The 72,089-nt window shown below is 37.3% G+C and overlaps 3 protein-coding genes across 3 annotated transcripts; 1 reads left to right on the forward strand and 2 right to left on the reverse strand.

Moving 5' to 3' along the window:
• Window positions 1–15,404: 15,404 nt before the first annotated feature.
• Window positions 15,405–36,637, reverse strand: LOC125075461. The gene is made up of 2 exons (XM_047687178.1): window positions 35,686–36,637; window positions 15,405–16,306 (listed from the first exon to the last, which is right to left on the reverse strand). Exons 1-2 carry the CDS (start codon window positions 36,575–36,577, stop codon window positions 15,405–15,407), a joined length of 1,794 nt encoding a protein of 597 aa, XP_047543134.1. The 5' UTR covers window positions 36,578–36,637.
• Window positions 36,638–45,852: 9,215 nt separating this feature from the next.
• Window positions 45,853–46,611, reverse strand: LOC125075462. The gene has a single exon (XM_047687179.1). The coding sequence runs from the start codon at window positions 46,609–46,611 to the stop codon at window positions 45,853–45,855; it is 759 nt and encodes a 252-aa protein (XP_047543135.1).
• A 270-nt stretch (window positions 46,612–46,881) lies between these two features.
• LOC125075463 lies at window positions 46,882–48,469 on the forward strand. The gene has a single exon (XM_047687180.1). The coding sequence runs from the start codon at window positions 47,598–47,600 to the stop codon at window positions 48,312–48,314; it is 717 nt and encodes a 238-aa protein (XP_047543136.1). The 5' UTR covers window positions 46,882–47,597; the 3' UTR covers window positions 48,315–48,469.
• The last annotated feature ends 23,620 nt before the right edge of the window (window positions 48,470–72,089 follow it).

Genomic DNA, 72,089 nt, shown 5'->3' on the forward strand with positions numbered 1-72,089 from the left:
TCCCATGACAACGGTGTAGTGAGTTTTGGAGGTACGCATGGCTCGGCTGATATCCTCATACATACACTCCACCACATCATCGGAGTGTGTCGAAGTCGGAGCATAAACCTGTATGACCTTCGACGAGTATCGTTTGGTAATTCTGAGTATAAGGTACGCTACCCTTGTAGACACACTCTCGATCTTGACCACGTTCTTCACGAGGGACTTGTGGACGATAAACCCGACACCACCTTAGGACAGATGGTCGCCTTCCCGGAAATAAAGTCAACAATCCAGTTCAACGTCCTCCAGTTCAACGATCTTCTCGTCAGTCCACAGTGTGCGCGTGTTATATGTTGCCAGGGCCAACCGTCGTCGGTTGTGGTAGCCGGATCTCTGCCGGGGATTCTTAGCACCCCCTGCCCCGCCGTTACCAAGGCCATGACAAAAGAGGTAGTCTCTGGCTCAAGTATTATTAATATTAATTTAGCTAATAGTAATTTAACCTTGGATAAATTCCTAAATTTTAAAATTAGAAATAATCCAAACGATAATAATAGTAAACTTGTAAACCTGGTGCACCAAAACATTCAAGGAATGACAGGAAAAGATTTAGAAATTGAGTTATTCATAAACAGTAATGCCATTGATATTTTATGTATAGCAGAACATTGGCTTGTAAATTATCAATTTATGTTTAACTTCAGTGGTCACCAGATGGATAGTATGTTCAGTAGAAAAAAAGCTATACGTGGTGGCTCATTAATACTTATTAACAAAAATCTGAAATTTAAAGAACGTAAGGATGTTGTGAGTCTTTCCATTGAGCAGACTATTGAAATAGCCTGTGCGTGCGTGCGTAGCGTAGCGTATACAGACCTCCTAGCGGGTTATATGAAGCATTTGAGAAAATATTGGATATTTATTATTGAAATTATCTGGATCAAGTAAATATGTTTTTATTTGTGGTGACTTCAACATAAATTTATTAGAAAACAAGTATTAGATTCAGATCATTATTATATTCATATAACCTAATTAACTTATTCTTAGAGCCAACTAGAATCACTGAATCCACTGCAACATGTATTGACAACATATTTACCAACTGTTTACCTAATCATAAATGTATTATAAATATGTTAAGTTCTGATCATTTTGGACAGTTGGCTTCATTTAATTCGCAAATAAATAATAATGCTAAGGATTTAAAACAGACATTTGTTCCAATCAATTTGTATCGAATTGAGAAGTTCAGAAGTAATATCATGGCATAGCACTCATATTTACAATTAAATGATAATTCTAATGAGCTTTATAACATTTTTTTTTAAATTAATTAAAACAGAATTTAATGCCATATTTACTTCCAAGACAGTCAATTTTAGGAATTTTCTTAAATTTAATGATTGGGCGACTGTCGGAATTCACAAGAGTAGGCAGAGGCTTGTATTATACTATATACATATTTAATAAATGTGTCCTTAGTGGCGTGTTTCCTGACCTCATGAAACATAGTAGAGTATTACCAATATTTAAGTCAGGTAGTACATCAGACCCCAACAACTATAGGCCCATCTCTGTACTACCAACTCTTAGCAAGATCTTTGAAAAGTTATTACTAAATCAAATGCTAGTACATTTTAACAATAACAAGCTGCTACATAAGAAGCAATTTGGATTTACAAGGGGTCGCTCGACAACTGACGCTGGTGTTGAGCTAGTTAAAAATATTTACAAGGCTTGGGAGGAGTCACAGGATGCCTTAGGAATATTTTGTGATTTATCTAAGGCCTTTGATTGTGTGCAACACGAAACTTTGGTCAGGAAGCTACGTCATTATGGAATTAGGGACACTGCACTCAGTCTTCTGATTTCGTATCTGAGCAATCGGATTCAGAGGGTTGATGTAAATGGAAAGAGATCTCCCGGGTCTCCAGTTACTGTGGGGGTCCCTCAAGGATCAATTCTTGGACCATTTCTCTTTCTTGTTTATATAAATGACCTTCCACATCTCCTAGATGATAAACTCGAGATAGCATTGTTTGCTGATGATACTTCTTTAATTTTTAAAATAAAAAGACGTCTTTCAATATATGACGATGTGAACAATACTCTCTCTGAAATAGTAAATTGGTTTAGTGTTAATAATTTAATGTTAAATAGTAAAAATACAAAATGTATTAAATTCACTACTCCCAATGTAAGATGTGTGAAAACGAGTGTACGTTTAAGCGGGGAAGCATTATTTGTTTTAGAATCAACAGAGTTTCTTGGTATGACAATAGACTCTAAGCTCCAATGGGCTCATATAAATAAATTGGCGAATAGACTCAGCTCTGCAGCCTATGCGGTAAAAAAAAATTAGACTTTTGACTGATGTGGATAAGGCTCGCCTTGTGTATTTCAGTTATTTTCACAGTATAATGTCGTATGGCATCCTACTCTGGGATAATGCAGCTGACATTAATACTATTTTTGTACTGCAGAAGAGGGCTATTCGTGCAATTTATAACCTGGGCCCAAAAGATTCGTTAAGAGGTAAATTTAAAGAAATTAAAATAATGACTGTCGCTTCTCAATTTGTTTTTGATAATGTTATGTATGTACGCAAAAACATAAATGATTTTCCCAGAAATTGTGACGTACATTCTATTAACACTAGGAACAAGAATAAACTTGTTACTCCAAGTACCCGATTACACAGGGTTAGTAACTCTTTTTTGGGGCAATGTATACGTTTTTACAACAGGATCCCAGAAAACGTTCAAAATAATTCAATTATAAAATTCAAAAGAACCGTTAAAGAGCGATTGTGTGCTAAAGGATATTATGACACTAATGACTTTTTAGTTGACTGCACACCTTGGGAATGAAATGATCGCCTCCAGGCTGTTTCAAATAACTAAAATTTAATTATTATTGTATATGCAAAATGGAAAAAAAAATATCCCGCTGAGTTTCTTTCGCTGGTTCTTCTCAGGTCCGAGGTGTTAAATTCCGAACCGGTGGTAGATTTTTGACTTCGACTTTGAGTCCTGTTTGAAACTGAGAGTTTAAGACTGCTGATACAGGCCTTATCCAAAAAATGCCAAATATCCTGGTTCTCCACCTTCCGTTTCCAATCGGGTCTTTCGAAATACGTGATCAGCCAAACAGCCTCTTCAATCTGCTACTAATGCAAGTAACGTCATTAGCTCCGGTTCTTCTCCAGGATTAAGATCCAAAGTGGCGCTGAAGCGGCGAGAACTCTGGAGTACTCTAGCAACGTGACGCAACCGTCGACGCTTTGAAAGATACGCGTGTAAACGCGTTGACGGAGACATCCTGATGGCCTTTGAAGCCTGGATGGGACGAAAGCGACAAGTCACATTCCTACTTATGCAGATAATGACCGGTCACGGCTGTTTTAGAGACACTCTGTATAAAATCATTCGTGAAAAGATACACGGTAATAATACTGTGGCACGGACAGGGACATCACGAGATCTCCTCTGGATAATTAAAGAGGCACACCGGTCGCCAACACTTGCTCTCTGACCCTTGGAAAATCTGTATTCTCCAAGTTGCCAACTCTAAATTTCACTGACAATAGCAGGCTTAGGCGTACAGACTCCATATTTTTCTGTCTTATGTTTGGTCAAACGAAGCCTCCACAACCCTCAACGAGCTCTGATTTTGCTCGATCGCAAAGTTGATGGAGCGGGTATATGGGGTATCGATAAATCTCATCGCGTCAGCTTTTTAATAGTTTGGTTCAAGACCCTATCTGGCAAAACGATGCTAGTTTTCATCGTTTACTTGTGACTGGAATCACTTGCGAGAAATGTATTTCACTATTTTGATCAGACCACTATTGTTTGGTTATTACTAGCTCCGAATTCCAACAGTAGTAAATCGATTTCGAAGTCACCAGTCGCCGGCGCTGAAAAAACTTTGTCTCAACCTACAACGAGTAAACAATTTATATAAAATGTTGACTGTCTTAAAGAACATAGCTTTCTTAATTTATGCATAGAAGAACTGTTTTAAGTTACCACCACTTCCTCTTTTGAAATGTCTGATGTGACAGATGATTATTGAATTGATTTAAGAAAAAGAGTTTAAGCACGAAGTAAAAAGAAATTGGATTAAAGATCAAAATGTTTTAAGCGCCTATGCGAATTCATATTAGATGCTGGATAAAAGATTTAAGCGACATTACGGTATGGATTTTAGGTGCAGGTAAAATGTTTTAAACGACATTAATTATAGATTTCAGGTGCAGCCCAAATGTTTTAAGCGACATCAAGAATGGATTTCAGATGCGGGCATAATGATTCAAACGCCCAATTTTACGTAACTTTCGTCAGGATAAACCGTTTAAGTCAAAATCACAAAATACTATATATGTATGAAGTCCATCTTTTCTAAAATTGTGTAAAATATGTGTCGCATGAATACTGTCAGATTAAAACTGTTCCTAAATTTACTGATGTTTCAAACGGCAAAAAAGTGCTCAGACCGCCACGAAACCGAGCTCAGTCGATGCAGAAAAATCTGGCGATTCCGAATATGTATTTAATTCAATATCGACCAAGATGTCGCTTAATACAAATAGCCCGTGAACCCTCGATTATGATAGCAACAATGGCTGTACTATAACCCACCACCCACTGGTCTAAATAAACATCAAGATGTTTAAAGTTGGAGCTACTGCTCCATGGCTGCTTGATGGTTTTTTAGCAGCGTTTATTCAACAGATGGTAAATTTAATAAATCCACCTTCAACCTGCGATTTATCAGGGTTGATGTTAAGTCCGCATCGCTTTCTCTACTCAGAGATTAAAACAAGATCGTCATTAAAAGCATCAATCGCAGCAGGAATATCTTTTAGTGTTACAAGACGATAAATCTGGATATCCTCTGCATACATATGTTACAGAGAACAAAAGCATAAAGTAATAGAATTAATGAAAATTGCAAAGAGTAAAGGAGATAAGACGCCACCGCGAGGAACCCCAGCTTGAATATCCCAACATAAGGGGAAAATCTCATTAAGACGTATACGATGTCGCCGGCCCTTGAGGTAACTCTAATAACAATCTATCATGATAAACGCAGTTAAATGCGTTGCTAAACTCCAAAAGAATCAAATTGTAAGTTTTTTTTTATCCATGACTGCACAAATATCATCAGTAACCGTAACAAGAGCTAAAAACATTGTCGAGGAAACTGTTGAAAAACTATTTTTTCTAAAATTTTGGAAAGGAAGGGAAAAATAGAAATCAGTTGTTTATGGTATAGGTTTGCAAACGAGCATATGGGCCACCTGATGGTAAGTGGTCACCACCGCCCATAGAAAATGGCGCTGTAAGAAATATTAACCATTCCTTACATCGCCAATGCGCCACTACTAACCTTGGGAACTAAAATGTTATGTTCCTTGTGCCTGTAGTTACACTGGCTCACTCACCCTTCAAACCAGAACACAAAAATACTGAATACTGTTTTTTGGCAGTAGAATATCTGATGAGTGTGTGGTACCTACCCAGAAGAGCTTGCACAAAGCCCTACCACCAAGTAAGACATCAAGTAGAATAATCATTTTACCTCTTACGCAATCAGTACCAACGGCATTCGAAGACACGGATAATTTGTAATTTCTAATTTGACTAATTATAAGATTATTTTAATCACTCTTTATTCCCACTTCGAGTAAAGCTGTTAGTTATAAGTCAATTATTGTATTAATATAATTTTAATAAATAATTAATAATTATTCGTTTTTTTTCGATCTCCTGACTGAGCGTGGTTTAATTTTCGCTATCAGTGTTTTTAATTCGTCCGACAACCACGATGCTGAAATTTGTTTAATCTTAATTGGTCTTAAAGGAGCATGGATATCGTATAACTAAGTGAGCAGCGGGATAAAAAGGAAAATGCTCATTTTAGTATGGAACCCCTATGTTGAGTCAAATCCTAAGCTGTTTTTACGTTGTAAACCAATATTTTAAAGCAATGATTATTTTCCATATAGAGACTAAAATAAATACGGTAATGTGATTTTTTACGTTTATTGATAGTTTTTACACCTATATTTAGAAGATAAGCACCTTTAAAATAAATGTGTGAAGGTGAATGAATAATAGTAAATCATAAAATTTGTTTTATAAGTTTATAGTTATAGAAAAAGCTACTCAATTTCTACCATAAGGTTTTGAACTTTCGAATTTCAATAAGATGAAAATAAGAGAATCAATAGATGCTTTAAAATAAACCGAGTATCTAGTTAATGTGTAAGCAGGTAACCTATTTAGGTACCTATTTGTTTTATTAAAATATTTTTCTATGTGCCTATAAATTAAAAGTGTAGGTGACTCTGATTTAATAATAATTGTTTTTAGTCTTAATGTTTAGTTACTTGTAGTCAAAATTCTTTAATTATTATACATTTGAATACTATCGATTATTTAAGGACGTGAATTTGACGATCATATATGCTAAAAAAAACATATAACATCAATATTAATAAACTTCTAAGTAAAGTTAGCCAAAAACTATGTAATTAATTACGCGTCGTGTGGATATCCTAGTTGCGCTGTCAACACAAAACAGGTAGGTAGGTACATTTAGTTATCGCGTGGTAGTTTACCTACGTCCAAGCGCCGCCACGGGCTAACAGGGTAGCAGGCTTCCTTTAATAAAGAAGCATGATCCAATCCCCCTTCAACGTTAAATGTTGTGAACTTGAGACAAAAAATAATAAGAACTGTTTACCTATCATGGTATTTAAAATATTTATTTTAAAATGGAATTATATTTATTTACAATGATTGACAAACTTTAAACTACGTTTTTACCTACATAAATACACTAACCTTAACAAATGACCTCCTTTTCGTGTTATACACAGTTCGGCATATTTACGCATATTGTCTTTCACACGCTTTAACATGAATTGGTCACTTTTAACAGTTTCGAAGTACATTCGCATCGCAAACTGCATTGTGAGTGAACGCGTCGTTGTGAGGAAAAAAATATCCTTATCTTTTAGATAAGCATAAACAAAACCTTGCGTATCGAGCTCGAGTAGTTGTTGTTTGCGTTATGAACCTTTTGTGTAATGGAGGAGAATTCTTATCTGGATAACAATGTTATGCAGTTATGTGATTATGTTGACGACTTTGAGAATGGAGATTTACTAGCAGCGGAACGAGTTGTACGAAACGTTGAAGATTATACACAACCGATTAATTCAAATAATTTGGAATGTAGTTCAAATAAACGTAGTCGTTTAGAAGAGATGGAGAATAAAGATGAAGGAATGGACGCAGGTTTCTCGAAGTATTTTTTTTTTTTATGGCATTGGTTGGCGGACGAGCATATGGGCCACCTGATGGTAAGTGGTCACCACCGCCCATAGACAAAGCCGCTGTAAGAAATATTAACCATTCCTTACATCACCTATGCGCCACCAACCTTGGGAACTAAGATGTTATGTCCCTTGTGCCTGTGATTACACTGGCTCACTCACCCTTCTAACCGGAACACAACAATACAGTGTACTGTTATTTGGCGGTAGAATATCTGATGAGTGGGTGGTACCTACCCAGATGGGCTTGCACAAAGCCCTACCACCAAGTGAAGAAGTAGGGCGAAAAGAAGATCTATTCAGGATATTCAATTAAGTGTTACTTGCAAAGATAAATTTCCTAAACAATTTGCTTTGGCTAAATTACTTAAATCGCATAATATTGATGGCATTATGAAACTTAAATATGTTAATCCTTATAAAATTCTTATGAGTTTTAACACAGAAGACTTAGCAGATAAGTTTATGAACTGTGAAGGACTTCGTAGTATGTGTTGGAGGAGCCAAAAAACATGGGAGGTAGGAATTTCTTATGGCATTGTTTAGGATATCGATTCAGATTTATCAGAAGAAGATTTATTAATTTAAATCGAAATTTTGTCAGTAAGAGGCTTAGTCGTAGAAGCGGCAATGAGTGGACGGCGAGTGAATTTATTAGAGTTGGGTTCAAAGGATCTTCCTTACCTCCTTATATTTTTATACTGGATTTGAGAACCAAAGTTGAACTTTTCATATTTCCTGTAACCCAGTGCTCCAAATGTTGGAGATTCGGACATACAAAAACCTTATGCCCTTCTATTAAAATTATGTGCCCAAAGTGTGGTGGACATCATGAAAATTGCGTAAGTACCTCATTCAAGTGTGTCAACTGTGGAGGAAAGGATTTGGCGTTATCAAAATCTTGTCGAATTTATAAAAAAAAAGAATCAGAGATCTTATGTAAGAAATTAATGTCACATATAGGAAAGCATTGTTATTATACGTTCCCCCTTCTTCTTTACCATGTGAAGAGTCGCAGACACAGAATAGATCTTCCACACATGGTCACCTTAGCGGTGATATTAAAATTCTTAATGTACATAGATCTTTAGATTCTTCATCTCCTACTTTTGCTGAGGTAGTTAGATCGGTGAACCCCCAAACTAAAAAAGTGACACCTAAAAAAAGTGTATCAACATAGACTATCCCTGAAAAGCAATCTGGGCAAGAAGATATAGTGGACGCTACTTTAATGGAAGTATCTCAAAATATGAGTTCAGAAGAAGAAGTGGAATGCCCTCCCCCTTGCGAAGAGACTCTACATGAACCTGGAACTGAGGATCGATTATTATCTTTTAAGGAACTGATTCAGAAAATTAGGAAGATTTTTATTTTAAAAAAATACAATTTTTTTTTTTTAATTAAAAACTCGTTACAAGTTGTTTTGGACTGGGTAGTAGCTTTTGTTTCAAAAAGCATTTCGGATGTATCAGAGTTTTTTTAAAAAGTATGTCTTTATTTATAAACGGATAGTGGTTATGTAAAACACTTAAATTTTAATATATTTCAATGGAATGCTCGTAGTTTAAGGCCTAAGTTGTCATCTTTTAAGAATTTGTTGATCCAGGAGAAAATTCATGTGGCTGCTATTACAGAGACGTGGTGGAATTCGGAATATAGATTGAAAGTTAGTAATTATAATATATATAGGCTCGATAGGAATGTCCCATATGGGGGTGTAGTCCTAATAGTGCATAAATCTATAACGTCACAATGGGTTAATTTTCAAAATAATAACTTGGACTAGGAAATTATTATATATATATTGCTTTCAAGAAGTTTATACGGCACAGGCAAAAGTCAAAGTCAAAGTAAAAAATCTTTATTCAATATAGAAGTGTTTACACTTGCTTATTGATTGTCAAAAAATCTACCACCGGTTCGGAAAACCTGAGAAGAACCGGCGAAAGAAACTCAGCGGGATATATTTTTTTATTTAACCATTTTCCATGTACAATGATAATTATATTTTAGTTATTTGAAACTGGGATTTCTTATTTAATCTTTCAACTACTAAAACAATTGTTTTAGGTAACTTTAATGGACATCATACGGCCTCACAAAACTGATAGACGCGGTTTACAAATAGTGAATGCTTTTTTTGAATTCTGACTTCATTGTTTTAAATGATGGTTCTCCGACGAAATTCATCTCCGGATATAACTTTTGTATCATCGGATATTGCCTTGTGCTTTAACTGTGCTTGAATGTATCCGGAATGAACCATTACGTTCTGAAATATTTATGTCTCATGGGGTTATTAGAGAAGTCGGGGGATTAAACTGCGTCCTGGCATATCCTTTGTCCGCGGCTGCCAGAGCTCTTTATAAACTTGTAAGATTGAGAAAAAAAAAAAAGTTTCGAAGTACTGGTGATTTTTAATTTCAACTCCTGTCTGTTTGCATACCCTTTAACATACACGAGACGTTTCCTTGGATATGTGTTGGAATACGGAACTGTCCGAAGTCTCGTAGTCTTTGATTAGTGTTTAAGATTAGCTGGCAGTAGGTACTCAGCGATTTGGCAACATATCTCGGTAGAAATTGGTAGCACCCGGCAAGCTATCATTCGCACGAATTATGTACTTTGAAAAGTACAGTGAAAAAATTAATTACTTTTATTAAATTTTTATTAATTTTAATACACGTCTCTTGCTTATGGCTACTAAAACAAGAGTCCCTTAGAGCTACACTACACCCACACACGGTCACAACCCACGCACTTTAACACCTCCACCCCTATTTCGAAGCCCTTACTTCTTTTGAGAAGAAGGGCTGCTGGCTGCTATGAGATTACTCAATTTTATTCAATTCTTCTTCGAAGTCTTTCTTTTCCTTCTTTTATTTGTATTCCGCATCTTCTTAAAGACCCTGAAAGCTGTGAATATTGTTCCAATTGTAATAATTATATAGATAGGAATAATCAAATAATAATATCCATTGTCTTTCAGCTGGTCGAAATTAGGAATCTTTTCCTTTTCATTGAGAGATTCTAGTTTTTAAACATCATCCAAAGGAACATTATTTAACAGCAGGGGCTGGTTTTAATTGTTCACTGTTGTGTTTTTCAACTGAAATGATAATAGCTTCAGAGGTAATCCTTTTACATTATTCTTATAATTTTTCACATTGAATAATTTGATTGAAAAACTGCAACCATCAGGAACTTCAATCAGGTAAGTACCATAACATGATGTATGAGTTTTTTGAGCACATGTTAGAGTGTAGTTTGTAGTTTGTGAGTGAGTATTGTTTGTACAAGATAATATATAATGTGCATCGTCAAGCTTCTGTATCAATTCTGTATTGGCTTTAAAATGTGTATATTCACAGCTTCTAGATACTTCCTGTTTTGCTATTACGGTATAATCTCACTACTCCGGCCCTATAAAAAACCGGAAGGTGCCGGACTATTAGAATGTTCGGATTACTGGATTATAGTGAACAAGTCATAGGTAATAAATAAAATAAAGTATTTCATAGAGGAAATAAATGTGAAGTATTATAATTACATAGTTTTAAAATAATCCTTAATTGAGGTCTGCTTTTGTGCAACTTGTAGTGATCGCTTAAAAACCTTTGGCAGATATGCCGTTTTCTTCTGCCCATGTTATGCAGGTGTGGTGACCATTATCGACGGGCTGCGAGCGATGCAAACTGGCCGTCTCGATCCCACTATTGTATCCAGCTTGTGACGCGCAAAAGTGGGCGGAGCCAACGGCTGCAGAGCACCAGTCGACTCACAGCCGCCATAGTAAACCGCTATTGCTTCCCTGCGTCGAACCTGTGTCCGCTTTTATCGTGTCCGCTTAATACGCTTTTATTTCGCCTTATAGTATTTCTTTAAACTTTCTTACGCTTTCAATATCTTCTCTTCTACTTTTCTCGTGTACCAGATTACTGTTCTTATTTCTTATTCGCGACTTTCTTTTTCAATTAATATTGTTAAGCATTAGCAGCCTGTAAATTTTCCCACTGCTGGGAAGTACAATTTGAGACCTCGGGTACTAAAGCCAATTCAACAAAATTTTATACCGTTCTGCAGCAACTAGATCGAAGAATTGCGCGTGAGGTTAGGGTCGTGATTTCTAGTCCGCCCAGCGTTGGGAAATATGATAAATTAAAAAACGAACTTATTAAACATTTATCTACGTCTGGTGACCAGGTGAATGATGATTTCTTAAGAAGCCTGTAAGCTAGCCGTTTGCCCTCGCATATTCAAGCGATAATAGCTTCTCAGACAAGCTTAAGATTAGACGACGTTGCAGAGTTGGCCGACAAAATCAGGTTGATAGTACTTCTGCTCCAGGTTTTGATACTTTCATTAAAAGGATGGAAGAATTAATTTCTACCCGCGTTCGTACGGAGATCAGCCAGCAAATGGCACAACTAGACCGTACTAACTACCCACACAAAGGAACCCGGAGGCAACGTAGTATTTCGAGGCACCGTCAACGGTCTGCAAGCAGGAACAAGGAACCAGGTATATGTTGGTATCACAATAGATTTGGGGATAAGGCAACTGAATGTACAATCCCATGCAATTTTAAATGCAAAAACTTACTCAACAGTCAATAGCGGCGACAAATGACCGTTAACCTTCATCTCGCCGCCTCTTTGTTACCGATAAGTCTACAAAGATACAATTTTTAATTGACACGGGATCTGATTTATGTGTTTTGCCTCGCATATTTTTAAAGGAGCGTAGAGAACCGACTGATTATTCCCTTATTGCTGCTAACGGATCAATCATACGAACATATGGTTTACAAAAGTTGCATTTGGACTTTGGACTGAGGCGAGATTTCACTTGGAATTTTGTAGTAGCAGAAGTCGACAAACCAATAACAGGCGTTGATTTTATATCTTATTTCGATCTATTAATTGATTGCAGAAACAAACGTTTGTTGGATGGCGTGACTTCTATGACGTGCCCCGCAGCGCTTAAAGTCAAAACTACAGTGTCAAGGCGATATCAGGTAATAGTGAATATACGGTTAGAGACATTTATTTCCTCAAAAGATTTACATTTAAATCACTTACAAAGAAAATTACAAAACAGTTAGTATAAAAATTAAGTCGAAAAGGCGTACATAATAGGAGTAATATTACAATAACTCAATAATATCAGTACAGTGCTAACAATACAAGGATATTTTGTGTGTTGTAAATGTAGGGTAGTCTACTAAAAAAATATATATGTAGTGCTCAAACAAAATAATGATAAGTAAGGAAGGTGATATATTAAATCTATCTGATGGTTTTAAATTGGTGGTTTTTATTGTATTGTAGTGTATATAAGCAGATGACACATGGTATTGAGGAGCAGTAATAAATTTATCTTCAAACCTTAAACATCTACTTTATTTACTTAGTCCCGTCCTTACATGGCGACCCTGCCATTTAAGGTTCGGTTTCGGGTTCTAACGAAGTGCAGTATAACAATATAATGTCGTTCTGTGTAAAATTGGACATTCGTGTATTTAATTGTTCGAACGTTAGTAGCGTCATAATACAAAATGGGCAAAGAACAAAGTAAAGAACAAATTGTGATTGCACAAAATGCCGCAGGAGGCGTGAATTCGGCCGACGTGGAGCTATTACACCAAAATCAGAAAGTGACAAATATAATTTTGGGTATTTTTCTTTTACTTTTAATTTTGGGGGCAAAGTTTGCCATATATAAATTATATAAACGCTGCCACATAAACTGGATGCGTCAGGAGATGGCCAGGAGCGCTTTCAGACGTTCGAGGCGTGGACCAGAGACTGAAGAAAGAAATCAGGAACGTGTCGTTTAGCCTGGAGACGCATCAATAGATGCTTATAAGCAATGTCAATGCGTGTCCTCAGCAAAGGTGTTACGGTATTATAGACAATAGATATATTCATATTTTATCATTATTTCTAAGTGTATATTTTTAAGCCATTTTTTGTTATTTTTCGGTACTAAATATTATATTATGTTTCCTAAGATTGAAAATATAAAAATAAATTTAATTAAACTAAGTAAAGGGAAAAGAACTAAAAAGTTGTTAGAACAGAAATATTTAGAGGCAAAAAGTTTATATGACGAATATATAAAATATCGTGACGAGTTAAACTTTAATGCATCAAAAGGGTATATAAAAAAGAAAGAGATAAATTACTTATTAGTTGCTTGCGAAGAAATTGAATCGTTTTATCAAAAAATTCAAACAACTTGTTTAGTTAGTGACCAAAATTTTAGCACCATGACTGACTTTGACATGAAAACTGCTACTTCTCTTCTACCTATTATGACAGAAGATGAAGAAGTTACTAAAAAATTAATAGATTGTATCGAATTCTATAGTCAAACCATTAGGAAAGAACATGAACAGTTACTTATTTCTTTTGTCCTTAAAACTCGTTTAACTAAAAATGCCAAATTACGTTTGTTATCTAACTATGAATCTTCCACAGAACTTATTGCCGACAAGAAAAATAATCTGTTGACTAAGCAGTCAGCCACGGCACTACAAATAGAAATGTTAAAATCTAGACAAGGTTCGCAGAGTATTGAGGAATTTGGTAAGAAACTTGAGGATTTATTTGTTGAATTGACTATTTCCCAAGCTAACGGTGATGATAACGCGTTTAAAATATTGAGACCCGTAAACGAAAAATTAGCAATACAGCGATTCACCGAAGGTTTGAGAAGCAGTCTGTGATGTAGTAGCCTAAGGCATTCGCCTGTTGTACGTAACTTACAACAGAATAAAGCAGAACCTGGGACAGAGCAGTCGTTTCATTGATCCCGACATTACAGGGCGACCCTGCCAGTCGGTGTGCGCGCGCTAGCCTGCGACGCGTGCACCGGCTGGCCACCGATAAAATAATAAATAATAATGAAAAAAATTATATTATGGAAAGTAAATCGCAAAAAAAACTCGGATTGACAAAGAAAGAATAACGTGCAAAGAAAAAAGATAATAATTATGAAGTATTAAAAATGAATAATTTTCTATACACATTCTAAAATATGAAGAAAGAAAAGAAATTGAAAATAAATTATTTTGCACATATAAAATAATAAAGAAAGTCGCAGCCAAGGAAGACACAAGAACCGAAAATGCAAGAGGTATCTACTATTCGACTGACAATATTTTTTTTTAAAGAAGATGCAAAAAGAAGAAAGAAAATTGAAAAAAAAGAAAATATTATCGAGGCATATTTTCAAGACAGCAAGTACGATTTCTAAGGAATACGCCGCGTGCATCGTGGAGAAAATGAAGCAAGAAAAAAAAAAAAAAAGAAAAACAATAACTTCAGCAAGTGGCCAGTTTTGAAGTAATGAAAAAGTGAATATTTTTTTCTATGAAGAGAATTAAGAAAAATTAAAAGGACGATAATGGTATACAACAATCAATTTAATCAACGTAGTTGTGTGTAATTTTAAAATAAAGGTAAGTAAGTTGTGGATTATGTTAAAAAAAAAACATGTAAGTAATAAAAAGGAATCAAATTAAAACTTAATTTATTGATGTAGAGAAAGATTCTGATATTTTAGTGCAATGTTTAAATAATTCTCTCAATTATAAGTACATATTATTAAAATTTTTTGTCATATTATATCAACTTTTCATCTGATTTAATTTCTATTATATATATGTATGTTTAAAATGTTATTTCAATATAATTAAATGCTAGAATGTTATCTATGTTCATTTTAATGAGAAAAAAGAAATGATATTATTAATTAAACGCACTTGTCAAATATAAAGCGTAACTTAAATATTATTCTACAATAGAGAAATGTTTTCTAAAATAGAAAAACTAATTTTAAACATTATCTATGTAACAACAAATATCTTTTATACCTAATGTTGTCTTAGATTTTCGCGATTATTACACATTGAAATAAAACTAGTTTTTTAACGGATTTAATCGCGTATATTAATTATTTTATTTTAACATCCCGACGTTTCGAGCACTTTGCAGTGTTCGTGGTCACGGGCAGACTAAGGTGACATTTGTCTGTTCGAATTAAAAAGAAATATTATTTACAACTACCGCCAACGATTTCTTAATTGGTATCTTGAGTAGCGTTCCGGTTGCACGCAGAAGGCACTAACTGTATCTTTAGGTCTTGCAGTCTGTTGGATTTGGGATTTTAAATTTTTAATAAGTGGATCCCAAGTGTTAGAAAGTCTCCAACCATCTTCTCTATTGAAGTTCGGATGTTTTTGAATTTCAATAGCCTCACGTATCATTCTAGGAATGAATCTGTGTTCTCTAGCGAGGATCTGTGGTTTATCAAATCGAATAAAATGGTTGGGTTTATCCAGAGCATGTTCACAGACTGCAGACTTTGAAGAACGCCTATTTTTGACATCTCCTATATGTTCCTTGACCCTAGTACCGATGCTTCTCTTTGTTTGACCTATGTAAGATAAACCACACTCACATTCGAGTTTATATACTCCCGCAGTTTGTAAAGGGATATTACTCTTGATAGGTCTCAAGAACTGGCTCACTTTCTTATGAGGCTTGTAAATGGTTTTAATCGAAGCTCGCTTCAAGATATTGCCAATCCTGTCTGTAACTCCCTTCACATATGGTAGAAATGCAGGTTGTCGCTCAACTGTGGGTGGCTTGATACGGCTTCTGCGATGCTGGCGAGGCACGGGCAGCTTGTTCTGGTGGAGTGCAAGCTTGACCTGAAGTAGCTCGTCCTCTAGGTGTTCAGCATCGCAGAGATGGTGGGCTCTCTGAAACAAAGATTTGCCAACGGTAGCTAACTGACTAGGGTGGTGGTGCGAGTCACCATTGAGGTATTTATTGGTGTGTGTGGTTTTCCTATAAACTGTGTGACTTAATGTATTGTCAGGATTCCTGATAATAAGGATGTCAAGAAAAACTAAAGAATTATTTGCCTCTAATTCCATAGTAAATTGAATGTTTTTATTTATAGAATTGAGATGTACTAAAAATGCAGATGTCCGATCACTAGGTAGTATTGTGAAAGTGTCATCTACGTACCGTTTATAAAACCTAGGTGTTATTGGTCCGGAGCGAAGAGCCCTCTCCTCTAGGTCTTCCATGAATAAATCAGCGACCACGGGGGATACTGGGGAACCCATGGCTACTCCGTCAACTTGTACATAGAATTCATCATTCCACAATAAATAACCAGATGTGAGGCAGTGATGTAACAGCTCTGCATATTCAATAGGCATGTTGTGTGTCTGTAGCTTCCTCTTGACAATTTCGATGCAGTCTTGTATGGGTAAGGAGGTATACAATGACTGGACATCAAAACTAACCATTGTCTCGTTGTTGGTTAATTTAAGGTCTTTGATTTCACCAACAAACTGGTAAGAATCCTTGACATACGCCGCAGTGTGTCCTCGGAGGGGTGATAATATCCTTGCTATGTGTTGAGCCAATCTATATGTTGGTGTATCGATTTGGCTTACAATAGGACGCAGCGGAGCACCAGTTTTATGGATCTTAGGTAACCCATACAGTTTTGGTGGCTTTGCACATGTAGGCACGAGTGTTTTTTTTTTTTTTTGTCCAGATTTAATTTTTCTTGATGTTAACATCAAGAAAAATTAAATCTGGACCAACATATAGATTGGCTCAACACATAGCAAGGATATTATCACCCCTCCGAGGACACACTGCGGCGTATGTCAAGGATTCTTACCAGTTTGTTGGTGAAATCAAAGACCTTAAATTAACCAACAACGAGACAATGGTTAGTTTTGATGTCCAGTCATTGTATACCTCCTTACCCATACAAGACTGCATCGAAATTGTCAAGAGGAAGCTACAGACACACAACATGCCTATTGAATATGCAGAGCTGTTACATCACTGCCTCACATCTGGTTATTTATTGTGGAATGATGAATTCTATGTACAAGTTGACGGAGTAGCCATGGGTTCCCCAGTATCCCCCGTGGTCGCTGATTTATTCATGGAAGACCTAGAGGAGAGGGCTCTTCGCTCCGGACCAATAACACCTAGGTTTTATAAACGGTACGTAGATGACACTTTCACAATACTACCTAGTGATCGGACATCTGCATTTTTAGTACATCTCAATTCTATAAATAAAAACATTCAATTTACTATGGAATTAGAGGCAAATAATTCTTTAGCTTTTCTTGACATCCTTATTATCAGGAATCCTGACAATACATTAAGTCACACAGTTTATAGGAAAACCACACACACCAATAAATACCTCAATGGTGACTCGCACCACCACCCTAGTCAGTTAGCTACCGTTGGCAAATCTTTGTTTCAGAGAGCCCACCATCTCTGCGATGCTGAACACCTAGAGGACGAGCTACTTCAGGTCAAGCTTGCACTCCACCAGAACAAGCTGCCCGTGCCTCGCCAGCATCGCAGAAGCCGTATCAAGCCACCCACAGTTGAGCGACAACCTGCATTTCTACCATATGTGAAGGGAGTTACAGACAGGATTGGCAATATTTTGAAGCGAGCTTCGATTAAAACCATTTACAAGCCTCATAAGAAAGTGAGCCAGTTCTTGAGACCTATCAAGAGTAATATCCCTTTACAAACTGCGGGAGTATATAAACTCGAATGTGAGTGTGGTTTATCTTACATAGGTCAAACAAAGAGAAGCATCGGTACTAGGGTCAAGGAACATATAGGAGATGTCAAAAATAGGCGTTCTTCAAAGTCTGCAGTCTGTGAACATGCTCTGGATAAACCCAACCATTTTATTCGATTTGATAAACCACAGATCCTCGCTAGAGAACACAGATTCATTCCTAGAATGATACGTGAGGCTATTGAAATTCAAAAACATCCGAACTTCAATAGAGAAGATGGTTGGAGACTTTCTAACACTTGGGATCCACTTATTAAAAATTTAAAATCCCAAATCCAACAGACTGCAAGACCTAAAGATACAGTTAGTGCCTTCTGCGTGCAACCGGAACGCTACTCAAGATACCAATTAAGAAATCGTTGGCGGTAGTTGTAAATAATATTTCTTTTTAATTCGAACAGACAAATGTCACCTTAGTCTGCCCGTGACCACGAACACTGCAAAGTGCTCGAAACGTCGGGATGTTAAAATAAAATAATTAATATACGCGATTAAATCCGTTAAAAAACTAGTTTTATTTCAATCTTTTATACCTTTATCAAAAATTAATGTGAATTAACCAAATTGTTATAATATTCTTTTTATATTGGATAAATACTTATAGATTATACTCAATTTATTTTTAATTTTATGACATAATATTCGTACTATAAAACATTTGTCGTTATTTGATTCAAAATGTCTCAGAATATGGTAAATTGTTTTGATTTAAAAAGAATTTTCACTATTATCACTTTATGTTACATTCGAATTTTCACATTCAATAAAACGATTTTTCGTATGTTATTACAAAATATATTGATAATTTAATTGTGTTTTCTATATATTATTGTAAAAGTGTAAATATGTGCGATGCCAAATTTTAATTTTGAAATTTTGGGTATGTCATTTTAACTTTCATAATTTGTACTTAATATTTTTTTTTTTTTAACTGATAAAGGTTATAATTTTATATGTATATGTTTCAAACTGTAAATCAATTGTTGAATTATCGGTTAATTAAGTTAAATTTTATCATTCATGAATTTGTATTTTCTCTTAAAAATCGAAAAATGAGTTGAGCTAAATAAGTTTTAATTACTATAAATTCTTTTGGATTATCATCTTAGCTTAAACTCTTGGATTATCATCTTCTAAACTTTTGGATTATCATCTTAGCTTTAAAAAAAAAAAAAAAAGCTTTAATGCTACAAATAATAAGAGTAGTAAAATCTTTTGACTAATGAACGACTAACACGACTATTATTCACTTCAATAAACTAGAAATATTAATCGCGGATTATAATTTGTGTGTAATTTTGTTTTCAACACGCTGTAGGTATATTGAATTTCGCTTTCCAATTTTATATTAATTAAATATAGAGTAGAAAAAGAGTATCGGTGTAATATAAAACTCAATGTAACTTCTTTAAAAACGAATTAAGACGTAAATTGAAAAAAAAAATTTAGATAGAAAATTAAATACTTAATGTTTATAACATACATTACTAAAATCAAAAACCTAAAAACTCAAATAAAATAGGATAAATGCATAATAAAAATATATCTACCGAAAACTCAATACAAAAATTCGCGTAAACTAATGTTGTAATTATTTTAAACAATGTAACTTTATTCTCAATATGATGACATAGCACGGTTCACATTTACACATTCTTCGAAACGTAACTCTGGGTTCCCATACACGGTGCAGCTCAAATTTATAAAAACGTGGACGCGAAGTTTTACGAATAAGGCGTGGAATTTGTAAACTAATAGGATATTGAAGATTCAGATTAAACGCTGGCGCTGATGCAATCATTCGTAGATACCATTGTTGTCTCCTGGCTTGCCTTTGTCATTAATTTTAATTTATATTGTTTGATATTTTTAAATAACACTTTATTAGTGTCGTAATTTAGACTAAAAATAACTTATTTTTTTTCTTCAAATAATCGAATACTTCGTTTTAATAATTTTCTTTTTTTTTTCAAAGACAAGGAGTCTTAAATAAATAAATAAAAAAAAACACGGATAATGAAAAAAAATAACGATAATGGAATAAAAACTAAATGTTGTCAATATTATGACATTGAAGGAAATATATTACGTCGGATATAAAAGGACAGTACAAAAATTAAAAGATTTATTAACATGGATTAAAATAAAAATGTAATATGAAAGGTATGTTAAAGTAGAGTAATATTACGTTATTGTGTGAGAGTGGTACGATTATGTAGATTGTATGGTGTGACGTTGTTGTTATGGAAAATGTGCTTTGAAGTTTAGCTTGGCAATTTGTAGTCGGATAGATCAACCGATGAATAATCGTGGATAAGTTAAATTTCCTTGGTACATATAGAATGTTGGGTATGAAAATTAATTGAAATAAGAAATATATGTAGCTTAATGCTACAATAATTGTATATCAATAGGTACTGGTTGTATGACTTATCATATTGTGCGCGAGACGCCAATGAGGTATATGACACTGCAGTCCTAAACAAAAAAAAATAGAGCTATAGAAATGCTCTAAAGTAAAGGAGTAAGTTTTTGGCAGGGTTATAAAATGAAAGATTTTTAATAGATCTAATGAAAGAAAGGGTTATATGAGTATAGTTACAGAATGTTTTAAATGTGAGAAAAGGTGTGTGAATATATATGTAAGGATTTATTAACTACGTCGATCTAATTCGCTAGTTATTGGTGTGATTGTATGAAATTGGCTATCGGATATTAGCTTAGCTATGTTTTGGGCCCTAACGTTAGTTATTCTAATATATCGATATGCTTAATTGAAAGGTCATGGAAAAAGGAATGATATGGTTATTTATTTTTTTGAAAGAGGATAAAAATAAAAATAAAGTACTAGCACATGTCTTGATCATGCTGTACGCGAGTTCGTCTGCGTGAAAGATTGTGACATAGAGTACAAATAAATAAATAAGTGGTTAACCAAATAATTAAAATAAAATATATTGGGAGTGGTCCGGGCCACCCAATCAAATATAAATAAATAATAATTAATAAAATAATAATTTAAAAAGGCCTATGGGCGTGCCTGAAATGAGAAGTTATATCTTAGATATAAAAGAGAAATTAATTAAGATCGCGATAGTACAAACTCGAGGATTAATTAAAAAAAAAATAATAATAAGACGTCTTAAGGCCCAAAGTGTATACATACATTAATACTGACAAAGGCTAAGAAACAAAAATAGCTCGTTTCTATTACATGGATATAGACATGTAACGTATAACGACAATAAATATGACAAAACTGGAAGGAGACAAAGAAAAATGAAAGGCCGGCAACGCACCTGCAAGCCCCCCGGTGTTGCAGATGTCCATGGGCGGTGGTAGTCACTTTCCATCAGGTGAGCCTCCTGCTCGTTTGCCACCTTATGACATAAAAAAAAAAAAAAAAAAATATTTCAACTAACATTTATAGATTAGAATAAGAATATAGTTTATAAGATATATTAATATTACTTTAGATTTTAAACGTCATATTTTATCATATTTTTTCAAGGTCATATTTGTTTTTCTCTTCTTTTCATCATCATCTTTTTTTAAAAATAAAACCCTTTTGTAATAAAATATGAAAAAGTCTATTTAGAATATAATAAAACTGATAAAATTGTTTTCGAAAAAAAATATATATGTACATTTTTTTTCTTAAAACGCCGTGGGAGGTGTGATGTAGTAGCCTAAGGCATTCGCCTGTTGTACGTAACTTACAACAGAATAAAGCAGAACCTGGGACAGAGCAGTCGTTTCATTGATCCCGACATTACACTATTTTAGCGGCCCGCAACTACTCAGAGCTGAAAGATGTTATAAGAGCAGCCAAAGACGAGGAACTGTCGCGTCAAGGCTCTTTTACATAAGCTGAAACGATTTTCACGACTCAACATCGAGGTAAGTACCAACCATCTTATAGGGGGCATAGTAGAGGTCGAGTATTAAACAAGGCACGCCAACATTACACGCCAAATCGTTCATTTAGGCCGATGCCGAATCAAACATCTAGTTTATACCACCGAGGAAACAATAGAGGATCCACAAGTAATTCTCGAGGACGCGGACATAATTTTGAACGTGCAGTATCGCGAGGTAGAAATAATAACGGTAGAAAACGGCATGGGTATCTTATGAATCAATCCCAAAACGATATACAGGTTAGTACTTCGGAAAATAACCAAAACTTAGAGTTTTTTCGATCCTAACTTTATTCTAGCATGCAATACATATGTAGCAGCACTTTGTAAGACGCCGTCGTTGAAACAAGATTAGTCCCGAAAAGGACTGTTTTTCGCACCGTGTTTATATTTCGTCGTTGAAACAAGATTAGTCCCGAAAAGGACTGTTTTTATTATTACGTCATGTTCGATTGAAACAAGAAACGGCACGCAAGATAGCTCTGATAAGAACTGTTTTTGGATTCGTTTATCTTCATATCTCTTCAAGCATCTTCATCTTTCTTCAACACTTCAAGAACTTCACTTCACAACACATGGCGAGTCGACACGGCGATCTTCGGTGCAGTCGTCCTTTCTCCGCGCGGCACTCGAACAAAATGGCCGGCGCGACGTGCCGGAGCGTTATTTATAGCTACGGTGTCGCGGGTATGCGAACTAGCATGATGCGCGCGCAGCTCGGCGCGTGACGTCAGCGTGCGCGAGCAGGACGGAACGACATCTCCCGCCTCTTTTGTTACTTATTGTTTTTGTATACTGTTTTTTAATTGGCTAATTGATTTTGCAATTTTTGTATATATACCGGTGCAATTTTCGATTAAATCATTCATTCGACCACTCATCAAGAGTATTATTCAAGAAGCCTAAACTCTCCTCTAAAGTGGTGACCCCGGACAAGAGCACTCTGAAGCAAGAATACCATCAAAGAAGAGGAATCTCTGCCCGGCTACCTACAGAAAATTTCTGCTGGAACGAATCCCTGCTCGACGGATCCCTGCTCGACGAATCCCTGCCCGACGTGAATCCCTGTTCGACACCATGGAAGGCAACAATCAAGCTCTGCCACAAGCCCTCGCAAGCACCCCAGAAGTATCGAGTATTGCGCTGTCAATGCGAATACCACCATTCTGGCGCGAAAACAAAATCCTGACTTAGATTATTACTATGACCCCTATGAGTACTATTACTCATCCCACGACTATGACTATGACTATTATTATAACACAAATATTCCAGACTACACTTACGAATCCAGCTCATCACACATAGAACAACCCCCTCTTACAGAAATTGAACCGAAACTTTCATCTTTAGGAGAGCAGGATTTTCACAAAGGACGTTCCAATACGGGACAAAAATAGAGTTGAACCTGCAATCTAAAAAGGAGTTGAGATATATACAGATCGCGGACCCCCCTCTTAAATTATTGGTTGACACCGGGGCTAATCAATCTTTTTTAAGCCCTGACGTAATTAAGCAATATTTTTCTTGTGTTTCACTTAACTACCACCCCTTTGATGTAACAAACTCTCAAGTTACCTCGTATCATGAACACTCTATCACAATTCCACAATTTGCAGAATTTAATGAACAAAGGAACGTAAAGTACTTCATTTTTAAATTCCATACCTATTTCGACGGTCTAGTAGGACTAGATTTGATAAAAAATTGTATAATAGATCTTAAACATAATATACTAGTGACAGATTATACGAACATTCCATTATTAAAATACAAATGTCGAACCATTCATTTGCATGAAACTATCCCCGCGCATTCTCAGAAAATAGTTAACGTACCTATGGCTTATCCACCTGGTGACGTATACGTGTCTGAACAAATAATATGTAACTGTATCATTCACGAGTGTGTCACGACCGTTACGGATAATTCTGGTTTTGTAGAGATAGAGAAACCCACTGACTATGATATCATATTGACTTTTGAACAACCCTTATCGATAGAATGTTATGACATCGATTGCACCCTTCCAGAACCCCCAGTTACACGCATTAAAGACGTACTGAACCGACTTAGGACTGATCATTTAAATAGTGAAGAAAAGCTTAATCTACAAACTCTTTGCTCGAAATTTGCTGACGTGTTTTACTTAGAGGGTGAACCACTTACATTCACTAATAAAATCAAACACAATATTGAGACTACTGATGAGATTCCTGTTTATACAAAAAGTTACCAGTATCCATTTATTCATAGACAAGAAGTTAGGGACCAAATTGCAAAAATGCTTGAACAAGGAATAATACGACCATCTGACTCTGCCTGGAGTTCACCTATCTGGGTGGTACCTAAAAAAGCAGACGCTTCGGGTAGACAAAAATGGAGACTAGTAATAGATTTTCGAAAATTGAACGAAAAGACTATAGATGATAAATACCCAATACCAAACATATCTGACGTCTTAGACAAGTTAGGAAGGTGCCAATACTTTTCTACGCTAGACCTGGCATCCGGTTTCTATCAAGTTGAAATGAACCCTGACGACATACCCAAGACTGCCTTCAATGTTGAGCATGGGCACTTCGAATTTCTTCGAATGCCTATGGGACTTAAGAACTCTCCCTCTACTTTCCAGAGAGTCATGGATAATATCCTCAGAGGCTTGCAAAACGAGATTTGACTTGTCTACTTAGACGATATAATAGTATTCAGCACCTCTCTACAAGAGCATATGATTAACTTAGAAAAAGTCTTTAGCAGGTTGCGTGAATCCAATTTTAAAATCCGGATGGATAAATCTGAATTTCTGAAGCTGGAAACCGCATATCTCGGTCATATAATTACTAGAGATGGAATAAAACCTAACCAAAAAAAAAATATGTGCAATCCAAAAGTACCCCATCCCTAAGACTAGTAAGGAAATTAAACAGTTCTTGGGACTGATAGGATATTACAGAAAATTTATCCCAGACTTCGCGAAAATTACTAAACCGATGACTAAATGTTTGAAAAAAGGCTGTAAAATTACTCTAGACAATGACTATATTAACTGTTTCGAAAAGTGTAAGACCGTATTGACTAACGACCCAATATTACAATACCCTGACTTCGACAAAGAATTCAATTTGACAACAGACGCATCCAATGTAGCAATAGGCGCTATACTATCACAAAGACCTATAGGTTCCGACAAACCTATTCGTTATGCCTCGCGAACTCTCAATGACAGTGTATTTAACTATGCCCCGATAGAAAAGGAACTCTTAGCTATAGTTTGGGGCTACAAAATACTTTAGGCCTTACCTATTTGGACGAAAATTTAAAATAATAACCGATCACAAACCCTTACAATGGCTAATGAATGTTAAGGAACCCAACTCCCGACTGACTAGATGGAGACTAAAACTTGCTGAATATTATTTATTTATTTATTTATTTATTTAATCGATACACCACAGTATTTGAAATATAGCACTTAAAACAAGAATACGATAAAATGACAGATACAATTTCAAACACTTAATAGGTATATACAGCATTAATAGTTACGTTAGCCTCCAATAACAATTTTTTTAACAATACTTTATTTAATAAATACTACAGACGCAATATAACACGCTTATTAATCACTTAACATTTAAACAATTAGCAAAATAAATGAAGTAAAAAAAATAACTAACAATAATTACAAACAATGATAGTATAAATTTTTTAGAGGTAATACCATAATTTACAAAGTTCTAATATTAAGCAGAAAATAACAAACTAAATATAACAGTAAAGATATCACAATCACAGTAAAGCTCCCAGCGTTAATTTTTTGCGAAAAAGAGGTAGTGAGTCGTGAAAAATGTCAATGCCATCACTGTTGACTTTATTATATAAGTTTATGAGGTGGTTGAGTGGAGAGTATTTACCTATATTTGTTTTGGAAGTTCGAGAGGAGAAAATTTTTTTAAGAGGTTGTCTAGGTGCAGTACGTGGCACTGCTATGTCAATATCTTGTAGTAGATCTGTTGCATCCAAGTGGTTATTCAATAATTTATAAAGAGTAATTAGAGAGGCAATTTCGCGGCGTTTTTCTAGAGTGCACAGTCCAAAATATTTTAAACGTGATTCATAGTCGGCCTTATAAGGGCAACTGTTACTTCTACTAGCTAGTAATTTTGTAAATTTGTGTTGTATGCGTTCCAACCTTTCAATGTAAATCTTATAATGCGGATTCCATACTACAACCGCATATTCTAAAGCGCTACGTATAAACGAATTGTACAAGGTTATGATAGTTGCCGGTCTCTTAAAATCATTGCAGTTACGTCTGACAAAACCGAAGTTTTTCCAGGCCTTCGTGGCAATATGATTTATGTGAGTGTTAAATTTAAGTTTGGCGTCGATCATAACACCTAAATCACGAACAACCGAAACTTCCCCGAGCGGTTTGCCCTGTAAGCTATACTGATGTCTTATTATGTTTTTGTTTCGCGTAAACTTAATAAACTGGCACTTATCGACATTGAGTTCCATTCCATTCAAATCACACCATTTTTGTATGGAGTTTAGATCGTCTTGGAGCAATTTGCAATCATTCGTGGATGTTATAGAGCGGTAAATCTTTAAATCGTCAGCAAAGATAGAAAATTTGCTGTTCTTGATACAGTGTGCAATGTCATTGATAAAGATGATAAATAATATTGGGCCTAGGTGTGATCCCTGTGGAACACCAGAGGTCGCAATAAACTCGTGAGATTTGTAACCACCGAGTGTAACTCTTTGTACTCGATCAGATAAATACGATCGGAACCAAGATAGCAGGGGGTCATGAATGCCGTATAACCTAAGCTTGTAAATTAAGATTTTATGATTAACTTTGTCAAACGCTCTACTGAAGTCGGTATAGACCGAGTCAACCTGTTGTTTATTATCCATGCACCTAGAAATGTAATGTATGTAAGTTGTGAGATTTGTAGTGGTTGACTTACGCTGGCAAAATCCATGCTGATCACTTGTAATCATGGTTTTGATATATTGGGACAAAATTGGGGTAATTATACTTTCAAAGGTTTTGGACAATACGTTTAACATTGAAATCGGTCGGTAGTTTCTTACATCGCTCTTTGATTTCTTTTTATGAATTGGTAAAATATTAGCTTCCTTCCACTTCGTACGAAAAGTTGAAGTCTGAAGAGATGTGTTATAAATAATTTTTAATGGGAGTGCAAGTAATTTACACGTTTTTCTGAAAAAAAGAGGAGGAATGCCATCAGGACCAGCTGATTTGCTTGGATTTATTGAGCGTAATGCCTTCGATATAGTACGTTCATTTAGTGTGACGTGAGCGAGAGACATTTGAGAATAAAAGTCCGGACTTTCCTCTACGAGTTCTACACAAGGCTGCAAAGAAGAATATGAGGACGCAAAGTTCTGTGCGAAAAGATTACAAATCACTTGACCAGAATGGGCTGTGGTGTTACCTAGTGACATTTCAGATGGGACCTCGGATTTAGCTCCACGCCGTTTTTTAACAAAACGCCAAAATTTTAAGGGATCGCGAAAGATTGAATCCTCGACTCCGGAAATGTAACGGCTGTAACATAATTCAAGTAGATTCTCGACGCGCCTACGGCTTCTTGCTAACTCTAATGTATCTCTAGGATTCTTATAACGTTTGCACAGTTTCCTAACTTTCTCCTTTTCGTTAATTAATTTTATCAGGGAAGATGTGAACCAGACAGGATATTTAAATGCTTTTGGCTTGATTTTTGGAACATGAGAATCAATTATAGCATACAAGATATTATACAATTTTTCTACCATAGCATCGACATTCCCGCAACTTTCTAATTCGGAGTACCAATCAAACTCTCCTAAACATCTGTTTACCGCGTCGTAGTCTGCCTTTCTAAATAAATATGTAGCAAATATTTTATTGTATAAAAATTTATCGGCATTAATTCGCAAAGATATTTCTAGTGCTGGATGGTGAGGATCAACGTTACTTAATAATTCGCAAGCTTCAATTACTGTTAAATTGTTAAAACTATTCATGACCAAATCTAGTATACGTTAATTGTGATTCTTAATTTTGTTGTATTGTGTTAGTGAATTGAGTGACAAAAAATCGGCAAAAGGGAATCCCAAAATATTATCGGTATGGTCGGGTTTTAACAGATCCTCGATTTCGTCCAGCCGCCAATTTAAAAAACCCAAATTAAAATCCCCCAAAACTACAACTTTACCAGGGTTAGATAGCATTACAACACTTATATTGTCCAAAATGAGGTTTAAACTTTCCAACGAGACAGGCGGGGGAATATACACTGCACAAAATAAAATGTTCGTAGAAACTCCATTTTCGGATACTTTTACAGAAATCCATAGATCTTCACCGTTACTTTCTAAATGTTCAATTCGTCTAGATTCTATAGATTTAGATACTGCAATTAGTACTCCACCACCAGTCTTGCGTTGAGAGGACGTTGACGGACGATCTCTTCTGTAGATGGTGTATTTATCCGTGAACAATTCCCCGTCCGCAACAGTGTCATCCAGCCATGTTTCGGTTGCAACAATCATCTCATAGGTAGTTAGTAATGTTGCCATTTGTATTTTATGCAATTTAGTTTTCATTCCACGAAAATTCTGATAGTAAACCTTGAATTTTGTTAACTTTCTACGGACTAATAGTAAATAAGAGATTCTCATTTTAAAGATTGTTCAAAGAATTGTAGCATTTGATTTGTTTAGCAGGTGACTGATCATTTTTCCTAACGAATATCCGGCCATTGCGAATCCATACGTATCTTATTCCTTTTTCTTTTGCAACGATCCTGGTGCGTGCTTGTAATGCTTTGTAAAAGGGGGAAAGATGTTCAGAGACATATATATTCGACTTGTTACCGCCGTACCCCAGATCGCCTGAATTCAATCTTTCGGTTTGTCTCTTCTTATTGAACTTGGATACTACAGTGATGATACTGTCTCTGACTTTTGTATTACGCAGTTTGACAATTACCGACCGGGGTCTGTTATTGGTTTCATCCATTTTCCGTACCCTTGTGCAAGCCAATATATCGGTCTCGGGAATAGGCAGTGAGACGGTATTTTCGAGTTGATTAATAACTGAGTATAAATTTTCAGATCGATTTTCTGGAATACCGCTAATTTCCAGGTTGTTTTCACGCGAATGTTGATCAATAAGATTTAGTCGAGCAGATAAAGATTCAACAGTTTGATTTAGGGTACTGTTGTCTTTTGCAAGAGACTTAATTTTTTCCTCGGAAACTGCTAAATCGGCCTTAACTCGGTCGTATTCGGAACTCAGATACTCTACGGATTCTTTTAGTTCATTTAGTCTTTTCAGTTCATTTTTTATAAGCTCGAATTCTTTGGAAAAGAAAGTGGAAACAGCTGATTCAACAGACTCTTTTACTGTATTTTGGATGATGCGTTTAATTTGTAACATGTCCGGGTACTCCTTAGATGGAGAATTCGGTTGTAATATAGTATCTTTACTTTTTTTTCGCATTGTGACGTTATTACTCTGTTCATTGTCTGTTTCTTTGTTGTCTTGGAAGTGAATGTTTAATGACTGTGGTACCGAACCCGTTGGTCGAATAGGTGTATTTGTGTTGTCACTTTTAGGTTGTTTACAACGACATCCGTGGCACATCCAAGAGCTCTTGTTTTCTGTTGACATTGAAGTAAATTTGTGATTGGATACGTTAGCACACAGTAAGTCGAAGTATTGCTTGCACTTTGAGCAAACGAGGTAATCTCGACCTTTGATATTGTTGGGACAAGCTGCGCAGATGATAGTATTTTTATTATTTGACATTTTAGATCCGAAGTTTACTTTCTTAAAAACTTAGTTAAAAATTATTTGAATATTTTATTTCAGTTTTAGCGGGGTTCGAACTCAGAACTACGAGTGATTTTGCATTTGTTTCTTCCAGTGTATCCACTAGACTAACTGTTCAATTAACTATGCAGGTGAAAATAAGGTACCATACTTTAGTGGTAGAAATCGTTGATACAATTTGCATTTGTTGTGGCAGCTTATTGTCACATTAAGGTTATAAAAATTTAGCACTTAAAACGTGTTGTTTTCCGTGTATATAATAAGTTTCACTTGATTTCTTTGTAAATGTAATATAACACTGTTTTTTTTTAATACGATTTTACGTTGTATTTAATGAATTAAAGCGATTATTAACACTGATTATTTTTGTTCCAATAACTGTAAATTCACTTAGTTGTTTCAGTGTATAACACTTGTACTTAGTTATTGACTTATAACACACAATTCACCTCGGTTTATATACGGGATTAATAACAAATACTTTTTTAAGAAATAAATTGTTACGGAGACTATGTTTACTGTTTGGCAGCGCCATCTGACTCGATACTACCTTTATCTTCTATTATATCTATCTATCTATCTTCTATTAATTTAGTCTTAGCAAAGGTAGAGTAGAAGACGTAAAAGATTATCTTAAACAACAGGAAATAATTAAACACTATCACGATGGAAAGACAAACCACCGAGGTATTAACGAGTGCTATTTAGCCTTGTCTAGGAAATACTATTGGCCTAGAATGAAAGACGAAATTTCTAAATATATAAATGAGTGTATAGTGTGTGGACAGACTAAATATGACAGAAACCCCATTAGACCTATATTTAATATCGTACCCCCAGCTACAAAAACCATTTGAATTAGTACACCTAGATTTATTCACTGTACATAATGAAAAATATTTGACCTTCGTAGACTCTTTCTCTAAATATGGACAGGCCTACCATTTGAGAGATGGTACTGCAATTAGTGTCCTTCAAGCCCTTTTAACTTATAGCACACATCATGGACTTCCATTGACTATCATAACTGACAATGGGACTGAGTTCACAAATCAACTATTTAGTGAATTTACATAAAGTGAATCATCATAAAACTCTACCTCATTCACCTAACGATAACGGACTTATAGAACGTTTTCATTCTACTTTGTTAGAACACTTACGCATATTGAGATTACGTAATAAAGAGTAATCTGTCACAAATTAAATGCCCTATGCGATATTAGCCTACAATAGTTCAGTTCACAGTTTTACAAAGTGCAGACCCCATGACATTATTAGAGGACATTTCGACTCTAGAGACCCTTTAGACTTAGACCTGACTAAACATCTATTACAACAGTACATTACTAATCATCGCGATAAAATGAAGACTGCCTATAACTTAATAAACGATCATACTCATAGCGAACGAACCAACATAATGAGTAATAGGAACGAAAATAGGGAACCTGAAGTTGAATACTCAACCAGTCTTCATAAAGAACCCCGCTGCTAGCAGACAAAAACTAGCTACCAAGTATACCCATGACACAGTACATGGGGTCACAGTACTCCCGGGTCTCCAGTTAATGTGGGGGTCCCTCAAGGATCAATTCTTGGACCATTTCTCTTCCTTGTTTATATAAATGACCTGCCACATCTCCTAGGTGATAAACTCGATATAGTATTGTTTGCTGATGATACTTCTTTTATTTTTAAAATAAAAAGACGTCTTTCAGTATATGACGATGTGAACAATACTCTCTCTGAAATAGTAAATTGGTTTAGTGTTAATAATTTAATGTTAAATAGTAAAAAGACTAAATGTATTAAATTCACTACTCCCAATGTAAGATGTGTCAAAACGAGTGTACGTTTAAACGGGGAAGCATTAGATGTTTTAGAATCAACAGAGTTCCTTGGTATGACAATAGACTCTAAGCTCCAATGGGGCCCCCATATAAATAAATTGGCGAATAGACTCAGCTCTGCAGCCTATGCGGTAAAAAAAATTAGACTTTTGACTGATGTGGATACGGCTCGCCTTGTGTACTTCAGTTATTTCCATAGTATAATGTCGTATGGCATCCTACTCTGGGGTAATGCAGCTGACATTAATACTATTTTTGTACTGCAGAAGAGGGCTATTCGTGCAATTTATAACCTGGGCCCAAAAGATTCGTTAAGAGGTAAATTTAAAGAAATTAAAATAATGACTGTCGCTTCTCAATTTGTTTTCGATAATGTTATGTATGTACGCAAAAACATAAATGATTTTCCCAGAAATTGTGACGTACATTCTGTTAACACTAGGAACAAGAATAAACTTGTTACTCCAAGTACCCGATTACACAGGGTTAGTAACTCTTTTTTGGGGCAATGTATACGTTTTTACAACAGGATCCCAGAAAACGTTCAAAATTATTCAATTATAAAATTCAAAAGAGTCGTTAAAGAGCGTTTGTGTGCTAAAGGATATTACAACACTAATGACTTTTTAGTTGACTGCACAATTATCATTGTACATGCAAAATGGTTAAAAAATATATATATTATATATCCCGCTGAGTTTCTTTCGCCGATTCTTCTTATAAAATAAAACTCGTACGGAGGTTTGCAACAGATTAAAAATATTTTATTCAGATACTATTTTACAATAGGTACACAAGTTAACTATATTATCCCAATAGATGGCGTTAATAGTATGATATTTTGTTATAAAAGATACAATTTATTTTAACAAAATATCTCTATTAGTAAGACACTAATGTTTCAGTTTATCACTAATGTTACAAGTATTTTAACAATAAAAACAATTCTTCCAACTGTATACTTATTTTATTTTACTTCCCTTATGCCAATCATATCAATGAATTTGTAATGTTTATTTGCACATAGTGCTTTTGTTAATATATCAGCGGGCATAGAAGAGGTTGGAACGTAACAAATTTTTATTTTATTGATCACAACACACTCTAGCAAAATGATGGCGTACATCTATATGCTTAGTACGTTTATGGAACAGAGGATTAGAAGCCAATTTCAAAGAACTTTGACTGTCACTATATAAGCTTAAAAGTTTATTTTTGTTATACATACCAAGTTCAGACATTAAACTTTTTAAATAGATTGCTTCTTTACAAGCTTCTGCAAGTGCCATATACTCGGCCTCAGTACTAGATAGGGCAAATGTTCGTTGTTTACGAGACTCATAACTTATTACACACCCTGACAATACAAAACAATATCCTGTGTAAGACCTTCTGTCAATGTTACAAGATGCCCAGTCAGCATCAACATAACCATGTAAATCACTATAATTTTTCTTGAAGATTAAACCAAAATGCTTAGTTTTTTGCAAATATCTTAACAATCTTTTTAAATGCTTCCAATATGTTTCATTATAACATGTGTTAACATGTGTTAAAACAATCCCGCGATGTAATACCACGATGCCGGAGGTTAAATTCCGGCAAAGTGCAGTTCGTAAAGCACTTTTTTCCTTGGACATTCATAAGTCGAGTGGACCCGATGGCATCCCTTCAATCGTGCTACGGACATGTGCTCCCGAGTTGGCACCGGTCTTAACGCGTCTTTTCCGGCAATCTTACGCATTAGGCGTCGTCCCGATCTCCTGGAAGACTGCTTTAGTGCATCCGATTCCAATTATAGGCCTATAGCCATCACCCCCTTGTTCTCCAAGGTAATGGAGTCCATTGTAAACTGTCAGCTCCTGCGGTATCTAGAGGAGTACCAGCTCATTAGTGACCGCCAGTACGGTTTTCGTCGGGGTCGCTCAGCCGGTGATCTTCTAGTTTACCTTACTCATAAATGGGCGGAAGCAGTTGAGAGCAAGGGGAAGGCATTAGCAGCCAGTCTGGACATAGCGAAGGCCTTCGATCGCGTGTGGCACAAAGCGCTTCTTTCAAAGCTTCCTTCCTATGGGCTTCCCGGGAAATTATGCAGTTGAATTACCAGCTTTTTGGCAGATTGGAGCATCAAGGTCGTTGTCGACGGTGCATGCTCCGACCAAAAATTCGTCAACGCTGGTGTTCCACAAGGCTGTGTTCTGTCACCCACTCTGTTTCTTTTGCATATCAATGACTTGTTGCAAATCAGGAACATTCACTGCTATGCAGACGACAGTACCGTTGACACCTCATACACCGGCCATGCTAATATTTCTCGGGAAAACGTCGAAGAAAACCGGAACAAACTTGTGTCTGAAATCGAGTCTTCGTTAAACGAAGTCTCGAACTGGGGTCGGCTAAACCTAGTCCATTTCAACCCCAAAAAGACGCAAGTTTGCGCGTTAACCGCTAAAAAAACACCATTCGTCGTATCTCCACGATTTGAGAACATTCCGTTAGCCGCCACAGCTAGTATCGGAATACTTGGCGTTGATGTTTCGAGCCTCGTTCAGTTCCGCGGTCAACTGGAAGGCAAAGCCAAATTGGCATCAAAAAAGCTTGGTGTGCTCAGCAAGGCAAGACAGTATTTCACGTCGGCCCATCGCCTAAGACTATACAAGGCGCAAATTCGGCCTCACATGGAGTACTGCTCTCACCTCTGGGCGGGTGCTCCCCAGTACCCTCCTTCCATTTGACCGTATCCAACGTAGAGCAGCTCGAATTATCGACGATCATGCCCTTTCTGATCTGCTCGATCCTTTGGCTTTGCGTAGTGATGTTGGATCACTCTGCATCTTCTACCGAATTTTCCACGGGGAGTGTTCCGAGGAATTGTTTGGATTAATCCCGGCAGCTGAATTCCACCTTCGGACATCTCGACAAAATTCTAAATTTCACCCGCACCACTTAGATGTCCGTAAATCCACAACAGCGCGATTTTTAAGGCATTTTCTGCCTCGCACAACCACTCTGTGGAACCAGCTTTCGCCGGCGGTTTTTCCGAACCGATACGACTTGGGAACCTTCAAGAAAAGAGCGTACTTATTTCTTAAAGGCCGGCAACGCACCTGCAACCCCCCTGGTGTTGCAGATGTCCATGGGCGGTGGTAATCACTTTCCATCAGGTGAGCCTCCTGCTCGTTTGCCCCCTATGTCATAAAAAAAAAAAATGTTAATGGACAATCAAATGCAAGTCGATGCAATCTACACAGACTTTTCGAAAGCCTTCGACAGAGTAAGTCATGATATACTTTTGAAAAAACTGTACAGTTATGGTATAGTTGGAGCTTTACTCAATTGGCTTAAATCGTATTTATACGATCGTACACAATACGTTGTTGTAAGTGGTTTTCGTTCTGTCTCTTACAAAGTCAGTTCTGGTGTTCCTCAAGGGTCACATTTAGGTCCGTGGCTTTTCAATGTTTTTATAAGCGATGTAACATATACAATCATGCACAGTGAGGTTTTCCTTTTCCTTTTTGCAGACGATTTGAAACTTATTAAACCAATTAAGAGTAATTTAGACTCTGCACAACTTCAAGAGGATTTAAATGCCTTACAATAGTGGTGTAAAATTAACAAAATGATAATTAATCCAGAAAAATGTTTTCAAATAAAATTCACCCGTAATATAAAAAACATATTATCAGATTATTACATTCAAGGATGCATCTTAAAAGAGGTAACACAAATTCGAGATCTAGGAATCAGCTTTGACTCAAAGCTAACATTTTTGTCGCATTTAGATTACATCACCGCTAAAGCGTCAAGAAATTTAGGTTTCATAATAAGAAATGCTAAAATATTTAAAAATGTATCAACAAAAATAATGCTATACAATGTATATGTACGAAGCATCCTAGAGTATTGTAGTACAGTGTGGTCACCGCATTATAACGTGAATCAATTAAAAATAGAGAGAGTACAAAAAAGATTTATGCGACATTTAAATTATTCAAGTCATCATCCTCCTGCCCTTATCCCAATTTTACTTGGGGTCGGCGCAGCATGTCTTCTTCTTCCATACTTCTCTGTCAGACGTCATCTCACAAGTAACATTCTTTCTAACCATATCGTCTTTCACACAATCCATCCATCGTTTCTTGGGTCGTCCCCTACCTCTATATCCATCCACATCCATACTCAAAACCTTTCTCACAACATGGTCCTCATTCCTCCGCATAGCATGCCCATACCAAGACAGCCGGTTTCCAGATAGCTTCTCGGTTACCCGTGCCACTTTCAAACTTCCTCTTATGTACTCATTCCTTACTCTATCCATTCGCGTAACACCACACATTGCTCTCAGCATTCTCATCTCCGCCACATGCAATTGTCTTTCAGTCATCCCTTTTATAGCCCAACACTCTGATCCATATAGAATAGCAGGTCTGATCATGGTCTTATAGATCTTCCCCTTAAGTCTAAGGGGAATACGGGGGTCACAAATTGTTCCCGTAACCTGCCGCCATTTCATCCACCCTGTGTTAATCCTGTGCTTTACCGTTCGATCTATTTCGCCATCGCTTTGAATGAGTGAACATAGATACCGGAAGTCGGAGCAGACTGGAAGGGCTACGCCATCAAGCGCTATGGCTTCAGGACCGGAGAGACCGCCGAAATCGCAGAACATGTATTCAGTCTTCGTTCTACTGATTTTCAAGCCAACATTCTCCAGTTTCTGTTGCCAATCTTCCAATCTGTTCTGGATCTCAGGTCCATCTTCACCAACCAATGCAATGTCGTCGGCAAAAAGCATGCACCAGGGTGCCTTCTCCTGTTTGTTCGCCGTTAGAGCGTCCATAATCAGCAGGAAGAGGTAAGGACTTAGAGCCGACCCTTGGTGCAACCCTACAACCACACTGAACTGGTCGGTGTTGCCGGCAGACGATCGGACGTAGGTACAGGATCCCCTGTACATAGCACGGACTAACTCCACATACTTCCCAGGCAAACCTTTCTCTTTCAATGCCCACCATAACACTTCATGAGGCACCCTATCAAAGGCTTTCTCGAGATCAATGAATACCATGTGCAGGTTCTTGTGAGCACGTCTGTACTTCTCGCACAATTGGCGGAGTGCAAAAATAGCGTCCATTGTCCCTCGACCTGACATAAACCCAAACTGATTTTGGGCAATTTCACTCTTCTCGCAATCTTCTCTCTATTACCTTCTCCCATATTTTCATAGTATGTGACATGAGCTTTATCCCTCTATAGTTGTTGCAATCCTGTATATCCCCTTTATTTTTGAAGATGGGCACTAGCGAGCTACTGCACCATTCTTGAGGGATGGTTTCTTCATGCAACAACTTATTGAAGAATAAAGTCAACCACATACATCCATCAGTCTTTAACACCTTCCATACTTCACCTGGTATGTCATCTGGACCCAAAGCCTTCCCATTTTTCATACTTTTGACTGCTGTCATTATCTCATCCATGCTTATTTCTCTTACTAATCCCTTATTTACTTGTGCCTCTTGGAGAATACCATTCCAGTCATTCTCTTCATTCATAAGCTTTTCAAAATAAATCTTCCATCGCTCTTTTATTTCCTCATCTCTACATAACACCTTACCAGCCTCATCTTTCATGCATTTGATATGTGTTATATCTCTCGATCGTCTTTCTCTCTCTTTCGTAATTCGGTAGAGTTCCTTCTGGCCTCTAGGGCTGTCCAGTGAGTTGTACAACTTTTCTTGTGCCTTAGCTCTGGCCACTGCTACCGCCTTCTTTGCTCTCCTCTTAAATTCCTTGTAAACTTCCTTTTTTTCATCTTTTAAACTTGTATTCACATTTTTTTACAACTAAATTACAACTACAAAGATTAGTTAAAACTTTATAACATGTATAGCCTTTCAAGTCGTAGAGTCCTCTTGGATCTTTTGTTATTGTACAAAATTGTCAGACATAGAATCGACTGCCCTCAAATTCTTAAGGGAATTAATTTTAATGTGCTTAGGAAAGTATGTCCACGTTATCCAATAAGGGCCGTCGAAAACTAAACTAGGACAAAATGCACCTCTTGTAAGATTAGGTAGAACTTATAATAAATACTCAAAGTCACTTGACATTTTCGGGGATTCCATAAATAAATACAGAAAAATTGTTATGAAATTAATTTTAGAATCTTAATTACAAAACAAATTATTGTAAGCATATTAGCTTAAGATATCAATGAAAAATGTATTTAAATGTATTATTATTTTTAAATTTAATATTCAATTTATTAATTAATTCAAATTTTTAAGTTATTACTATTTACTAATTCTCTTAATTTTTTATTGAATTTATTTTATTTTGTTGTATGTTATTAACGTGATCAATTATTGTACCTAAAAATGCATGTTGTGGCCGTCTTAAAAAGTCGCACACTTTATATTTAGTATAAATGTTTTTATGTATAACGTGTGTAAGTGTAGTGACTGCTGATGGTCCTTAATAAATAAATAAATAAATAAACCCCAGTTCGATTTATTTACGAAAGCTTGAATAGATAGTAACATATTAGGCCAATGATAGTTTTTATGTATACTACGTTTATAAGTTACTTGGATACCACGATGGATTGTCTTGCTTTCGTGATACCTTTTAATAATTTCCTGTTGTTCAGCCTTATTTTCTACCAACATAGCGCGTGAGGTAAATCTGAATAGTTTAGGACCTCTATAATTGAATATCGTTGTATACACCCTAGAGAATGCGAAATATAATTCTTCGTTATAGAAGTAACAATGGAATAACGATCGGCAATGGTATGTTCCTTTAAAAATTGTACAATTTCCTTCTCTGTATTATTAACTGGGATGAATACGTCTTTAATAACTGTACGTGAATTTGTTGATCTATTGTCAGCTCTATACGTTGAACCGGGGGTAGATCTAATGTGGAATTGTTTTTGTTGCCTATCAATAGCGTCAGATATTATGTGAATTCCTCTGTTCTCATTGTTTGGCTGAGTATGATTGGTGGATACTATTAGATCAGGGTCATCTGTTACTGTTACACTATCTTCTGTGGCTACAACTGATGGTGTGAAATTTTCGTTAATTTCAGGATTTTCCCCTGGTGGTTCGTCTATCTGTTCTCTACGTATATTTTCGAATATCCCGCTTATGATCTCTTCATCCTCATTTTTTTTATATGTCATTGGTTGGCGGACGAGCATATGGGCCACCTGATGGTAAGTGGTCACCACCGCTCATAGACAATGGCGCTGTAAGAAATATTAACCATTCCTTACATCACCTATGCACCACCAACCTCGGGAACTAAGATGTTATATCCCTTGTGCCTGTGATTACACTGGCTCACTCACCCTTCTAACCGGAACACAACAATACAGTGTACTGTTATTTGGCGGTAGAATATCTGATGAGTGGGTGGTACCTACCCAGACGGGCTTACACAAAGCCCTACCACCAAGTAAATGGCCTTGTGGCGAACGCGACACTTACCAGATCCCTACAACCTATATAACTTATATAAATAAAACATTATATATGACGGAGAAGTTCCTCCAGGGTTATTTTCAAAAAGCGTGACGTCAGCATTGCTGACGTCACTTTCACCAACATGATCTTGATGGCTCATTTTGCAATGAAATAATAAAACTATTTCAGCAACATAATAGGTTTATTCAACAATCGATCAGGACACAACGTTCGTCTGAACAGTCCGACGGCTCGAATGAGAATGAACCCCGAGCAACCGTCGCACTGCTTTTTATAGCAAACATCATAATAACAATACCTGTTGAACACAGGTGTTCAATCAATGAAATAACATTTAAAATTCATTTTTATGTTTAGTTTTCACAATTATTAATTCATTTCTGATTTTTAAACAATAAACAACAACTTATTTACAAATTAATTAGAAATCATTTGATTAAATAATCAATTTAAAGCGTTTGCGCCGACATATATATAATCATATAATATCTTATATATTTTTCATACATAAAATAATACATGTAACATAAATACAAATATTACTATAACATATGTACATATAACTATACTATATATACTATAATACTTTATATACTTATATAAATTATATAATAAATACATATTATATATTATAATATATACATGTAATACACAATATAAATATTTACACTTTAAAATCATATAAATAATTAAAATATAATATAATAATTTATGTAATGTCGGAAGGCAGTCGCCGCGCGATCGTATAATAGAAATGTCTTTTCTAAATAAAATACCGTTACTTTAAACAAAGAAACGTAAGCGCATCGGCTCGGCCGCCTTCCGCCAACCAGTCGAATCCTAGATCTCGTACTGAACGCACGTCGCTTATCGCTTGTAATTTGCTACAAGATTTTCCACCTTAAGTCTTTGTAATAAGTCATACTTCCTTCTTTCATCTAAACTTATCTTCATACTTAGTTCTTCTCATTCTATTCTTTGCTGTGCCTATCTTCGTGTTTATTATTTCTACAAGAAATAAATTAGTAGTGGAAGAAACTTTGTTTTAATCAAACCTCATCTACAACATCATTTACAACTCCGCTACATTGGTGACCCCGCTGAAAACAAAGAAGCTGAAAACGAAAAGGATTAGTTAACCAGCACAAGTAAGGAACACTAGATTATTTGGTGGAATAAAATGGAACCACAAAATGGAGGTAATTCGAACGTAAATGCCGAGTCACGACGACCATTTACACCTCACGACACGACCGACATATTTCGAGTCGGAGTGCGACCACCACCGTTCTGGGCAGAAGAACCTGCGGTTTGGTTTTCACAACTGGAAGGCAATTTTGTGTTGTCGAGAATCACTGACGACGATACAAAATTTTATTAAGTTACTTCGACATTGGAACACCGTTACGCAGCAGAAGTGAAGGATATAATTATTTCACCACCAAAGACAGGGAAGTACGAACGACTTAAAACTGAATTAATCAAGCGTCTGTCAGCCTCGCGCGAGAAAGAGGTAAAACAATTACTCGTTCACGAAGAGTTAGGAGATCGGAGACCATCTCAGTTTCTCCGGCACCTGCAAAGATTGGCACGTCCATCAGTTCCAGACGATTTTATTAAAACTATTTGGATAAGTCGTCTGCCTACTGCTCTTCAACCAATTATTGTGGCTCAGAAGACTTATGACCTTCAAGCTTTGGCTGACTTAGCCGACAGCTTACATGAATTGGTACCGTGCACACCTCAAGTCGCTTCAACATCTGCTCCCCAGTCAACCATTGATTCAATGGCGAAACAAATAGATGAGCTCACAAAGCAAGTAAAAGCTCTCTCTTCTCGCAGTCACAGACCAAGAAGATCAAGAAGACGACGTAGCCCGGCAGTACAAATGAGATCACAGTCCAACTACAGAAAATTTCCATTATGTTGGTATCACAATAAACACGGAAAGAATGCCAATAAATGTGTGAAGCCATGCGATTTTAAGTCGGAAAACTACCAAGGCAATCGGTAATGGCGACATCCGATAGCCATAACGTATCTGGTCGCCTTTTCGTAACGGATCGAAATTCGAAGATGCAGTTTCTCGTTGATACAGGGAGCGATCTCTGCGTCTTCCCTCGCACAGCACTACGTTAAAGAAGATCTCCGACCAATTACCAACTCTATGCCGCGAATGGGACTTCTATTTCAACATACGGCTTTGCTCACCTTGAGCTGAATCTTGGCCTGCGTCGAGACTACACTTGGCGATTTATAGTGGCAGATGTCACTAAGGCTATAATTGGCGTCGACTTCTTGTCATATTATGGTCTTATAGTCGACTGCCGTAACCAGCGTCTCATCGATAGCACCACAACCCTGACGACTTCAGCAGAATCAGTATCATCATCCAGCACGATTTCTTCAGTGAAGACATTGCTCGGTGATTCAAACTACCATATACTGCTACGTCAATTTCCGGAGATCACACGTCCTGCTGGAAACGAGAAGGTTGTTAACCATAACACTGTCCATCATATCAGGACTACACCTGGACCCCCAGTATCTTGCTCGCCACGTCGCTTGGCTCCAGATAAATTGCTCATAGCCAAGAGTTCGCAGCTATGATTAAAAATGGAACAGCTCGACCATCAGAGAGTCCATGGGCATCACCTTTGCATCTAGCCCCAAAGAAGGAAAGTGGATGGCGTCCATGCGGTGATTACCGGATGCTTAATGCAAGAACAATTCCTGACCGCTATCCGATTCGGAATATTCACGGTTTCACGCATAACATATTGGATTGTCGTGTTTTCTCCAAAATCGACCTCGTGAAAGCATTTAACCAGATTCCAGTATTCTCTGAGGACATTGCAAAGACGGCCATCACAACACCGTTTGGTCTTTATGAGTTCCCATATATGACCTTTGGACTCAGAAACGCCGACCAGACCTTCCAACGTTTTGTTGACGAAATGACCAGAGGCTTAGACTTTGTCTACGCATACCTAGACGATTTCCTCATATTTTCCCCTGATAAAGAAACACATCAACATCACTTATGAAGTCTGTTTCAAAAGCTTCGGGAGTATGGGATGGTAATAAATGCGTCTAAATGCGTCTTTGGAGTTTCTGAAGTGTCTTTCTTGGGATATACCGTTTCATCAAATGGCATCAAACCATTGGAATCCAAAGTCGAGGCAATTAAAGAATTTCCTGTGCCTAAGACTGTGAGAGAATTAAGAAGATTCTTAGGCATGCTGAATTTTTACCGCAAATTCATTCCAGGTGCCGCGGAAATTCAAGCACCTCTACACTCTCTTCTCACTGATAAGGTCAAAGGATCACATCCAGTAGACATCACGGGTGAAGTTTTTAAGGCATTCGAAGAATGCAAAAACAGTCTATGCAACGCAACACTCTTAACTCATCCAGACTTGAACGCAAAGATCGTGCTCTGATGCTTCAGACAAAGCAATAGGAGCTGCTATACACCAATACAAAAATGATGCCACTTTCCTGCTCACCTCGCTTACTTGGGGGGTCCAGGTCAGAAATCTATCAAAAACAACACCTAGATTTTTTACAGTTTCACTGTATGGAACAAGTGTTATATTAGGAAAATTGGGCCAATCAATGCGGGTAACTAGTTTTTGACTGCCGATTATAATTGCCTGTGTTTTTGAAGGATTAACTTTAAGTCCATGTGATTTACTCCATAGTACAATCGATTCAAGGTCTTTATTTAATGTTTGTATTGTTTTAGGCAAATCAATTAATTTTGACTGTTTATATAATTGGAGATCGTCGGCATACAGGAGATCTCTATCACCTGTATGCAAGATAATTGAGAAGTAATGCAATTAATGAAAATAGAAAAAAGGAGAGGAGACAACACGCCACCTTGCGGCACACCGGCCTTGATCGTGCACCAATTTGAAAAGGAATCATCAACACGAATTCGTTGCCGGCGACCGCAAAGACAATTTTGAAACCAGTCAATCACTTCAGGAGATATGTTAAGAGAGCATAATGCTAGCTAGCTAGTAAGAGCTCGTGGTCAACATTGTTAAAGGCATTGCTAAAATCTAGTAAGATCAACGCTGTTAGACATTGATTATCCATAGGAAGGATTAGCACGAAACCTTTTCGGAAACCAGATTGAAAAGGGTTAAGGAGGTTTTGTCTAGATAGGAAAAGGTTTAATTGTCGATGCACAATACGTTCCAATACTTTAGATAGGAAAGGAAGTATGGAAATAGGACGATAATCGGAAAAGCGGGAGGGATTTGATTTTTTAGGTAAGGGAATAACTTGGGCATCTTTCCAGGAAGAGGGAAATGATCCAGTAGAAATGGAGTAATTGAATATACTTTTAATAATAGGAACTAGGATGTCCATGATGGGGATGATCATCTTACGACTAATGGAGTCAGTACCGATAGCATCAGAGTTCACCTCTACAATACCTCTCTCAACATCACTATCAGTGATATGACAAAAAATGAAAGCTGGATCATTAGAAGTGGGTAAAGCTAGAATTTGATTTTTAGTATTTAATTTCGTAGCATCATCGATAGAGCAAGAAGACGAGAAGTGCTGATTAAGCTGATTCAAGTCAATGTTACTAGGATGGTTATTATGACGTGCTTTCCCAACTCCAATAGATTTAAGAAATTTCCAAACTCGGCCAGTATCTTCTTCGTCGAGTATTGATGTATGAATGTGGCGTCGTTGTTTATCTCTACACAACCTGTTGCAACGGTTCCGAATATTTTTATACCTGATTCTATTTTCGTCAGAACTATCAGCCTTGTATTTTGATTTTGCAATGTTTTTTTTATTCTGCAATGTTTTAATATCCTGCGTAAGCCAAGGAGCAGGAAGATGCCTAAGCCGAACAGGTCGAATAGGGGCATGTTTGTCATATAATTGTACTAGAAGTGTGTTGAAATTTGCCACTCGGTTATCAATATTAGAATCAGTGACAACATCATTCCAATCAATTTTTAAAGCATCCTCCCTTAAATGTTCTAAATTCATACCACTAAAATTGCGCTGCAGACGGATTCTCGATTTGGCTTTAGGGGGGCGTATTCTGTAGGAAAGATAAATCAAATCATGAAAGGAGAAGGCTTCAGCAGAACATTGGCCATGCTTAACGACATAATCTGTGGAAGAAACAAGAATAAGATCTAGAAGAGACGGGGTACAGTTAGGGAAACAGTGAGTTGCAGAAAGAGGGAGTATATGAATATTGGCAGATTGGACTAGTGATCTTAGCCGAGAAGAGCGAGAGTCAGATTTTAAAAGGCACGTATTAATCTCCCATTATAATGGAATGTTGATACAGTGGAATATACTGGTCTAGAAGGGATTCAAAAGTAGTAAAATAGTCAATCATTGAATTGGGGCTATAAAACACACCGAGTAAAATTTTAACTTTCGAAAATGCTAGTTCAATGATTAAATATTCTACTCCTGGTGTTGCTTGAACACTAGACGTGCCAATGATCGTAAAGGACAGGTGGGAGCGAAGATAAATAGCAACACCTCCACCAGTACGATTAGGACGATCATTCCGAATAAGTTGGAAACCAGGGAGAACATAAGATGAAGAGGACAAACATGGTTTAAGCCATGATTCTGATATCAGAATAGCATGGATATTCCTGTTATCAAAAGAAGAAGGATAATGTGCAGGAATACTCTGGGCATTGATGTGTATAATATTAAAGTTTTTCATTACATCCGAGAAAACAGAATCAAGTGTTTCATTAAGAGTGGGAAGACTGTGAAAGCTACAGTTTGTGCTCAATTCATTAGAAGAAGACAGTGAGAAAAAAGAATCATCGAGGCTTATATCTTGACATGTCATAGTAAAAAAGAAACAAATATTTATAAATAATAACTAAAAATAATAATTACACTAAAATAATGTATAAATAATAATTATAAAGTTTACAATGTCCCACCAGCAACAAAGTCCTGTTATAATAACCTTAAAGTTACAGGTTTGTAGTTATACAACAACATATAATAAAAAAGAAGACACAAAATATTACTAAACGAGTCAAAAAACCCACTCAAAGAATAAACAAAAAAAAAATTAAAAAAAACTAGTTAAAATAGAACAATTTACGCCGATTATTTTATATCTATAGTACTACAGTTATCACTTACAATATAGGTAATAAGTCATTTTTGTTAAAATTCTTTTTTTTTTTTTTTTTAAACTGAGATTACATACAAAACAATGATAAACTAAAATGACGAAAACAGAACTGAATACCTTACTACAAGTTATTTATTATAGCAAGGTCAATCAAAGGTAAGATATACAAAAAAAAAAAAAAAAATGAAAAAAGTAATAAAAATTAAAATTATATCATAATTACTTTAGTTAAAAAATACAGACAAAAACAATTAAAAACAATAATAAACGAGTGAAATATCAGTACATTGAAATAATAAATAATAATATCTAATAATAAAATAACAACAACAAGAAATAGTAAATTAGCGCTAATCTATGGCATTATAATGTGCGTGAAGTTCGTTTGTATTGCACACATTCAGATAAGACTCGTTTACATTATAAAATTGTAAGTGGGTAGAAATTTAATAAATTACTACATTGAAGCTACATTCCAAACAACAGTTACAAATGTTCATTTTATACAGTATTAGAGTACAGTAGCGAAATACGAAAAAGTGCAGTTGAATTTGAATAATTTAGTGACAGAGTACCGAATAGTTATTTCTTAACCGCTCTTCTTGTACGAGAAATGGGAAGCCTAGTCTCAGGGCTTTTTACCACCGTTCCTGGGCTCAGGGCTGGAGAACCATTCTCGACTGCAGACCTCGACGCAACGGGAATAAGTTCCAGATCACCCTGACACTCTACTTGGTGGCGAACTCCGTCTGGGCTGATGATATACACATATCCATCGCGGGTCCAGCAGTTGGTGACGCCAAAGCGCTTCCGGGCTTCAAGAAATAAATCGTGCCGAGGCTTAGTTAAATACTCTGACTGTGTGATGCCGATGCCCTTCAACTTAGTTTTGGCATACCATACTTGTTTGCGAACTACGACATCAGTGAACTTAACCACAACGGGCCTTGGTTTTTTTGTCGGTGAGCGACCCAAACGATACGTCGTTTTTATACTGGAGCTGGAAAAGTTCGGCAAATCTAGATGCTCGGCGAAAACAGACACGACCCGTGAATTAAAGTTTTCCGTCTTCATCTCGGGGATACCGTGCAAGAGCAGCATTTTGCGCCTTCTTCGCATCTCCTGACGATCCAATTCCGTTCTAAGGAATTCAAACTGATGTTGTAAGGTGTTCAACGTAGCTATTATAAAATTTTTAAAAGCTTCAAAATCAGCAGCAATGGATGAAGTGGTCGCAGCGATTTTGCTACTAGAATTCTTCTGTAGTTCGTGCTGGAACTCGTTCATTCTAGTGTGAAACATCTCAGACATAGCAGAGAAAGACTGTTTTAATGAGTCCATTCTTTGTCTTCTAACTGACACTTTTTGAATTTTGAATCGTAGTTAAAATACAGTGGTTATATCAGTGAATAAATAAGGAATATATCTTGCTGGCAGGTATTGTAAGTCACATGTACATAATTTGGATGAAATAAATAAATAAATCCCAAATTGCTTAATATTTACGTAACATGTTTAAACTGCACACACTAGCAACCACTGCACACACTAGCAAAAGTCCTTCGCAAAGTAAATACTCTCCGTATGACAGGGAGCTACTTACATCGATATACGAGGGAATCCGTTACTTCCGATACATGCTAGAAGCAAGGCATTTTACCATTTTCACGGATCACAGACCTTTATGTTACGCCTTTACAACAAGAAAGGATAAATGCTCACCACGGCAATTTCGCCACCTCGACTATATCGGACAATTTACTACCGATATACGGCATTTATCTGGAAAGGACAATGTCGTGGCAGATACACTATCGAGGATTGAAGAACTGACAAAGCCAATAGACTTGACAGAGCTAGCGCAGTCACAAGCTGACGATCTTGAGCTGAAACGACTGATAGAAGGAGAATCGTCTCTCAATCTATGTAAGACGATCATTCCTGGAACGCAAATACAGCTGTACTGCGATGACAAAAATCAGACTCTAAGACCCTTTGTCACATCACCGTTTCGCTACAGAGTATTCTAAAGCATACATTCACTCAGTCATCCTGGCGCCAATGCCACTGCTAAACTTGTAGCTCAGCGTTTCGTATGGCCCGGCGTACGGAAAGATTGCCGTGAATGGACAAAGAAATGTCAAGCCTATCAGCGAGCGAAGACTACTCGGAACGTTTCAACCAGTCCTGGGAATTTTCAACTTCCACGTGCCAGATTTACCACCGTTCATATAGATCTAATAGGACCACTGCCAATCTCAAACGGTTACAAATACTGTCTTACAGCCGTAGATAGATTCACGAGATGGCCAGAAGCTATTCCTATTATGGACATAACAGCAGAGACAGTAGCTAAGGCTTTGATATCCGGCTGGATAGCACGCTTTGGATGCCCTACTGCTATAATCACTGACAGAGGACGACAATTTGAATCTGCCCTTTTCAAGCACCTCTCTGAAATGGTTGGTTTTGAACACAAGAAAACTACTGCTTATCACCCTGCATGTAATGGCATGGTTGAGAGATTTCACCGCCAATTAAAAGCCGCCATTGTCTGTCATGAAAACTCAAATTGGACAGAATCACTTCCATTGGTGTTGCTTGGAATCCGAAATGCCATTAAAGAAGATATTGAAGCATCTTCGGCAGAAATGGTATATGGCGAGACGCTTAGATTACCTGGAGAGCTTTTTCAACCATCCACGAATAAGTCTGATGACATAACCGATTTTATGGCACGACTTCGGATTATTGCGAAGAACCTTCAACCGCAACCAGCTTCCAGGCACTGTAAGAAATCTATCTTCATATTCAAAGATCTTGCAACGACTAGTCATGTGTACCTCAGAGAAGATCCTAACAGAGGAGCACTCCAACTGGCTTATACTGGCCCACATGAAGTACTAGCGAGGAACGACAAAGTCTTCAAAATACTTGTCCGAGGAAAACCTACCTCTGTAACAATAGAAAGATTGAAGCCTGCATACATGTTTACCGACGACGACGATCCAAGGGATATCTCTTCCTCCTGCTACTCCACCTGAAATAAAAAATCATGATGATAAAATTAAAGATAAGGAAAATAATAACAAAAAGACACGATCGGGCAGAACAGTACACATACCTGATTATTATCGCCCGTAGGACGGTCTCTGGAGGGGAGTGGTGTGGCGAACGCGACACTTACCAGATCCCTACAACCTATATAACTTATATAAATAAAACATTATATATATAATCATATAATATCTTATATATTTTTCATACATAAAATAATAAATGTAACATAAATACAAATATTACTATAACATATGTACATATAACTATTGCAGGTTTCCTCACGATGTTTTCCTTCACCGCAGAGCACGAGATGAATTATAAAGACAAATTAAGCATATGAAAATTCAGTGGTGCCTGCCTGGGTTTGAACCCGAAATCATCGGTTAAGATGCACACGTTCTAACCACTGGGCCATCTCGGCTCGATATAGACATTTACATAAAATCTTATACGTATGAAAATTATCTTTATGTAATATAATACTACTACTGTTATATCTACCTACTGTTACTTGTGAACGGCAACTTGCCCAGATAAACCCTTTAGGGGTTTTCGTGGCATTTTATCTTGTTAAACTAAGCTGTATTTTCTTTTATATTTTGAAAATAAATAATAAAAAAAAGTGAGTAAACTATGCACTCTTCTCTCTATGGATTGACATTTCTACTTCAGATTTTAAATCTTTATAGTACGCTATGTGACTGTCATCGCGAGTAACCCGCGATCTTGTGTGTGCCTCGTCGCGAATACGGATAATTTTATTGATTTTATAGGTAATCCATGGATATTGATATTCTTTAAAATAACCGCAAACCAGAGGAGCTAGGGTGTCGAATACAGATAATATACTGCTATTACATTCACTAACAAGACTGTTAACATCATATAAGTTTTCAAATTGTAGTTTAAAATATGTTAAGTAGCTTTTGAGATCATTTTCATTAATGTTGGAATTTTTTCTATAAAATTTGATCAATGGCTTAGGCTTCTCCTTGCGAATATTAAATTTGAAGGATAAGAAGGCATGACTGCTAAGCTCATGTATATAGTATATCCGTACTTTACTAGTATTACCATCCACACAGGCTAAATCTATCAGTGTCTCACTGCGAGAAGTAAAGTGGGTGGGATCTTTAACAATTTGACTTCTTATCTTAACAATAGAATTCAGAGGGTTGACGTTAAAGGGACAAGGTCTCCTGGGGTCTCAGTTGGTATGGGGGTCCTACAAGGATCAATTCTTGGACCTTTTACGACTTGTACGTGTGTCGTTACCCTCCTGGGGTAATAAAACCAAATTCTGCACAACCATTATATTTTGGGGGGGAGGGGGATCGGGCCTCCGGGACTTTGACATACCGGACGAAACGCAGTAGCATAGCTACCACTTCACGCCGATTTTAAGTGAGAGAGTGGTACTTCCCCGGGCGTGCCGGCCCATTCGGCTGCAACCCGAAAGTATGCAGTGTGGCACTACCACTATGCAATTATTGACTATATCTTTTGTGTATGTAGACTTATTGTGCTGTGCAAATTTTATAAGTGTGAACAATAAACTGTTGACTGTTCATTGCCTTTTTTTGATATACTCAAGACTGCTAACCGCGCACTTACACCTACAACTGTATTGTATGACAGTTTATACAGACCAAATCTAAATCATTATCTGTATTATTAAACATTAAAATACAAAATAGTTATTAAGACCAAACATTTTAAACAGTACAGGCGCTACGTAAGATATAAATACATACACCGTTTCGCACACAAGCATACCTTAACAATTTTTTAAATTTCGCAACAGAAGCATTTTGAACGCCTTCTGGGATCCTGTTGTAGAAGCGTATACATTGCCTCACAAAAGAGTCACTGACTCTATGCAGTTGAGTAACAGGAGTAACAAAATTGTGTTTGTTCCTTGTACCAATGTTATGAGAATCACATTTTCTCATAAAAACATTAATATTTTTCCGTACATACAAAACATTACAGAATATATATTGAGAAGCAACAGTCAATATCTTAATTTCTTTAAATTTATACCTTAATGATTCCTTGGCTCCTAGGTTATAGATTGCGCGAATAGCCCTCTTCTGCAGCACAAATATAGTATGGATTGCGGCTGCGTTACCCCAAAGCATAATGCCGTAGTACATTATACTGTGAAAGTAACTGAAATAAACTAGGCGAACCGTATCAACATCGGTAAATAATCTAATTTTTTTGACCGCAAATGCCGCAGAACTCAGTCTACCCGCCAATCCGTTTATATGGGGGAGCCACTGTAACTTGGCATCAGTTGTTTAACTGGATCCATCGATTCCCCATTGATAAGTACATCGGGTTTTACATTTTGCACGTTTGGTGTGCTAAATTTTACAATTTTAGTTATTTTATTATTCAGCCTAAGATTATTTACGCTAAACCAGTGTACTATATTAGACATAGCATTGTTTACATCGTCATACTGTACCTGTTTCCTATTTATTTTAAAAACCAAAGAGGTATCATCAGCGAACAATACTATATAATGTTTGTTCCCAACAAGAAAGGGTAAGTCATTTATGTATATGAGGAATAGAAAAGGTCCAAGAATTGATCCTTGTAGGACCCCCATACCAACTGAGACCCCAGGAGACCTTGTCCCTTTAACATCAACCCTCTGAATTCTATTGTTAAGATAAGAAGTCAAATTGTTAAAGATCCCACCCACTTTACTTCTCGCAGTGAGACACTGATAGATTTAGCCTGTGTGGATGGTAATACTAGTAAAGTACGGATATACTATATACATGAGCTTAGCAGTCATGCCTTCTTATCCTTCAAATTTAATATTCGCAAGGAGAAGCCTAAGCCATTGATCAAATTTTATAGAAAAAATTCCAACATTAATGAAAATGATCTCAAAAGCTACTTAACATATTTTAAACTACAATTTGAAAACTTATATGATGTTAACAGTCTTGTTAGTGAATGTAATAGCAGTATATTATCTGTATTCGACACCCTAGCTCCTCTGGTTTGCGGTTATTTTAAAGAATATCAATATCCATGGATTACCTATAAAATCAATAAAATTATCCGTATTCGCGACGAGGCACACACAAGATCGCGGGTTACACGCGATGACAGTCACATAGCGTACTATAAAGATTTAAAATCTGAAGTAGAAATGTCAATCCATAGAGAGAAGAGTGCATAGTTTACTCACTTTTTTTTATTATTTATTTTCAAAATACAAAAGAAAATACAGCTTAGTTTAACAAGATAAAATGCCACGAAAACCCCTAAAGGGTTTATCTGGGCAAGTTGCCGTTCACAAGTAACAGTAGGTAGATATAACAGTAGTAGTATTATATTACATAAAGATAATTTTCATACGTATAAGATTTTATGTAAATGTCTATATCGAGCCGAGATGGCCCAGTGGTTAGAACGTGTGCATCTTAACCGATGATTTCGGGTTCAAACCCAGGCAGGCACCACTGAATTTTCATATGCTTAATTTGTCTTTATAATTCACCTCGTGCTCTGCGGTGAAGGAAAACATCGTGAGGAAACCTGCATGTGTTTAATTTCAAACGAAATTCTGCCACATGTGTATTCCGCCAACCCGCATTGGAGCAGCGTGGTGGAATATGCTCCAAACCTTCTCCTTAAAGGGAGAGGAGGCCTTTAGCCCAGCAGTGGGAAAATTTACAGGCTGCTAATGTCTATATCTGTATAAAAAATAATAATATTATTTTATTGTTATTTTTTTATGCGTAGACATTCATTAGTAATATACAATTTTATTCAGATAAGTGCATTTGATTACTTAGGTAGTATTTTTATAATACGTTAGTATATTTTGTATTATTTCTATACAGTTTTTGTAAATGATCTGGTAAGTTGTTTAGAATATTAGGTATTACACTTTGAAGCATTCTTTTTCCATAAATATTATTTGTCTTAGGTACCTCAAACTTCTTAGAATTTTCAATAATTCTAAGATTGTTCGGTCTCTGTATTTCTATCAAATATGAAAGTTCGTTCACTTCGTAAAGAATTTGGTAGCTGACTTTATCATATATATTCATAATATTACAGTGCCTAAATAGACTTCCTTCACTGTCATTATAATTTACTTTAATGTTTCTAGGACTAGTATTTTCAACATTCTTAACTGAATTTTATAAATTTCAGATAGGTAGGTTTTATATGTTCTGACATAACTGCTTAGGCCATAACTGATAACAGAATCTGCTAGAGCCATGTATATAAGGCGCCTAGTACTATACGGGAGCTTACTTTTGAGTATAACTAATTGACTAAGAATAGATCGTAATTTTCCGCATACATATTCTATGTGTGGCCTCCAGTTAAATCTGTTATCAATTACAAGGCCGAGGTGCATGTGCTGATCCACTAAATCTATGTGTGGGCAACCACAGTTACTAGTAACAATATTATCATGCAAACACCTATGGGTATGAGCCACGATAGTCGATTTAGTAGCTGATTTGATATGTGAAGAGTGGATATGTATAATTTTTGTCTTCTGGGAATTAACTACCAAACCCACATCATGGGCCCATTTACATAATAGAGTAAAATTATTTTGCATGTCAGTTTGAAATACGTCTAAGTTCTTATGTGCAATCAATAGACATATATCATCAGCAAATTGATATATCAAACCTGTTTTTATTAAGTTACACATATCATTTACGTACAATAAATACTCCGTGGGCCCGATTATGGATCCTTGGGCTGTGCCCTTGGAAGTAGGAATCATGTGACTGAGCGTGTTTGCTATTTTTACCGTTGTATATCTATTGTCGTGATAATTTCTTAATAAATCGAGGATAGGGCCTTGTATTCCATTCCTTAATAATTTATCGTATAGTATATTGTAATTTAACATGTCAAAAGCCCTGCTAAAATCAATGAATAAAGTTAATACATTAAGTTTATTGTTGAGTGACTTATTAATTTCGTCTGTAAAATTACGTAGCAATTGTGTAGTGCTTTTATTTTTCTGAAATCCAAACTGGTGCTCATTAATTATATTATGCGCTATTATGAAATTATTGATTTGATTACAAATAAACCGCTCTATAATTTTATCTATACATGAGAGTATATTTATGGGCCGATAATTGTCATAATCCAGTCGACTACCCTTTTTATATATTGGTCTTATAACACCTATCTTGAGAGTATCCGGGTAGATTCCCGTTCTAATACAACCATTAATTAAATGGGTGAGAACAGGGGCTAAACTCAATGATATAAATTTTATGTCTTTCATAAAAATATTATCGTACCCCGGGCTTTTTTTATCATCCATGTCTTTAATAATACGTTCTATTGTTTCTTTGTTAGCTAACTGAATTCTGATGGTTTTATCGGGTGTGATTTCATATGTTGTGGGATCAAGCAGGGTTATATGACTTGAATTGTTGTTATTCTTAGTTACTTTATCGAAGTTATTGGCAAAATTTTTTGTTAGGATCGATGGAGTTAAATTAAAGTGTTTAATTAGGGTGTTATCTATACAGTCAGCTATGCGTCCGGATAGACTATTAATTATTTCCCATGTTTTTCGCGTGTTGTTAAAGTTGTCACAGATTTTTTTCCTTACATGTTTATTTTTAATTTTTTTAGAATATTTATTAGTTCTATTTCTATATGTGTTATACAACAACCTTTTTTGTACATTTTTAGGGTCTTTACTCCAGATAGTATACAATTCATCGCGCTTCTTACACATATTAATTGACCGTTTATTGGCCCAGTCACATGATTTTCGTTTACCTCTAACAGAGCAGTTTACTATATATTTGCACAAGTCATAAATCGTATTAAATTTTATATATATAAAATTCAGAATTTCATTTGGATTATTTAAATTGAAACACCGTTCATCGTCGGTACAAAGCGCGCCCGTGAGTGCACAACCGGTTATGCAGTGATCAGCTGGTGCGATGTTAACTACCGAGCTAATTATATCGTAATTATGTACATTTCTGACGAATACATGATCTATACAAGATTTAGTTATTTTATTACCGTATTTTTCTACACGCGTATACCGATGTGAACCACACTGAAGATTGCTTAGCGAATTTAAGTAGTTAGTGACAGTGGAGTTACATTTTTTTAAGTCTAAATTTGTATCTCCGATAACAATATAACTATTGCTGCAAGAGTAGGCGCCTATGATACTACAAAGTTCATTTATGAATCGATCTTTATTGGTATCTGGCGGCCTATACACCGCACAGAGGCCTATCTTATTGCGATTATTAATAATTATTTCCCTCGTGATACACTCAAATTCCATTACAGAAACGGATCTTTGAATAAATGTAATTGATTTATGAATATATAGCAACAGTCCACCTCCCTTTCTTTTTGTTCGTAATTTAGTTATTAAATCATAGTTCTTTAAGGTGTACATAAGTGAAGTTTCATTTTTTATATTTACTTCTGATAGAAGTATGATGTGAATTATTTCAATTGAATTATATACTATGTGTTCTATTTGGGCAAAGTTTTTTGTTATGGATCGAATATTTACATGAAAAAAAAACAATGAATTATATGTGTTTGGTAATTTATAGATAAATTCATTCCATGTATTACAATTTATTTGTATTAATTCTTGGATTGCATCATCCATTTGAAAACAAAAGAGAAGTACATGGGCTTAGTATACAGTATTTTATAGTATTTTAATACATAGTTTATCCTATCAATAATATAGTAATTTATCATTTTGGAGTACTTACATTCGCTTTTATGTTCATTAAATCTTGTAACGAATTTACAATTACAGCCTTATCCTTTTCATTTTGACGTATAAGAACTGAACCGTTTTTACACCAAATGTAGTTATAGAAATCCTTTAAGTCTTCTTTGGTTTTCCAGAGCAGGTGGGCTGTAGCAGATGTCAGAGACTCGCGTAAATATATTCTAGGATTTCCTTTCATCCCGAAGCTGGTGGGATCCATTTCCGTAGTTTTAGCAGCTTGAAGCCACTGGTCACGAGTGCCCTCGCGCAAGGTCACAGTAATCGAAGGGATATCTCGTCTCTTTGCGTTCGTCGGTCGGTTTTTCTTTTTTCTATATGCTGATATGATATTCTCTGGGTTTTGTCCTATAGCTGTCGCGATCGTCTTGGCTATGTTGTTTAAATTTTCTTTCTCTTGCTCCTCGATGCCACATATTTCTAGTTGATTCGAAAGTAGCTTTTGTTCCAACTGATTGGTTTTAGTTTGCAGTACATCGTATTTTAAAGACAGATTTTTGTAATTATTTTTTAAGTCAGTACATTGATTGTCGGCGCTTCACATATGCCGACGACGAGAGAGGCGCGGGGCACGGGGCGCGGGCTCGCGGCCCGTTGCGCGTGCGCCGCGATTCATCGGTCACTCAGCGAGCGACAGCCAACTAGGCGGACACTTTATCGTCCTTGCGTGCAGTTTTAATACGCGAATAAATTATTATAATACAGTCCAAGTTTTATTACACCGAAGTCCCGTTAGGGCTCCTTCATTTTCTGGTCCTTCGAAGCGAAAAACCTGCATACTTCCGTCGCATTACAATTGCAACGCAACGGTCGTTGACGTCGCGTGGTGTACATTGACCGCGCCCAAGGACAAAGGACAAGAAGTCGTCTCCGTCATCTACGTGGCAGCCTTCGTCGTCTTAAGAAGCTGATGTCAGGGAGTATAATTCTGTATTTGAGTGAGTCCATCCAATTACTTATTTCCAACTTTCCCTATTAAAAACTTCTTTTAGCCGAAATTTTTATTTTTTAAATATTTCTCCATAATCAATTTTCATCTTCTAGTTAATCAAGTAATATATTGCTTAATTACTTCATTGATGCATTATTTAATTGTTTTATAATAAAAAGTACGCACGCACTTGACACGTGTTAACCTTTAAACCGGTCAAGTCTTATCGCTTTGAATAGAACCCGTTCGTCTACACAAACAGGTGCTGCATTTTTTATATCCATTCATTACGATTCTTTTGTTTGATTTTATTTTTTTATGACTCTTTTTTTGTTTCACATTGCAACATAAAAACTTTTAAGATGTCTGATAATTTACAAACCCTTATTAAAAAACGTAGTTCAATAAAGGCTAAATTAACAATATTTAATAATTATTTAATGTTAATAAAAAGCAGTCCCGAATTATCAGAGTTACAACGTCTTGACCTCATGGAACGTTTTCGTAAATTTGAAAATTTATATAATGAATTTGATGACCTGCAGAATACGATTGAACTACTTTCCGAGGATGCCGAGTCTACGTTTACTGAGCGTGAGGACTTCGACCGTCAGTATTTCAATCTGGTGGCACTCACGCGCAGCCTGCTCGGTGCTTCGTCCAACAGTGCTGGATCTGAGGCGGGCTTCAAAGATGCTGACTCAGGTGCACATATTTCCAATTCAAGGAATTTTATTCGTTTGCCTAAAATAGATTTCCCGCTTTTCGACAGGACCTATCAATGCTGGCTAGAATTTCGCGATACTTTTACATCTTTAATTCACAATAATACTACCATTAATGATATCAATAAATTCCATTACCTTCGAGCTTCACTCCAGGGTAATGCAGCTTTAATTATTAAAAATATTGATTTTAAAGGGGATCATTACAATATTGCATGGGATCTTTTATGCGAACGATACAGAAATAATCGCATTCTCGTCAATAACCACATACAGGCCCTTTTTGATGTCGAGTCAATAACAAATGAGTCTAGTGTTTCAATTAGAAATCTAGTTGATACGATTAATAAAAATGTTAGGGCATTAACAACATGGGGTACATGTCAGTCACCTCCTCGTGGTGTACCCTGGGCAACGGGGCCGGCTTGAGCTTGCTCGTCGGCCACGGCTAAGACTGGCGGGAGGGATGCCGCGGGGCTGCTCCTTGTTCGTCCCTGATCGGCGTCCATGTGAGTGGCCCCGTTGGCTAGGAGGGAGTGGGAGGGCTCGCTACTCGAGCCTCCCAGGTGTTTTACACCGGCGGTTAGCGGCGGAGCCTACCATCTTATCCGCCGCAGGGCGTCAGCTTCGTTGACGCCCAGCCTCCAGTGGCGGACTCGGGGGAGTTCGCCACATTCCCGCGTGGAGGATGAGGGGGAAGGCGCGCACTAGGCGCGCTTTCCATGTATATTCAGCCGCCTTACGGCGGCTGCCGCTGGTGGGGTCGCGGTTGCATGCCCTTGGCGATCCCGTGGCCTCACCACTCGGCGGCATGGTGGAAACCCGAGGATGGTTTTAGTGGGTAGGACAGGGCATTAGCACTAGCGTGCCCTGGCACGGGGCATTAGTTCCCGGTTGAGTCCCACATACCCGTCCCGGTCCCCCGACCGGGCGGCATGCGTAAATGCATTTCCTCCTCGTTAAACAAAAAAAAAAAAAAGGGCATTAACAACATTAAATCAGCCCACTCAATATTGGGATACTTTACTCATTTATATAATGTCTAAAAAATTAGATTTAAAATCTAGTAGTATTAGTAGGGAAGAACATAGAAACAATACTTTAAAAGATGATCCCACTCTAGCACAATTTTGTTCCTTTTTAAACAAAAAGGCAGATTGGTTGGAATCCGTCGAATCAAATATTAATCTTTCTCATAATAATATTATTGTTGCTTTAAATAATAATCATTCAAATAAATTTGTTCCAAATAAAACTACTCAAATACCTAAAAAATCTAATAATAATTTTAATAAATGTCCGCTTTGCTCCCAAGCACATGCTTTATACAAATGTGATTCATTTCGAAGTTTATCTATTGAAAAGCGGATACAAAAGGCAAATGATTATAATGTTTGTCTTAATTGCTTACGGTTAGGCCATTCTGCTAAGCAATGCAAACTATCACATTGCAAATATTGTAAAATAAAACATAATACGCTTTTGCATTTAAATTCGAATGACTTCAAAGCTGTCAATTCATTGCCTTCTTCTTTGCACCCTGCTACGTCAAATGTTGCACTTTCGGCCAATTGCTTGCAGCTTGCTACTTCTGCGCATGTATTACTGTCCACAGCTCTGGTGAACGTGATCGGCGCGTCGGGTAAAAAGTACACTGCACGTCCACTGCTGGACAACGGTAGCACGGCGAACTTTGTTACGCAGACATTCTTCCAGAAACTGGGTTTGTTACGACGCGGTACTAGCACCAGGGTAACAGGCATTAATAATCGTATTTCTACTAGTACACAGTCTTGTCACCTCCTAATAGAGTCTTTATGCTGTGCCTATACTGTAGATATAGAGTGTCATATCTTGCCTGAAATTACAAAAGTGTTACCGTCGTCTTTCGTACACATCAACCACTATTCCTTCAGGTCTTAAACTAGCCGACCCGAACTTCAACGTTCCGTCGGCCGTAGATATCCTGGTAGGGGCTGAAGTGTTCTGGGAGGTATTAAGTAAAAATTATAGAGATTTAGGGAAAAACTTACCTAAATTACACGAAACTAGATTCGGATGGCTAGTATCAGGTAGTATTCCCCACCAATCTAAACAAAAATCTATTTTTAATCATTTTTGCCATCACACTAATGTCACTCCCGACCTTACTCAATTCTGGGAGCTTGACAACGTTTCTTCAAAACATTCATATTCTCTAGAAGAAAGAGCATGTGAGCAAATTTTTAAGCAAACCACTGTTCGTAACAATGATGGTGGATTTGTAGTCACCATGCCTTTAAAGGGTGATCCTAGTAATTTAGGTCAATCTTATTTACATGCTAAAAATAGGTTTTTATCCCTTGAAAGGCGATTTATGCGTGACCCTATTTTTAAAAAGCATTATATAGAATTTATGCGAGAATATGAAAACTTAGGTCATATGACTTTAGACTCGCACTCTACTTCAGTACCTGAAATCTCTAAATTTCAATATTTTATTCCCCATCATGGAGTTGTTCGAGATTCTAGTACCACGACAAAACTACGCGTAGTATTCGACGCATCAGCCTCTACCAGTTCGGGCGTGTCTCTTAACGACATACAGATGGTCGGACCAGTAGTTCAAGACGACCTGTTTTCAATTTTAACACGTTTTCGTCAGCATAGGTACGTGGTTTCAGGTGACGTTGAAAAAATGTATAGGGCGATTGAATTAAATCCAGTTCAACGACCTCTTCAAAAAATTATTTTTCGTTTTAATTCTTCAGAACCTCTAAAGACCTACACATTAAATACGGTCACTTATGGTACTGCCTCTGCCCCCTATTTAGCTACAAAGTGTCTCACAAGTCTAGCTGATAACCTTGACGACTATCGTGTTCAAAGCGCTATTCGTCGTGATTTTTACGTAGACGACTATTTGAGTGGAGGGAATACCATAAGCGAGACTATCGAAATTTCAAAAAAGGTACAATCGGTTCTATCATCAGCTAAATTTAATTTACGTCAATATCAAATAATCCAGAAATTCTTAGACATGTTACTAATAGTAAAATCGAATCACAAAATACTCTACATTTCTTTGATCAAGATCCGAATTCTTGTCAGGCTAAAACTCTAGGTCTTAATTGGGTTTGTGATTCAGATTCCCTTACATATACTATTAATCATCATCCTCCTGCCCTTATCCCAATTTTACTTGGGGTCGGCGCAGCATGTCTTCTTCTTCCATACTTCTCTGTCAGACGTCATCTCACAAGTAACATTCTTTCTAACCATATCGTCTTTCACACAATCCATCCATCGTTTCTTGGGTCGTCCCCTACCTCTATATCCATCCACATCCATACTCAAAACCTTTCTCACAACATGGTCCTCATTCCTCCGCATAACATGCCCATACCAAGACAGCCGGTTTCCAGATAGCTTCTCGGTTACCCGTGCCACTTTCAAACTTCCTCTTATGTACTCATTCCTTACTCTATCCATTCGCGTAACACCACACATTGCTCTCAGCATTCTCATCTCCGCCACATGCAATTGTCTTTCAGTCATCCCTTTTATAGCCCAACACTCTGATCCATATAGAATAGCAGGTCTGATCATGGTCTTATAGATCTTCCCCTTAAGTCTAAGGGGAATACGGGGGTCACAAATTGTTCCCGTAACCTGCCGCCATTTCATCCACCCTGTGTTAATCCTGTGCTTTACCGTTCGATCTATTTCGCCATCGCCTTGAATGAGTGAACCGAGATACCGGAAGTCGGAGCAGACTGGAAGGGCTACGCCATCAAGCGCTATGGCTTCAGGACCGGAGAGACCGCCGAAATCGCAGAACATGTATTCAGTCTTCGTTCTACTGATTTTCAAGCCAACATTCTCCAGTTTTTGTTGCCAATCTTCCAATCTGTTCTGGATCTCAGGTCCATCTTCACCAACCAATACAATGTCGTCGGCAAAAAGCATGCACCAGGGTGCCTCCTCCTGTATGTTCGCCGTTAGAGCGTCCATAATCAGCAGGAAGAGGTAAGGACTTAGAGCCGACCCTTGGTGCAACCCTACAGCCACACTGAACTGGTCGGTGTTGCCGGCAGACGATCGGACGTAGGTACAGGATCCCCTGTACATAGCACGGACTAACTCCACATACTTCCCAGGCAAACCTTTCTCTTTCAATGCCCACCATAACACTTCACGAGGCACCCTATCATAGGCTTTCTCGAGATCAATGAATACCATGTGCAGGTTCTTGTGAGCACGTCTGTACTTCTCGCACAATTGGCGGAGTGCAAAAATAGCGTCCATTGTCCCTCAACCTGACATAAACCCAAACTGATTTTGGGCAATTTCACTCTCTTCTCGCAATCTTCTCTCTATTACCTTCTCCCATATTTTCATAGTATGTGACTTGAGCTTTATCCCTCTGTAGTTGTTGCAATCCTGTATATCTCCTTTATTTTTGAAGATGGGCACTAGCGAACTACTGCACCATTCTTGAGGGATGGTTTCTTCATGCAACAACTTATTGAAGAATAAAGTCAACCACATACATCCGTCAGTCTTTAACACCTTCCATACTTCAACTGGTATGTCATCTGGACCCAAAGCCTTCCCATTTTTCATACTTTTGACTGCTGTCATTATCTCATCCATGCTTATTTCTCTTACTAATCCCTTATTTACTTGTGCCTCTTGGAGAATACCATTCCAGTCATTCTCTTCATTCATAAGCTTTTCAAAATAAATCTTCCATCGCTCTTTTATTTCCTCATCTCTACATAACACCTTACCAGCCTCATCTTTCATACATTTGATATGTGTTATATCTCTCGATCGTCTTTCTCTCTCTTTCGTAATTCGGTAGAGTTCCTTCTGGCCTCTAGGGCTGTCCAGTGAGTACATATACTATTAATATAACGCCAAAAACTAAAATCACTAAACGTCATGTTCTTTCTGTAATTAGTAAAATATTCGATCCACTGGGTCTAGTAGGACTTTGTGTCGTTCAAGCAAAAATCATTATGCAGAGACTTTGGATAAATAAATATGATTGGGATGACGAAATGTCACACGAGCTTAAAAATCTTTGGTCGACATTTGAAAACACTTTGATATCATTAAATAATTTAAAAATACCACGATGGGTTTTGTGTCAAGACTATATTAAACACGAAATTCATGTCTTCATAGATGCATCGGAAAAGGCGTACGGGGCATGTCTGTATATTCGATCAAGTAGTGATAATGGCTCTACAAATGTACAGTTTCTAGTCTCTAGAAACCGAATAGCGCCTGTCAAACCGACGACCATACCGAGGCTTGAACTTTGCGGAGCTTTGTTAGGTGCAAGGCTGTGTACTAAGGTTCAGGAATCGCTTACCATACCCATTCATAGATGTAGCTTTTGGTGTGACTCTACCATAGTTCTAGGATGGCTTTCAACTTCTTCTAATCAATTAAAACCTTTTGTTAAAAACAGAGTCAATGAGATTTTGGAAATCACATCTGGTCACTCCTGGAGCTACGTACCGTCGAAGGACAATCCGGCGGATCTTGTTTCCCGTGGCCTCAGTGCCTACGTAATAAACGATACACCTCTGTGGTGGTCCGGTCCTTCTTTTTTACTTCATGGTGAAAAAGAGTGGCCGAAAATGCCAAACACAGAGAAACACGGTTTGCCGGAAGTAGTTACTCATTTCATTAGTAATTGTCGCAATCATTCATACGTTTATCATTCAGACGCAATCACGCATTCATCAATCATTAAGTGCTTATTAGAAAAATATTCTAGCCTAAATAAAATTTACAAAATTTTTACATATATACAAAGATTTATTTATAACTTAAAACATAAAAATAAAATGCATGGCAATCTTTCTGCAACAGAAATACAAAATTCAATAAATACTATTATACATCATTGTCAACTTGAAATGTTTCCTGAAGAGTATAATCTTTTAAAATCTGGTCAGAAATTGCCACGCAAAAGTAGATTGCTTCCTTTGACTCCATTCATTGACTATCATAATCTCATTCGCGTGGGCGGGAGCCTTGACAACTCCCCCTACAATTTTAACATAAAACATCCCATTGTAATTTGTAGTAAGCATATTTTTACTAAACGTTTATTTCATATGCAACATTTAAAACTTTTACATGCCGGCCCATAATTATTATTGTCACATATAAGACAAAGTTATTGGCCTCTAGGTGGCAGAAACTTATCTAGACTTATCGTAAATAAATGCCTCACATGTTTCAAAAATAGAGCACAAAATGTACAGCCTCTAATGGGTCATTTACCTAGTTTATTATACCTATTTCTCAACTGTTATGTAGATTACGCGGGGCCAGTATTGATAGCCGATCGTAAAGGCCGCGGTTGCAAGCTTATAAAATCTTATATGTGTATCTTTGTTTGCTCAGCAGTAAAAGCAGCGCACTTGGAGCTCGTCTCTGATCTTAACACTGATGCTTATATGGCCGCGCTACATCGTTTCATAGCGCGTCGAGGCAAACCGCGGACGATAACATCTGATAACGGCACGAATTTCGTAGGCGCATCCAACGAAATACAGAAATTTATTCAATCATCGAATGTTGCATGTGAGATAGCACAAGAGGGTATCGATTTCATTTTCACACCTTTTTTTTTTTTTTTCGCTGGAAAAACGCGTTACGCGTTTCCCCCACGTGGAAGTGGGGGGGGTATGTGGGACTCGCCGGTGCCCAAGATGTTAGCAGCACACCGGAATACCCACTAAAAAACCAGCGGTACCCTCTCGCGGTCTCGCGTGACGCCCTGACGGTCGGCCCACCTATGCGGGCCTCCAATTCCTAGGGGGGATTCCCGGGGTACTGAGAACCCTCCTAGCTCCTGTGGCGCCTATTGAGGCGGGGGGAGAAGGTGCGCGTAGCGTTGTTTCCTCCTCCCCGGTCTTCTTCGGCGGATCGGGTCTGCAGCAGCGTCCACCTTCCGCTCCCGTTCCGCTGCCTCCTTCTGCGACATAACATTTTCGCAGAAGGAGCGCATTTCTGACCAGCACGCCTCGCTACCGAGCATTGCGTTGATGACGCTCGGCAGCGAGAGGTCTCCGCCCAAAGACGCCACCAGGGAATGCCTCTGGGGCCCCCACGCAGCACACTCAGTCAGGGTGTGGTACGCCGTGTCCACTGACGCGCCACACTGATGGCAGGAGGGTGACACCTCCCGCCGCGCTATCCCATGCAGGTACTTACCGAAGCATCCGTGCCCGGTAAGTACCTGCGTCATCCTGAACGTGAGCGTGCCACGCTTTCTCTTGACCCAGCGACTCAAGTGGGGACGAACCGCCTCCACTGTCGCCAGGCCTGCCGTGGGTGACCCCAGATCCTCCTCCCATCGGGCGATCAGGGCTTGCTGGGCTATGACCCTGATCCGCCCGACCTCCGCCAACTCTGGACGGTCGCCGCCGTTCCTCGCCTCCGCCCGGAACCGGTACACCTCTGCGAGCACCTCCGCTTGGAGTTCCCAAGGTGGATCACCCGCGAGAAGTATCGCCGCAGTCCATGACACCGTACGGTACCCTCTTATACCTCTCACTGCTATGACCCTCTGCGGTTTCCGCAAGAGGGCCCGATTGCCAGCGGTGAGGGCGTCTATCCAAATCGGGGCACCGTACAGCGCCATTGACCTCACTATACCGGCATATAGTCGCCGACATAGCGATCCCGGCCCTCCCACATTTGGTAGGAGGCGTCCCAGGGCGGCAGCGGCGTTGATGAGCTTCGGCCCGAGTTGAGCGAAATGCTGCCTGAAGCTCCATCGTCCGTCCAGGATCAGGCCCAGGTACTTCATCTGGGCCTGCACCTTGATCACCGTCCCCTGGACGGTGATACTTGCCCCTCGAGGGGGTCCCCTTCGTGGACCGTGGAAAAGGAGAGCCTCCGTTTTCGAAATGAAGACCCTCAGGCCCAGCGCTTCCATCCGGTCCACGGTTTCATTTTCACACCTGCTTATAGTCCTCATTTCAACTCTTTAGCAGAAGCAGCAGTCAAATCATGCAAGCATCATTTAAAAAGATTACTTTCTCTAACCCATTTCACATTTGAGGAGATGACTACGTGTCTCACTCAAATAGAAGCGATTCTAAATTCGCGTCCTCTAACACCTCTCTCTTCAAACCCTAATGATTTTTCGGCACTAACTCCCTCTCATTTTCTAATTGGACGACCACTCTTATCAGTACCATGCTCTCGGGTGACTGAAGCCGACATCACTCGACTGGACCAATGGAGGATAATCCAGTACATACGACATCATTTCTGGAGCCGCTTCCATAATGAGTACACTTCTTTGCTACAGGCCAAATCCAAATGGTTTAGTTCCAGAGGGGAGGTGAAACCAGGGTCTTTAGTCCTAATCAAGGACAAAACAACACCACCGCTGCTCTGGTCCCTGGGTCGGGTCACACAGACCTTTCCCGGCGTAGACGGAGTCACGCGGGTAGCAGAAATCAAAACGAAGAGAGGAACAATTCGTCGCGCTTTCAATAACATCTGCCCCCTTCCTGATCAAGATTGAAGAGCACTCTTCAACCCGGGGAGTATGTCGGCGCTTCACATATGCCGACGACGAGAGAGGCGCGGGGCACGGGGCGCGGGCTCGCGACCCGTTGCGCGTGCGCCGCGATTCATCGGTCACTCAGCGAGCGACAGCCAACTAGGCGGACACTTTATCGTCCTTGCGTGCAGTTTTAATACGCGAATAAATTATTATAATACAGTCCAAGTTTTATTACACCGAAGTCCCGTTAGGGCTCCTTCATTGATTTTCTAGAAACTTCATATTTTTTTCAAACAATTTTATTTTATTTTCATATTCGTCAATCTTATCTGAGTAATACTCCAGGGTGCTGTGAAATTCTTGTTTAATGATTTCCTTGATCTCCTGTCTTATGATCCGCAGTGTTTCATGGGTCTGGCTGTTTGTGGCATTCCAACTGTTATTTTCTGAATCGGTACAGATCCCATCTCCATCTTCATCCGGCGTAATACAAGAGATTCGACGTCGCTTTGAACCTTCCATACACGTCATGCATTTCCAGTCTACAGATTCAGTCGTGGACAAGAAGTGTAGGTGTTCCTTTGATATAATGGCACATGCGGCATGCCACCATTTACTGCATTTTCCACACTGAAGTCCTGGAGACTTTTTGCTAATTAATTTCGTACATTTAGAACACTTAACCATTTTTACTTTTGCAAGTGCGGGTAGATGGAGCGAATTACTAAGCGCACACGCAATGAGACGTATAGGCTGACTTCATTCTTCAGACTTCATAAATAGTAACGCTAAGAGACCTAAGTACTTGTGGAAGCATCTAAATAACATCTTTACGTATAAGAAAAAACGAGATTGTTTTCTACCTGAGCACTTATGGGATCCGAATTTACTTAATAGCTTTTTTCTCGAATTACCCGGAAACAATGATGTTACATAGTCTGATATTAATTTCTACATAAGTAATATATACTGTTCTAGTAGCTTTGCCCTGAATCCAGTAGATGCCATACCTATATTAAAAACACTACGCTGCATTAAATCAATAGCTATAGGCTCCGATGGTATCACTATGGAAATGATCTTAAGCAGTTTGCCGTTTATTTCGGATACGATTGTAAATATAGTTAACACTTCATTACCAAAAGTTCTAGAAAAATAGTGTGTTGTAACACACGCTATTTAGAAACTAACAACATACTTCCTTCATACTCGCTCGGTCGCTATCGCAGACGTGTTGTTAAGCTGTGCTTTGATTTTGAGTCAGAAAAAGTGTTTGAATTTGAATTACTATCAGTGAGTAGATATTTACATTAAATATGTAAACGTGGAGTTACAAATAAGTGCATAAAAAATAATAATATATACATCGGTGTTATACAGAAAACAAAAAAAAACACAAAAAACTGTTACAAATCGATTCAAAGTGACTTAAAGTGTCGTTTCTGTGGGTTCAATAAACTCTAAACAAAGTTCATTAACCCGTCACATCAGTCACGAATACACTTACTTTGGCGAAATACCATGAGGTCCGCTTAGCGATTTGTGCATACCGCTGGAATGTTTTATTCACGTTCATTGCCAAGACACAGGATCAAACCTCGGTATTACGATACTCTACTGATCAGCGCGACTTAACAATATAATTTATTTATTTATTTTTCTCTTTAATTTTATTATAAGACAATGAAATGCTCAGGCTGTATGAAAACCACTATAAGGTTGAGATTGGAGATCGAAATAAAACATGTTGGATACTCAAATGATACTGACTGACTGTGTATTTGTTGTTCTAATTTATACGTTACATACATGCTTGTACATAACACACTACACCTCCCATCGAGGGGGAAAAAAAAATTAGTACGAATAGTAAATTTTTTTTTTTTTTACATATAAAACTGGTTATCTGCCACATGTGTATTCCGCCAACCCGCATTGGAGCAGCGTGGTGGAATATGCTCCAAACCTTCTCCTCAAAGGGAGAGGAGGCCTTTATCCCAGCAGTGGGACATTTACGGGCTGCTAATGCTAATAAAAAAAAAGTGGTTAACATATATGTATGTAAATATTAATTTGTTCACATTACAATTACGTATGTTATATATACGTATAATTAATGCAGGTTTACGACTACAATTGCATTATTATTATTATTTTACCACTATGAATGGAGAATGAAAAAAAAAACACATTAAGCTATAAAATGATTAGGTGCATATCCCATTACAATACATTCATCGTGCAATAATAACAAGATGATTCACTAATTCTAAATGTTTATTAACTTACATAGAGTTCTATCTTTATGTTATTCGTAATAAGGCTTAGTTCTATTCTTATGAATAACGTCTAATTTTCCATTAATTTCGATCTCTACATTCGGTGTAATATCTCTAATTACAGTGTAAGGTCCAGAATAAAGGTTTGATAATTTATTACCAGTTTAATTTTTAATGAGGATTTTATCATTAGGCTTGTACTTTATAGTATTTGTATAAGTATCATATTTTACTTTTCTTCTAAGCTTACTATTAATTAAATTCTTGCGCGCCTCTGTTTGCGATGCTTGCAACCTATATTTTAGTTCTAGAGGATAATTGTCATGATTATATAATGGTTCTACAGATTTTGTAAGGTTACTAGGTAAACGACATTTTTTTCCAAAAACTAGTTCGAACGGCGTAAACTGGGTAAAGGTGTGAACAGTCGTATTATATGCAAAACACCAAAACGGCAGCCAATAACTCCACGTTTCGGGTTTTTGTTCTACATTAATTCTTAAAAACGAATTTAAATTTTTATGTGAATTTTCCAGTGAGCCAATACTTTGGTGATGATACGCTGTGGAATTTAATTTAGAAATATTTAAAAGTTTACATACCTCTTTAAAAGTGTCGGACAGGAACTCCGTACCTCTGTCTGTTGCTATTTCTTTCGGGATTCCATACCTTAGAACAAAATCCATTACAAAAGCTTGAGCTACTTCGTTTGATGATTTTGACGTCAGAGGCATCGCGCATACATATTTTGACAATTCGCATTGTAACGTGAGAATGTAAGTGTAATTATCATTATCCCTATCGAGTGGACCTACTAAGTCTAAAAACACCTTTTCAAACGCAGTATTTGCAATAGAGGTGATTGTCATTGGTTCTTTCAATGTAATCGTATATTTTTCTTTTTGGCACTTAGGACATTTATTCACGAACTTCTTTAATACGTATATTTCGTCGATCGACATTTTTTTACAAACGATACTCAACTCTCTCACAAATTCGGCTCGCGTAATTTGAGATTGAGAAGATGAGTTTATAAACAAATTAAAGTGAGCTTTATCATATGAAAAAATATTGTTCTCATAATAAATATTATTTTTTCTCCGTAATATATTTAAATTACGTTTATCTATAAATCGTAATTCTACGGCATTTTTGGGTTTAGTATAAGTTTCGACCACACATGGTTGATCAGGCCTAGTGTTGTCGGTTTCATTAATGTCAGCTTGAGACTTTGTGTCCATTCCATTCATATCGTTCATTCTTTGCTTCTGAGCACGCGTCATCACAAGTACACATTCATTCATCTCTTTCGATTCTTTTGAAGTCACAATCACACGAGATAATGCATCTGCAGCTGCATTCTCTTTGCCTTTCACATATTCAATTACATAGTCATATTCTTCTAGTACGAGTCTAAATTTTAGTAATCGACTAGATGGATATTGAAGAACTGGTGGGGACATAATACATTTTCTTAAAGTTTCAAATGATTCTTGACAATTTTTATTCCAGTTAAATTTTACATTTTTACGACATAATAAATTTAAAGGATACGCTATTTCTGCAAAGTTAGGTATAAATTTTCTATAATAATTTGCTAACGCTACAAATCTCCGAGTGTCGTCAACATTTTGAGGAACTGGATACTTGCTAATTATACTATTTTTTTCTGGATCTGGTAGAACTCATTCGTTTGACACAATGTGCCCTAAATAAAGTAACTGTTTTTTAAGAAAATCGCACTTTAATGGATTTAATTTTAACTTAAATTTACGAATTCTTTCAAAGACTTCAATTAAATTTTTGTTATGGTCTTCTAAATTTCTCCCCATAATTATAAGATCGTCAAGGTAACATAGACATTTATCATATGTGAGTCCTGCCATTGCCATGGTCATCATGCGAGAAAAAGAACTAGGGCTAGTTTTGAGTCCCATGGGCATTCTAGTCATTTGATATTGACCAGAACAAAATGCGGTGTACTGTCTACTGGACTTTTCTAGTTCTACATTATAAAATCCTTGATTTAAATATAGATGAGAAAAATAAATGCACCCTGATAATGAGTCTAGAATTTCAGTTATATTTGGAAGAGGGAACTTATCCTCTACAATGCAGTTATTCGGTAATCTATGAGTAATCGCCATTTCTTTTCTCCATCTGAGCGTTTGGGTACCAAAAGGACCGGACTACTCCATTCACTATTGCATGGCTCTATAATACCTTCTTCAAGTTAATTACTAATTTGTTTATTAATTTCTCCCTTTTGTGAATGTGGAAGTCGATAAGGCTTGGAATATACTGGTGCTTTATTAGGTTTTAACGTAATAGAATGCTTATACAATGAAGTTGTAGTTAATTTATCCCCTTGAATATAGAAAATATCGTTATATTTAGCACATATGGATAAGATACTACTTTTTTCCTCTTTATTTAAATGATCTAGTTGTAAAACAGACAATAATGTTCTTACTCTTTCTGAACTGCCTGAAGTTTTAGTAGAGTTTTCAAAAGAACAAACATCAAAATCACAAGCCGAAAAAATAACAGGTTTAAAGTCATCATATTTTATTTGTAAATCTTGTTCAGTAGTATTCAAGATACGTATAGGTATTTGTCCATCTCTAGGTTTAACTAGAGTACTAGCAATAAAAATTCCGTTTTGTATTTCAGATACATTGACAACACATTCTTCAGTCATATTAGTGTAAATAAAATGTATGGACTCAGATCGCGCTGGTATATTTAACATGGGGTACATGTCAGTCACCTCCTCGTGGTGTACCCTGGGCAACGGGGCCGGCTTGAGCTTGCTCGTCGGCCACGGCTAAGACTGGCGGGAGGGATGCCGCGGGGCTGCTCCTGGTACGTCCCTGATCGGCGTCAGGGCGGACCATGTGAGTGGCCTCGTTGGCTAGGAGGGAGTGGGAGGGCTCGCTACTCGAGCCTCCCAGGTGTTTTACACCGGCGGTTTGCGGCGGAGCCTACCATCTTATCCGCCGCAGGGCGTCAGCTTCGTTGACGCCCAGCCTCCAGTGGCGGACTCGGGGGAGTTCGCCACATTCCCGCGTGGAGGATGAGGAGGAAGGCGCGCACTAGGCGCGCTTTCCATGTATATTCAGCCGCCTTACGGCGGCTGCCGCTGGTGGGGTCGCGGTTGCATGCCCTTGGCGATCCCGTGGCCTTACCACTCGGCGGCTTGGTGGAAACCCGAGGATGGTTTTAGTGGGTAGGACAGGGCATTAGCACTAGCGTGCCCTGGCACGGGGCATTAGTTCCCGGTTGAGTCCCACATACCCGTCCCGGTCCCCCGACCGGGCGGCATGCGTAAATGCATTTCCTCCTCGTTAAACAAAAAAAAAAAAAAAAAATGGTATATTTAACATGTTATTACCCAACTTTATAGGAATATCCATCTTAACACCTAGGTTCCATAATGTTAAAGTATAAGTATTAAAGTTCAATATCGCGTCATATTTAATAAAAAAATCATGTCCCAGTATGCCACTAGCCTTACAAGGCAATGTATCAAATACATAGAATCGATGACTGAGAATTTGATTCCCTATCTTAAGATCTAGATAAACATATCCAATAGCGTTGATTTTGCCACCAAGACCGCTGACTACGAGATTCTCTTTATGGAGTGGAATGTTTTGATCAATTATTTGTTTATACTTTACGGCGGATATTGAAGCGCCAGTGTCGTGTAACAAGTTATATAAATGATTGTTAATTGAAGTTATTGTTATATGACAAGTATTATTGCAAGATAATATTAAATTTTTAGTCACGAAAAAAATCATCAGGGTTATCAAAATTAGGGTTTTTAATATCCGATTTTGTCAAAATATGCATGGTTTGCGGTTTACCAGACGTTTGGTTCCTGTTATAATAATGATTATTATTAAAAGACTTACCTCTATTGCTATGTGGTCTCGAAGTCCTTTGGAAATTACCTCGTCGCGACGCTTGTCCCGCGTTTCGTCCTCTGGGAGAATTTTGTGCCTGGTAATGAAAATTCATACCTCGTCCACGCCAATTTCCAGATTGTCCAGCATTAAAATTTCTACGACCTCTGTAATTATAATATTGATTGTAATTTTTTAAATTATTATGGCGCATAGTTAAAATATCTCCGGATTGAGCAGATGAGGAGTCCTCGTGCAGGGCGGCCTGTACCGCATCATTCAAGGACGAGTAGTTTCTAGCTGTGACAATAGTTCCGATACGACGATTTCTAAGTCCGTCGGCAAAAACTTCAATAGCTTGTTTCTCATTTCTGGGTTTTAAAACTTTATAATCAGATTCATTTCCGTTAGACTGAGAAATCGTTAAGTCCACAAACATATTTGTTATTTGCCTACCATACTCTTCAATTGAGAGGTTATTTTGCTTAAAATTGTTAAGCTTTGCCTGGATAGCGGGCGCTGACTTTTTAGGTAGTGAATTTGACCTTATAGCCTTAATTAAGCTATCGATACTATCATAATTACTTTCT

Source organism: Vanessa atalanta, chromosome W (assembly GCF_905147765.1).
Source record: "Vanessa atalanta chromosome W, ilVanAtal1.2, whole genome shotgun sequence".
NCBI lineage: Eukaryota > Metazoa > Arthropoda > Insecta > Lepidoptera > Nymphalidae > Vanessa > Vanessa atalanta.

Bases quoted from the DNA above. Each gene is read 5' to 3' on its own strand.
- LOC125075461 (XM_047687178.1), bottom strand. From the start codon at position 36,577: ATGTACAGGGGATCCTGTACCTACGTCCGATCGTCTGCCGGCAACACC. The intron at 16,307-35,685 runs AAGTATGGAAGA...ATCTCAATTCTA, and splicing joins TGAGATGACGTCTGACAGAG to TAAATAAAAACATTCAATTT.
- LOC125075462 (XM_047687179.1), bottom strand. From the start codon at position 46,611: ATGGACTCATTAAAACAGTCTTTCTCTGCTATGTCTGAGATGTTTCAC.
- LOC125075463 (XM_047687180.1), top strand. From the start codon at position 47,598: ATGGACATAACAGCAGAGACAGTAGCTAAGGCTTTGATATCCGGCTGG.